This window comes from Hyperoodon ampullatus (genome assembly GCF_949752795.1).
Source record: "Hyperoodon ampullatus genome assembly, chromosome: 8".
In the NCBI taxonomy this organism is placed as follows: domain Eukaryota; kingdom Metazoa; phylum Chordata; class Mammalia; order Artiodactyla; family Ziphiidae; genus Hyperoodon; species Hyperoodon ampullatus.
The window spans coordinates 73537491-73609579 of record NC_136921.1 but is presented as its reverse complement, the minus strand read 5'-3'; the positions used below and the strand labels follow the sequence as shown (position 1 = coordinate 73609579).

The 72089-nt window shown below is 38.1% G+C and overlaps 1 protein-coding gene across 1 annotated transcript; it reads left to right on the top strand.

Annotated features, from left to right (window-relative positions):
* Positions 1-44310: 44310 nt before the first annotated feature.
* CYTIP (cytohesin 1 interacting protein) lies at positions 44311-71637 on the top strand (the record flags this gene model as incomplete). The annotated part of the gene is made up of 8 exons (XM_079709855.1): positions 44311-44484; positions 51806-51855; positions 52063-52117; positions 57218-57320; positions 57534-57627; positions 60398-60467; positions 68450-68516; positions 71177-71637. 8 exons carry the CDS (start codon positions 44311-44313, stop codon positions 71635-71637), a joined length of 1074 nt encoding a protein of 357 aa, XP_079565981.1.
* Between the last annotated feature and the right edge of the window lie 452 nt (positions 71638-72089).

Here is a 72089-nt window from a genome sequence, read left to right as displayed (position 1 = left end):
CTTTTTGACTCAGTTCTGTTTCTAGGAATTTATTTTGGAGACCTATCTCTAGCAATACAATGCACAATATTATTCATTTGAGCATTGTGTGTAAAGGCAAAATATGGGAAACCATCTAAATGTACTATGATACATCCACACAATAGAGAGCATTATGCAGCTATAAGAAAAGAATGAGGAATACCACTTCGAACCAACATGTAGTGATATCCAGGATATGCTTTCATATGAAAAAAGCAAAGTGCCAAAATATATCTATAGTATGATACCCTTCAAGTAAACATGAAGGAGACAGAAGAAATTATACATATATCTGCTCATTTGTGCAAAAAGGAATATGGCAAGGATAAATTAAGGACTTAAATGTGATTGGTTACCTACAGAGGTGACTGGGAATGGAGCAGGAAGAATGAGGGAGAGGGAATGGGTAGAAGGGATGAGTGGGGACACTTCTGTAAACACACCTTCTCGTACAGTTCTGACTTTGAGAACCAAGTAGTGGTTCACATATTAGCAAACAGATAATTAATATTAACCAGGATGTGTGAGAATCCAAACAGAATACAAATGATTACTAATGAATGTACTAGAAATGAATACCACAACCATAACAAATGGGATAAAAAAGAAAATAACAAACCTAAGTAATATTGAAAAACAGTATTTTGAATATATTCTACAAGGCCAAAGTCAAAAGCGCCGCACACAAATACTTTACTCTTTTTAGTAAATTTGTTTTTTACAGAGGTATATATATTAGTAATTCTGAAACTATGTGTATTCTGAAAGTGAGTAAATAAGTGAATAAATTTTGTAGAATGAGAGCCGACTTATCACTGTCAGAGAAAGGGGTTACAACTGAGGAAAGGGAGAAGACTAGAGTGAACCTCAGGTATTAGCATTGTAGGTATCAGTTTCACTACTAGTTATATATATATACATAATATATTATGTAATATAGATATATTTATTTATAATAATTTTCTATAATAATTATGTATATATAATATATATAGGGGGAGAGAGAGAGAAGAAGGGAGATATAAAAATAGATACAGATGTACATGTAATTGTATGTGTATACATGTATGTATTTCCTTGCTCTGTTCACTTAGAAAACCTAGAAGCAATGACACCCCAGCAGTAATGAGTATACCTAGTACCCAGAACTTGGTTTTTAAGTGCCATTTTTCAATAAAATGACTGAATCCAGGGCTGGGTGCAGAAAGCATAAGGTAATCCTTGATCATCTTGTGGTACCAGAAAGTAAGTGTTCAATAAATGATGGGAGCATATTGAAAAGCTTGGACACCAACCTGAAGTAGCTCAGTTGCCAAAGCTGGGATAATTTGGGTAACAAAATAAATAATGATAATATTGGATTATAACACACTGAATAAAATAAATATCTGTGCGTCTGTTGATTAATACAGATGATTGACTACATAAATAAATACAGCAGAAAAGACTGCTCTTCATTACAGTAAAATTCCAATCAGTAAATGTAGAAGGAGTGGTGGAAATGTAAAATCACCATTTCACAAATGCCCAGTAATAGTTGTCATAGGGAAGACTCAATGGATGCTAAAATCAGTAGGCAGAAACATAATTAGAAACAAGATATTTGCATAATCTCAGAATATCTCTCTACAAGATACTAATTACAAAGATAAAGTAGTATCTCTACAATGGAGAAACTTGGCAGACACCAATGTAAGTGACCAAAGTTAACATCACCAATAATGTGATACGTTGACATCATGGATTTCCTGATAGGAGGTACTGAAAAGTGCACAACATCATTTCTTGGTGTTTTTCCAAAAGCACATAACTTTTATATAATTATGAGGAAACATCAGACAAACCCAAATTGAAGAACATTTTATGAACTGTTCTATACTGACCAGTATTCTTCAAAAGTGTCAAGGTCATGAAAGGCAAAGAAAATATAAGGCTGAGGAACAGTTCCAGATTGGAGGAGACCGGGTGGGATCGTAGATTAGAGCCTGTCTTGGGGGTGGGGAAGCTCTCTGGAGAGCCAGGTAAGGTTTTATGCTATTAGAATATAGGTGATTTCTTGCATAATTAAAGAGATGGGGTCAAATGAATAACCCAGGAAGTGGTGCTGGTCATAGAGTTTAAGAATGCTCTTGTAGCACCCTGTACTTCTCCAGTGCAGCATTTATCAAGTTACAGTCCTGTCTCCCCTATTAGAATGTAAGCTCCATGCACACAGAGAGGTGCCACATCTATCTCATTCACTGCTCTGTCCCACACATTGCCTTACACATAGTCAGTGTTCAGTAAGTGTGCTGAAAAATATAACCTTAATCTTCTTTTGCTGGTCAAGCCCATGCAAACACATTTTGTCTTTCACTTTGCTCCGAGTAGCTGCACTGGTTGGCTCTATCCACTGGTGGCTGAGGGCTTCATTCCTTCATTTAATGCTTCCTCTTCCTTCAGGCTCAATGCAAGCCCCATCTTTTAGTGGAGAGCATCTTGGGCTTTATAATTTATTTATTTCTTTAAAATGTGGGACCTTAGTTCCCTGACCAGGGATCGAACATACACCCCCTGTACTGGAAACACGGAGTTTTAACCACTGGACAGCCAGGGGAGTCCCCATCTTGGGCTTTAGAGACTAAATATAAGGATTCAGGTCTTACTTCTCTCACCCTCCAGCCAGAAACCCACCTCAGTCTTTCCCCCTCTCCCGGGTTGCTTACTTCAAGAGTAAAGAAAGGTCTTTGGATTTTTAAGCAATGATTTTCACACTTTAAAAAATTTGTTTTGCTGTTGTTGTGATTATTGACGAAGGGATTATTTGCTTATTTTCTAAGGCCCCTTTTCTTTAAAGGAAATCTGTATGTAGTGTCCAGAGGTGTACATAAATAATACAAGGAAAAAAGGAATTGCTCCACCGGGGGACATGTGGAGAGAGGAGGGTGTGGGAGAGTGATGGAAAGCCTGCCCAGACAACATCCCTTCCCCAGCCACCACCCAACTCTGGAAACCTTTGAGGTACCAATGACAAACTTCCAGTCCATAGTTTGAAAACTCTAGCAGATTGTTACAATTTTTCTACCACTTTCAGAAGCCCTGGTTTATCCCTGCTGTGAGCTGTGGTTTTTATCCTTGCTCCCTTCCATTTTGCATTGACCATGGTACTACCTGCAAGAGGAGGAATGGGCAATATATTTTTAGATCCAAGACCTGGTATAAAACCTTCACCTAGGGCTTCCCTGGTGGCGCAGTGGTTGAGAGTCCGCCTGCCGATGCAGGGGACACGGGTTTGTGCCCCGGTCCGGGAGGCTCCCACATGCCGCGGAGTGGCTGGGCCCGTGAGCCATGGCCGCTGAGCCTGCGCGTCCGGAGCCTGTGCTCCGCAACGGGAGAGGCCACAACAGTGAGAGGCCCGCAAAAACAAACAAACAAACAAACAAAAAACCTTCACCTAGTATTTCATTTGGTGAAAATTTCTTGATGATGATCGTTGGGGCTGGGATTTCCAGAAACTTCTTAGAGGAAATGACCCCTGAGCTGGGCCTGGGGAGAGAGAGAGGATTTGAATTAGCAAGCAGGAGGTCATTAGCCCCTATCAGTGGGGACTGTGCAGTAATGACAGGCAGAGGAGGGCAAGCAGTGGGAAGTCACGAGAAGTTTTGAAAGACAGAGAGAGCTGGTAGGTGCAGGGTGGGCTGAGGTGGGTGACCTGAGGCAGGACATGTGAGTGTAATAGCCCAGCTGTGACCTCAGGCAGCCTAAAACCAGAAACAGAAATTATCATGCCACATTTTAAATTAATTCCCTAGTGTAGCCTCTTCAGAAAGATATTTCAGGAAGATAATTGGAATTGGCTGGTTTCCAGGTATCTTAATTTCAAGTCCCAACAAAACATGGGCAACCTCCAAAGCAAAACTTTTCCTAACATTTCCGAGGCCACATCCCACAGCCGCTATTCGCAGCTCAAGCCTACACCCTTTATGAGATCCAGGTGAGAAAATGATGATTGCTGTAAAGGTAGAACACTCTCTACCAAGCAGTTGCTCTGGTTTGGCTGTTGGCACCAGCTAGCTGGCTGTTGGTGGGAGCATCCTGCCCTCTGCTGGATTTGGTAGGAAAAATGAATTTGCATTGCCTGCTAAAGAATTAATGAAGGTTGAAAGTTTGGGGTTTTATCTGAAAATAAATATTTGCTTGCATGTTGATGAGGTCTAATTAATCAAGGAGTGCATCCCCTGGATGACATGTGGCTTTCTTAGAAGACTTCCAGGTATCCAGGAAAAAAATTAAATCTTTGTGTATCATATGTATACATCTTGCTCAGTAAACAGGGGTGCAAAGTTGGCATTTTTAAAGAAATGTAAAGAATCAAAGCTGCATCTCTAATAATTTTTAAAGTATTCACATGGTATATGACAGGAAGAACTTTGGGAGAACCGTCAGACTGCCCAGATTTATATATTAATTCTGCAAGTTACTAACTCTATCTGAGACTCAATTTCTTCTTCTGTAAGGTACATATCCACCTTAAAACGTTACTGTGAGGATCAGATGAGCTAACAAGGAATGAGAAAGCACTTCACTGTGCCCACTGAAAGTATGAGGTCTTAAATATACGTGCTATGCACAGGTTCACACAAGGGTACACACACACACACACACAAAGTAGAGGCACACCTCAGTGATATTGCAGGGTTGGTTCCAGACCACTGCAATAAAGCAAATATCACAATAAGTTGAGTCACACAGACTTTTTGGTTTCCCAGTGCATATAAGAGTTATGTTTATACTGTAGTCTATTAACTATGCAATAGCATTATGTCCAAAAAACTGTACATACCTAAATTATAAACTACTTTATTGCTAAAAAATGCAAACCATTGTCTGAGCCTTCAGCGAGTCATAATTTTTTGCTGGTGGAGGGTCTTGCCTCGATGTTGATGGCCGCTGACTGATCAGGGTGGTGGTTGAAGGTTGTGGGGACTGTGTCAATTTCTTAAAATAGGACAACAATGAAGTTTGCTTCCTCGGTTGATTCTTCCTTCCATGAACGATTTCTCTGTAGCCTGCAATGCTGTTTAATAACATTTTACCCACAGTAGAACTTATTTCAAAATTAGAGTCAATCCTCTGCCACCGCTTTATCAACTAAGTTTACATAAAACAGAACACACAAGAGTTCACACAAACGTACAAACCAACATTGTTCAATTATTGACTTCCTGAAATGTATTTGGGTAAAACTAGAAAACAGATCATCAATATTTCAAATCCAGAGAATGAAAAGAAAGCAGGATGCCCTGCAAATAATTTTTATAAAAAGCTCTAGAGACAGGACTTTTTTACTAAGTAGTATTTATCTTCAACTGCCTATCACTATGTTCTGTACAACCTATAAGAACATCTGTTTTTCTCACTTTCATAAAGAGAAAAATGGCAAAAATGAATTTGAAGAATAATCTTTTACAGAAATATAAGCCCTCCCTTTTCTCCTTTCCTCTTTTTTTCTTGGGCCCTTCCCTATCCTTCTCTTCCATTCTTCTGTTTGATTTGAAACCAGAAATAAGTAGCTTCAGCTAGTATTGTCACTGCTGTCAATGGTTAGCTATTTCTCATCCCCTGTAGAAGTTCCTTAAGTATGTCGTTTTCTCTTCAGTGTTATGATTATAATTGGAGTAGAGTATGGTCCTGGCTCATTTAAAGAGTAAAAAGCTGAATGACAATGGTGTTGATATTACTGTAGAAACTTTCTTTCTTTCTTTCTTTTTTTTTTTTTTTTTGCGGTACGCGGTCCTCTCACTGTTGTGGCCTCTCCCGCTGTGGAGCACAGGCCCCGGACGCTCAGGCTCAGCGGCCACGGCTCACGGGCCCAGCCGCTCCGCGGCATGTGGGATCTTCCCAGACCAAGGCACGAACCCGTGTCCCCTGCATCGGCAGGCGGACTCTCAACCACTGAACCACCAGGGAAGCCCTGTAGTAGCTTTTTAATAAAAAAAATAATAGATTTTTTATTTAATTGATGTTATTCTCTTTATTAGCAGCTCTGCATAATAAAGGGTTTTTAAACATCCCATTTGTGCTTTCACTTGAAGAGTAAACCCAAATTTAATTGATCACCTTGCCAGCCTCAGTAAGTGCTATTTTGATGTTTTGTAGGAAATTCTACTTCAACAACGATTTAGTACTAGTTGCTGAACATATGCAGAAAAATCTCTATATATGAGATATTCATGAGATATGCAGGTTTTAGTCACATACTTATATAAATAAATACGTGATAAGCTAGTGGTGTGGAAAATGGGGAAGAAATAACTAGAAGATATCACTGGATCTTAAAATTGAACAATTTTCCAGGTGGGCAGAGTGAATATATGCATGTGTTAGAGTGGGTGAAGAGCAGCCTTCAAGAGAGAGTGTTCCAGGTAAGTAAGATATAGTGAAAATTATGAAAATCTGTGCAAATAATGGGGAGATGGGGCTGAGGCTGGACTGGTAGTTTGGGGCCCAATGCAGAGGCTATTAAACTAATAAGATATAGAGTTTGAATTTCACTGGGTATGTGTGTAAACATACACTTGAGTGACGAATTAATATTATACCTCTGTGATATTCTGTTTAGTCAGGGAAGTGTTTATGAGGGAGGGAAGTTGGGTTTTAAGTAGTGTTATAACTCCCTCTGCCTTTCAAAATATGTGTAAGTTGCTGAATGAGGACTGCAACAACCTCTAAGTTGGGTTAGTGAGTGAGTCTCAGAACAGGCTAGAATCCTTATCTTGGATCTTTAAAACACAACAGCTTACATCCCTTTTGAATCATCAGAAAGTCACACATTTTTAAAAAGCAACCTCTTTGGTCCAGTTAGTCTTAGATCACCATATACCTTAAAATATCTAGAGTCCATTGCCTAAGGAGAAGTATTTACAAATGTCCTGAGTCACTTTCTATGTCTGACCTGCTGTTTTGTCACATAAAATAAAAAAGAGATCAGAAAAAGACCCATGGATAAAGGCTCTCCACTTCACCAAATATGCTTGCTCATCTGATTGATCATTTTTAAAAGTCAAGCTATTTATATAAGCTGCTTGGAATGATATTACTGATATTAAACTTTCTTGTCTGCCTATAGTAATTCCACAAACATTGCAAGAGACAATTGCTCACAATAAAGCTTTGTTTATGGCATCTTAAAAGAAAGCACTTTGAACTGATATTCCCCGATCCCTATCATCATAATGAGATTTACATTTAAGTTAAGAAATTTTTCTTTTGTGTGTTTGCTCAGCACTTAGCACATTATAGGCATTCTGAAGGATGGAGCACATTCCATTAAACAATTTGGGCAAAAATAAAGTGTAAATAAGTGTGATAAGAAGTGTAGCCAGGGTCTTAGTGCCCTCATTGTGCAAACAAGAGGCCATAGACTAGCATTAAGAGCCTGGAGGAGCACAGATCTTGGCTGTCTTGCTTGTTTCTCTACCGCCAGTGCCCTGCACATAGTAGGTACTCATTAAATGTCTGTGGTCTAATGAAACAATGAATAGACTCCCTTTCCTCCTGACCTTGCTTGCAGTGGTTACCTTAAGGGCATAATAAAGTAGTAATTGCTCCATGACTACTTGGTCTTATGAGTTAATGTTTGCAAAGCACTTTGAACTTTTTGGGGAAAAGAATGGTGTTTTTTTTGGCACCATTTCATGTTTGCAGTGGCAAACAAATTATTCCTCCTCCTCTTCCTCCAACTGCCCACACTGTGCCCTCCCCCAGCTCTGTGCTGCACCAGGATCTCCCAGAAGGCAGCCACACCGCTCTCACTGCCTTCTCCCAGCTGTTACCTCCAGCCCTGCAGGACAGGTAGGGACAGAGCAAATGCCAAAAAGATTTCTTTAAGACCTTGCAAGAGACTCTGGAAATATGGAATTTGGGTTGATTTTAATAACACTTAGAGCAACTGGTGTATAGAGGGATTCAGATTCTTGGTCGGCCATGGAAGAAGCTATTGGGACAGGCAGGTTGATCTGTGAGGATACATCAAACTAGATCCTGAAGGGGAGATACAGGGTGTCAGAGAGGCAACTGGGAGCATGTGCCAAAGCAGCTGGTTTCTAAAGTGTATATGATTTTAGACACACAATACAGAACCTTGACTAGTAACTGGCAGAAAATACTAGAGTTGTTTTTAGAAGAGACTCAATAAGACAAGATGTGTTTCTTTTACATGGGTAAAAATTTCAACTGTTATGATTACTTTCCCTATAATTTTAAAAAATATTTGATGATGAGGGCGTCCCTCGTGGCGCAGTGGTTGAGAGTCCACCTGCTGATGCAGGGGACACGGGTTTGTGCCCCGGTCCGGGAGGATCCCACGTGCCGCCGAGTGGATGGGCCTATGAGCCATGGCCGCTGAGCCTGCGCGTCCGGAGCCTGTGCTCCGCAACGGGAGAGGCCACAACAGTATTTTGCGTACCACAAAATAAAAAAGATATTTGATGATGAAAAAAAGAGATTCTATCTCACAATAAATAATCATAGGCTGCAATGTTTTCCAATGTGTTTATTGCTATAAAAATTGCCTTGATTTTAAGAAACTCAATAATTAAACAGTTCAAATGTGATTTGGGAAACAAAAGCTCTTTTCTATTAAGAATTGTCCTTTATGAACAAATTCTAGAAGAAGAGTTTTTTTTTTCTTTTTCAGGTTACAATATATGAACTTTCAACTGATCACACACAATGCATATCTCAAGGTAATTCAGGGAAAGCCAGTTACAGGTGCAGAATAACTAGAATGACTGTATCAGGGGCAGATCTTGCCTTAAAGGCAGGAACAGATCCTATTTTCCACAACTTTAAAATGACTTGTTTTCCAAACCAAATCATGATGTTTTCTCTGTGTGTGGAAAATTTTCCATGATGCATATTTATATGTTAGCTGCTGTATGCGTGCAAATTTGCTCTCTCTAGAAATTGTTTCTAGGGACTGGAAATGAATATTATGTGGATAAAAGCTAACATGGTTTTCTATTGAAAATATGGACTGTGTAAATGATGCCTGCTTTGCTTTAAAGGGAAAACTCAGGTAAGCCTGGTTTAGTTGAACAGCATGAAGTCAACCAAAAGTCTCAAATTTTGTTCAGAATAAATTATGGAAGTACCTTCCAATTAAATTGCAACCATTATTAATCTGAAAACAAAAGCAAGGGGAATAAAATTTGTAGTTAGTTTACAGTAGGTAGCATTTGAAACTCTGAAAGCTTAGCATCCCCATAAAAGCCACATGTGAAACATTTAGATGGGAGTGACTCCAGATAAGAAATGGTTTCTTTCTCCACTTAATTCATTATAGAATGAAGAACCCTGATTTTCCATTTGTACAGGGCTCAAGGATCACATAGGCATTACTGAATTTTTGTTGTTTCTCTCTGTATTTGTAAGGTATTTGATACTAAACAGCTTGTCCATGTCCTGGAATAAATAGATGGGAACCCTCTTCAGGAAAGATGAGGAGGTTAGCATGAGTTAGGGTGAGATCGAATTTCCTTTTCAGAATGTCAGTGTCTTGTTGCATTGCAGGGGGCTGTAAATTCATCTACAGCAGACTAAAGGACACCTCATATGCTCTGGTGTTGAGACCAGGAGGAATCTCTCACTGAGATTTGCTAACTAAACTTCTATGGTAAGTTTGACTTTGAAATGTGCGGTTGATTCTCATTATGTTCTTGTCTTTGATATGGGGGAGGGGAGGAAGCAAACAAGTTTTAATGAAGTGTTTTATAATTAGGTCTCTCTTTTTTGTTGATATTTTCGTTACTATGTCTCTGCTACTTTTTCTGATAGCATATGGTCAGCAGATCTGATGACAGGGATGTCTTCTATCAAGGCAAAGGTTGAATTTGTAATATCCAGACAACTTTTGGTTATAGTTAGAAAGGTCCAATAAAAACAGGAGTGTGACGTTACTGCAAGAAGAGAAAAATAGAAGAGGCTGATTTAGAAAGTTGAAGGTTTTTATTAAGAGAAAAGCAAAGAGGGAATTGGTAAGAAGCCAAGTTTAAATTGGCTGAGTGCTAGAGCTCAAACACAATATTCTAATGACGACGACAGGGTAAGGCAGCTAATGGAAATTTACGGTGTGTGTGTGTGTGTGTGTGTGTGTGTGTGTGTGCGTGCGTGTGTGTGTGCGCACGTAAGAGACAGGGAGAGAAGACTTGCTTATTTTCTTATCTATATCCACACTAGCCTTTCTGAGGAGAGGGACTCTGTTCTTAGCTCTGTACAATCTGCAAAGAATGACAATTAAAAAACATTTATTGATCACAAAAGGTATTTCTTTTTGTAGCTGCTACAAAAAAAGGTCCACAAACTAGTTGCTTTTATGTGCTTTCTGTGAGACAGGCCTGAAGAAAGTAATCAGAGCTCAGGCAGAGGCAGCTGGAACTTAAATAAGTTGCAGCCAAAAGGTGGGCTGTGAGCAGCAGATCACAGAGTATTCACTCAAATCCCTGTCAGGGTAGTCACGCTTTTGGGTTAGACCACCACGGATCAGGCCATTGTCTCCAAGAAAGCTTTGTTAAAGGACACTTTTGGTGTCAAAGAAGAAAGACACAGGGCAGTGGATCTCAAACTTTTAAGAATGAAAAGTGTTCAAGGACTAGTTCCGGGTTGTCACTTCTAGTGATTCGGATTCAGGAAGTCATCAGTTGGGGTGGGACGGATATCCCTAGGAATCTTTACTTTGTAAAAGATGTAGGTGTTGGAGGACGTCACTTTTGAGAAAAAAGTGTCAGGCTTCTCTAGCTTGTTGATCTCATCACAGGACTGTTGGTTCAGAACCCACCAGCTGCCCGGCTCTGAGAGGGACTGAGCAGCTTGGATGAAGAGGTAATTAATGCCTGTGCCACGCAGACCAGGGTTTGAATCCCCTGTGGCTTTGTGCAAAGTGTTTTCCTTCTCTGAAATTCAGGTTCCTCCTTTTAGAAAGACGAGAACCCTATTGTCTACCTCATGGATTTAAAGAAATAATGCAAAAAAGCACTTAGCAGAGTGACTGGCACATAGCAAAGCGATTAGTAAACTGTTACTTCTTGTGGTGGGGAGAGAAGGACAAGTCCTCTGAGGCCAGGAAAATGGTGTGCAGCAGACAGAGCAAGGCAGGACCAACCAGGAGGCTAGTTCTAAAGATAGATTAGATCCTAGACCGGAAGATGAATAAACATGAGCTTGGGAGACAAAATTTCTCACCATTACAAATGTTTCCCAAGAATGGTAATGAACAACCCAGATGGCACAGTTAATTGGAATTATAATTGATCCCCCAAAAGTATTTAAGTCAATAGTTTAATTGATTGTCCTCGGGAAAACCATTATAAGAACGTCTAAAAGGGAACAGAGTGAAATGCATCAAATTCAGTGATTAGTTCATCTCTGCCACCCACCCTACATAGAAGGATTAATGAATGAAGAGAAAAATGGTCAAAGGGAGGAAGGAAACAGGGACCACAAATCAAATAGACTATCATTAAATGAAATCCTTTTCTGGTAATTCAGTGGTATGTCAGGTGGTACTGAACCAGCTGGCTTGCTTGCATGTGGCTGCTGCCAGGTACTCTGCCAAGATGACGCATGAAGAGTAGAGGACTGATACTTTCTTAAAAGACAAAGATGAAATTTATCAGCACTTGAATGTATGCTACGGCTGAACCAGCCAACAAGTTAGTAGATGAGGGATATGGACAGGTGGGGGTGAGGTAGGATCAGACTGTCTGTAGGCAAATCATTTAGCTCTTTGGGCCTTACTTTCCTCTCTAAATTCCCTTCTAGGCCTGATACACTGTGATAAGGTATAGACGGTGGGTCAGATCCCAACACTTTAAACATTTTATCTTGCATTTTTCACACCTGGAAAGTAGTCGCTAACTAGGGCACCTAAGTTATCACCAAATGCTAGCTATTTTGAGGAGTTTAGTTTACCCTGAACTATGAATTTTTTAGTGTTTTTCCCCCATAAATCCAAATTTCAACTTAAATATGTTTTTACCAATGCTGTTAGTTCTCTGGATAAATAACTATGGTAATAGAGAGTAATGATAAATAGTGAAAAAAAATAACAGAAGCCACTATATTTTGAGCACCTATCATCTGCCAGTTATTATGCTCATCACATTTCATCTTTCATCCTTATACTAACCTTGTTAAGTTGGCATTATTATGGCCATCTTCCATGAGAATTCTGAGAGGTCACAGAGACAGCAAATAGCAGAGTCAGGATTTGAATCTAGGTCTTTCTAATTCCAAAACCCATGCTTCTACTCCTTTAATATACCATAAATCTTCTGTACTGAGTGCATCCATATTAATCCTGTATAGTTTCTCCTTGATTCAGAGTCTCCTAATTTTTATTCAGAAAGACACAGACATAGAGAATGGACTTGTGGACATGGGGAGGGGGAAGGTTAAGCTGGGACGAAGTGAGAGAGTGGCATGGACATATATACACTACCAAATGTAAAGTAGACAGCTAGTGGGAAGCAGCCGCACAGCACAGGGAGATCAGCTCGGTGCTTTGTTACCACATAGAGGGGTGGGATAGGGAGGGTGGGAGGGAGACGCAAGAGGGAGGAGATATGGAGATTTATGTATATGTATAGCTGATTCACTTTGTTATAAAGCAGAAACTAACAAAAAAAATATTTGGAAGCTTGGAAAAATTATATATGTATTTGAAATTAAAAAAAAAAGAAATACAATGCAAAGTGTGTTAGTGTCCTACTCCTTCATTTTTCACTTATGATCACTTTAGTGAAGGATTTCTGTTCTTAACGGCAATATTATATTATTTTGTTTACTTTGAGTAAAGCGTTTACTGATGAATCTGAACTTGCCTGAGGAGACTGAACTTGAAGGAGATAGTGGCTCCAGTCATTAGTTATCCAACTCCTTTATCCCAATATTGGGGCCTTACAGGCCATATCTAGGGTAAGAGGAAGACTTGCCCTCAATAGCCTGTTACATTTGTGCAATCTTGGGGGCAAAAATTAATTGATATAAAATATAAGATTTCTTATCTGTGAAAGACATTGTCAAGAGAATGAAGAGGCAAGGCACAGACTGGGAGAAAATACTTATAAAAGACATATCTGCTAAAAGACTGTTATCCACAATATACAAAGAACACTTAAAACTCAACAATAAGAAAATGAACAATCTGATTAGTAAATGTGCAAAAGATCCAAAACAGACACCTCATCAAAGAAGGTATACAGATGGCAAATAAACATTTGTAAAGATGCCCAACATCATCTCATTAGGGAATTACAAATTGAAACAACAGTGAGATATCACTACACACCTATTTGAATGGTGAAAATACAAAACACTGACAACAGTAAATGCTGGACAGGATGTGGAGCAACAGGAACTCTTATTCATTGCTAATGGGAATACAAAATGATACAGTCACTCTGGAAGACAGTTTGACAGTTTCTTACAAAATGGAATATATTCTTACCATAGGATCCAATTGCACTCCTTGGTATTTACCCAAATGAGTTGAAAAATTGTATCCACATTATAACCTACACATGAATGTTTAAGCAGCTTTGTTCATAATCACCAAAACTTGAAAGCAACCAAGATGTCCTTCAGTAGGTAAATAGATAAACTGTGGTATGTCCAGACAATGGAATATTATTCAGTACTAAAAAAATGAGCTAGCTATCAAGCTATGAAAAGACACGGAGGAATCTTAACTATATATTACTAAGTGAAAGAAAGCAATCTGAAAAGGCTACAAAATGTATGATTCCAAATTTCAACTATATGATATCCTGGAAAAGGCAAAACTATGGAGACATTAAAAAGATCAGTGGTTGCCAAGGACTGGAGGGACAGACATGAACCAGTGGAGAACAAAGGATTTTAGAGCAGTGAAATTTGTCTGTGTGATATTACAATGGTGAATACATGTCATTGTATACTTACCAAAACCCATAGAATGTACAACACCAAAAGTGAACCCTAATGTGAACTCTGGACTTTGGGTGATAATGAGGTGTTAGTGTAGGTTCATCAGTGGTAACAAATACGCTGGTGTGGAATGTTGATGGGGGAGGAGGCTGTGTGTGTATGAGAACAAGGGGTACATGAGAACTCTCTGCACTTTCTGTTCCATTTTGCTGTGAACCTAACACTACTGTAAAAGATAGTCTACTTAAACATTAATTTATATTGAAATATTATTATAAACAGTCATAGGTAGCCAAAGTAGAGAAGTCTGCTTTCTAAATGGATAACAGATTTTCCACTTTTGTGTGGGACTGAGTGATGTTTTGTTATATGACTCCTTCCCTTGGACAGTGAATGTCTAGCAAATGATAGATGCATTCACTCTTCTGCCTCCTCTGTATTTTATGGTCATCGATACTGATCCTGAAATGACTAGGCAGCAGCACAGGTGGGTGAGTAGAGACGCCTCTTCCTGGAAGCCTTCTCTTTGATAGCGCAGCTACTTTCAAGGCCACAGAAAACTGCACCACACTTACTGTTCTGAATGATGTAACTCTACAGTGACTCATTATTACCTAAAAAACCAGCAGTCCCTCAAATTTGGGATTCTGTTTTCCTAGAACATTCATTTCTGTGTTCACAATTTTAGTTGGTCTTTGAACCAGGTTAAAAGAAGCAGAGAAAGACAAAATTGAAGCTGGCAAATTTGACATGGTATAGCAGCTCTGAGAAATGTAGCCCCTTGGGTAAACCTCGCATTTGCCTATTATGTTACTTTTTCACATTTAGCTATAGACACCCATTCTGTGCCTCAGTATCTCAGACTACCTTCTATCAAAATAAGAGGTCGTGCCCAATTAATAAAGAGTTAATATTTGGAAATCTTCTAGCTAGGTGTTAAGAACATGTATTTCTTGGTGGTGGTATGAAAGGTGATTTAAAATTATATTTATGCATTTTCTGAAAAATGTTCTTATAATAGACATGCATTTTTTATTATCAGAAAAAATTAATCTATTTTCATTTGAAAATAAAGGTTATCTAAAAGAAAAACAGATAAAGGAGGTATGACAATTTTGAAAGATGAGGGTTACAAGAAGGACTTGCACTGCTAACACAGAACAATGACAACAATAATAGCCAATACTTCTGTGGCACTTTCTACGTGCCAAGCACTGTTCTAAGTTCTTTATTCTATTAATCAATTTACTCTTCATGACAGTCTCATGATGGAAGTAATATTGGTATGCCTATTTTACAGATAAGGAAACTGAGTCACAGAGAGACCATAACTAGTCTATTGTTAGATAGCTAGTAAGGGGTAGAGTTGAAATCTGAGAACAAACACCAGTACCAGCTAAAGATCAGAGCTATTAATGTAATAAAGATAAATAGGATAGAATAACAAAAAAGCTTAATAGGATAAATGAAGCACCATATATCAGTGAGACAGGGGATGGGTAATTTAAAATGCTATTTTGAGGAAACTGATTATTTAGATTAAATAAATTCAGTTTAGCGAATCCCCCTAAAAATAATTACCCATTTCATTCTAAATAGATTAAAAAGTTAAGTCTAAATAGCTAAACCAAAATAACTTAGAAGAAATATACTTTAATATTTATCTGATCTTTAGATGGAAAAGGATTTTCTAAACTTAAAAGCAATTAAGGAAATCACAGAGGAAAAGATTGATGGATAAAATAAAAAAGTTTCTGTATGTTATAAACCAAATGAAAAGACAAACAACAACTAACACATTAAAGAAATTGTGGTTTTTCATACATATCTATAAGAAAATCACAAAAGAGGAAACAGAAATTGTTAACAAAATATGAAAAATACCTTCTTTTGTAATATAAGAGAGACAAATTTTTCAGAAATTCAAATTAAGACAAAAATTAGGTAACAGTTTTCACAGAGCACATTTTAGCAAAGATTTTTAGCTAATAATAATCTAGGTTGTCAGGAGTTCTACAGGATGGATGGACAATTTCATGTTGAAGCTTTCTGACAATAATTTAGCAACATCCGTCGAGAGCCTTAAAGACAGCCATATTTTTCAAACCAATATTTTTTCATATAAGGATTTGTCCTAAGAAAATGGTTTTGTGGACAAAGATTTATGTTCACATTTTTATAACATCATTAATTTCTAATAGTGCAATATTAGAAACAATGTTTAATAAAATTGAATTTGTTGGTAATAAGTGGAAATTATGGTACAGCTATAGGATGGACCATCACACCACAATTAAAATCATGTTGTGAGCAGTTCTTAGTGAGAAAAGAAAACAGTTATTAGATAATGCTTTGTGTAATAAAAGGGGATATATAATTATTTATGCATAATTGTCTCATCTAGTTAAAATTAATAACAATAAAAAAAGGAATAGAAAGGTCATGATAAATGTCCATGATGATAATTGGTGACGAAAGGATTTTTTTTTAAATTTAATTTATTTTTATTTTTGGCTGTGTTGGGTCTTTGTTGCTGCACGCGGGCTTTCTCTAGTTGCGGCGAGCGGGAGGTACTCTTCGTTGCAGTGCTCAGGCTTCTCATTGCGGTGGCTTCTCTTGTTGCGGAGCACAGGCTCTAGGTGCATGGGCTTCAGTAGCTGTGGCTCGTGGACTCTAGAGCACAGGCTCACTAGTTGTGGCACAAGGGCTTAGTTGCTCTGCGGCATGTGGGCTCTTCCTAGACCAGGGCTTGAACCCGTGTCCCCTGCATTGGCAGGCGGATTCTTAACCACTGTGCCACCAGGGAAGCCCTGGAAAGGATTTTTATGTTTTACAAACTGCCTAAAACAAACAGACATAATAATGGGGAAAATTATTTTAAGTAAGAAAAAAGAAATACAGGGTGCAATACAGAGACAAAGGAAAAAAGGGTAGATCATTGAAAATGGTGAAAGGCACATGGATATTATCTCAGATCTGATATCCTGGCAGAGCTGGAATGGAGCAGAGAGCAAATAAATCTATTGAAACAATTAATGCTTTTGGCCAGCTCCTTCAGAGCACCGGAGTCAACAGAACAACTACAAAGACAGACCTCTGCTTCTCGCTCAACCATTGGGAAGCCAATCCATCCCCTGAGATATGTTGATGAAAGGGTTCTCTTAAAACAAACTAGTTTTCTGCCCAAACTCATGTTTTTACAGATGTCATGTAGGTTTTCAAATTTTACCGCTAAAATGTCTGGTTAAGATGTTTTCAAAGAAATGAGTCTTGGAATTCAGTCTCTAGCATTTTCTCTATATTTTGTTTAAGTCCAGGAACATGCTTTCCAATTCATGCTATATTATAAATTTTGAGGGGTTCAGGAAGCAGCAGCAAATGTAGATGTAATTTGTCTATTAACTGTTGCTTTTATTTCTCTATAGTCTAAAAATACAGAAGTTTCCAACTTTTCCTACGCTCACATCAATTGGCCTCCTCTGTCTTGGAGGCGTTTGAAGGTCTAAGTATTTTCTTAAATGCTTTTCTCCCCTGAAGTCGGATGTGTTTATCTCTTGGCTGTAGGCTCTGCACCATGGCCAAGAGAATTTACTTCCCTGCATTTTCAGTTCTCAACTGGACCTCTTGGTTCTAATCAAACCCTTCCAGAGTCAGGCTCTTATGTGCTTGCTCTCAGCATACTGGATCCCTGATCCACACACTCAAGTTTATAAGTTCAGCTTCTGTCTCCTCAGATTACTCTGGGATCTCATCCTATCCTCTCTTGCCACTAACTAGCCTGCCCACGACCACCTAACCCCATATTCCAACAGTGAGTGACCATTTAGGTAGGCATGATAGAAAAGAATGTGGTTTTTTTTTAAATTCCTTTTAAAGAGGTATCAATGTTTCTTTGGTTAAAACATGAATATAATTATTTATGTCTAAAGAACTTGACTAGAAACAAAGTGTATTTAGAGTTGTGTTTTCCATTGAGTCATCGTTGAACTATATTATGTAGAGAGGAGAATTTTCTTTCCCCTCAGACTCAGTAAGATTCCATGGGGCTCTCCATCAGCCCAGGATGTGACATTCTGGTTCTTGGATCTCCAAAGAGTGATGTCACCGAGTCCCAGGGCATTAATCATCAGAGCATATGTAATGTTTTGCTGCTTTGCTCTGCTGAGCCAAGGAGATGATGCCTGTGAATTCATACTCCTCCACCCTCACTTTATTTCATCTCCTATCTCCTCTTTCTCTCTGAAGGCAGTTTTGCCTGCCACCAAATACTGTACCCCAACTGCCAAATTTTTAAATGCAAGTGGTGTTGTGCCTATTTACAGGAACATCTCATCACTTGAGCCAGTTCATCTTTCAGTGGGTACACACCTACTGGTAGTTCAGCTATGATTTTGGCTGCTGCTTTGTAAATATAAAAGTCACAGGGCTTCCCTGGTGGCGCAGTGGTTGAGAGTCCACCTGCTGATGCAGGGGACACGGGCTCGTGCCCCGGTCTGGGAAGATCCCACATGCTGCAGAGCGGCTGGGCCTGTGAGCCATGGCCACTGAGCCTGCGCGTCAGGAGCCTGTGCTCCGCCACGGGAGAGGCCACAACAGTGAGAGGCCCACATACAGCAAAAAAAAAAAAAAAAAAAAAAAGTCACAAACAATTGTAAAATGCTAATTTAAAGTTGGAATGTCTATAGGTAGGCTCAGATGCATCTAGAGTCACTAAGTCTCTTTAGAAGTGTGGAGCTGTATTAGCCTGTGGTTTTACTCCATATCACATAAGTCCCTCTGTTCCCTCTTGGAATTCTTGTTGCTATTAACCTCTGATGTAAACCCTTCCACCATTGCTTCTACCTCTAGCATTCAATCATTCTTTTAGCAAATATAGAGAGAGCACCTACCATTGCCTAATTACCTCATCTTCAAATAACACCACATTGGGTATTAGGGTTTCAATATATGAATTTGGAGGGGACACAAACATGCAGTCCATAACACAAGGCAAGCAAAGGGTCTTCTTGAGGCCAAGTGGGCCCCATTGGTGGAGAAACAATGTCAGACTCCAGAATCAGCAATCAATGGGGAGGCCTGAATACTCCATCCTGGGGCAGAGGTGTCATTAGGCATTAATTTTCTATTTTGTTTTGTTTTATTTTTTGTTTTCATTTGTACTGTTTACTGAGTGTTGGTTGCTATGGGCTTAGAGTTGTTAATTCTTGGCCAGAAAAAATCTGAAGTATTGTAGTTGAAACCACCCTGGCTGGGGACAGGGAGACAGGTGCTTTGATTATCAGATCAACACCATTTACATCAGCAGTTCCTATGTAACCCTGCAAATATACTGATGCTTTGGTGCTGGTATAAAAGTTTTATTAGTAAAAAACCACGTTTTTATGAAAATAATTTTTTACTTATTGTAAGAATACATAAAATAAGAAAGAACACAAAAACAAATTTTAATTTTTACTCTCTGTGCTATGTGGATAGATAAAAAAGATTATAGAGATTCCTTACTTCAAGGGGATGAAGTTAGAGCAAGTGTCAGATTGGTTCTAACCAGGTCACTGAAGAGGCACTTTCAGTGATGGAGGAAGAGGTATGGCCTGGGAAGCTAAGAATAGAAGGTGTATTTATCTATAGGCCATGGATTAATGGGGCTCTATTTCTTGTTTTGAAGTACTGTCAACCTCAATAGACTTCTTTTTTTTTCCTCCAGCTTTACTGAGGTATAATTGACAAAGCTGTAAGATATTGAAATTGTAAAATGTGATGATTTGTTATATGTATACATCATGAAAGGATTCCCCACATTGAGTTAATTAACATATCCATCACCCCACAAGTTTACCTCTTTTTTGTGTGTGTGAGAACATTTAAGTTCTACACTCTTGCAAATTTCAATTGTACAATACAGTGTTATCAACTATAGTCTCAATGTTATACATTAGATCCTCAGACCTTAGTCATCTTATACTGAATAGCCTTCTTGTTGAAGAACCACTAGTGCTAGAGGCGTGTGATAAAAGGGTACTTAGAAGATATCAAAGAGAATCACTTCTACTTCTTTTTTCAGAATGTTGCCATAGACAGAGGCATGAAATGGAAGGGGAAATTGCCTGGAAAAGGGCTGTGGCTGACTGTTGTATCACATAAATCTTGTTTACTTTTTTTTTTGTTCTTGGCTTGGACCAGCTTTCAGAAGTCCCAGCTAAGTGTTGTCACAAAATCTTTATAGGTAAATTTTCCCCCTTCAAGAACTTCACATAGAGCGAATTAGGGATGCTTCATGCCCCTATACAATTCTACCCAATGTATCAGCAAGAGTTTTGAGTATTCAGTTTGTCTGGTCTACACTCCATATTCATTACAATTCACATACTCACATTTGTTCATATGCACTACACAGTGATGGAATCAGCCAGACTTTGTTATTTAGCCAATCTCGTGGTTTATTTAATCTCATCCCTGTTTATATCAAAAGGGATTTAAATGGCTAAATTTTAGTAAAATGCAACCATTTGGCTCTTGACATTTAGCATGGTTTCTCTTTTCTTTAGAAAGTTTTACTTTTGGGGGGAGAGGGTTAATTCATTGTGAGTATAGAGAATTTGCTTGCAGTTGAGAAGCTGGAATCATCTTTAAGTTAAAGAAAGGAAAATGGAGATAAAAAAATTTTTCTGAAATGCCAGAAATTTGAATGAGGTAAAACACCTAGTTCATAAAAAAAAAAATTAAGTGCAGCCATCTTTAAGGAGCTGAAATAATATTTTATCTGTTTCTAAGATACTTAGATAAGTTAAACCAAACAGGAAACAACAGAAGTCCTTGAGTCAGAGAGGAACTGCTCATTACTCATGTGACTTAGCAAGCAGAGTGATGATGCCACTACCCTGAAATCTACGAAACTTAAGACAACTCATTGTCGATTATGAAATACTATGGTTATGCTCTCACACCATGTAATCTCATGGACAACTTCACCTTCTCCATTTCCTTTAGACAACTCCAGCCCTTCAGAACTAGATCATATTTTCACAAACTTTTTAGAACATGGGACACTTTGGGGAGGAAGAAGATCACTTACAACACTTCGTCTTTTGGGTGACCTACTCCATACTATGTATTGATAATTTGAATGGGAAAACTATATATGAGAACAAATGGAAAGATTGGTGTTCCTTTGAAATAGTTGAGATTATAACTAGGTTCTCAAAATACAGGGAGAAGCTAAACGTTAGATGCAAAATTGTTGTAAACACCTAGTCTCCTTGGCCTCCTATGGAAGGCAGTCATCTGTAATATACAGACAGCTTGTCACACCCAATGAAAACCATGAAGGGGAAGCAGAATGGGGAAGTGGGATGGAAAGTTTTAATTTAGTGGTCTTTTAACATGTTGGAAAATGTAAGTCAATGTGGTATTTGCAGAAGTTCTAACATTGTTACCAAAGTCATCTTATATTCTCTCTTGTAATTGCACCTAAGAATGCTGGTTCCTTTTTATCCTTTAATCTAAGGAGGAGAGAGAATGTCTTTCTTCCTAAAGCAACTGTCTGATTCTGCCACTTGGGACCCTGTGTCCACATGCCGTGCCAGTGCTCAGCCACTCAGGATATCTTATTTTTATTAATATTTATTGAGTGCTTGCTACTGTGTCAGGTACTTCTACAGCACTTTAATTTTCACAAAAACCATATGAGGTTGGTACTGTTTTTATATAGATGTGAAAACTGGGACACAGAGAGAAAATGCAGTGATTCCCAGCAGCTTGGTTGCCTCCTGTCCTCATGGGGTCCCTAGTACAGTCCTCATGGGGTACTAGCAGCACTTGTTTAGCTCTTTTCCTCTTTATTTCATCTTTATTTTACAAATTAAACTGTCTTTGAAGCTACAACAGTAAGTGCATGTATAAGGTAAGGACTAAAACATACAAAGAGATAGGGAAACAAAAAGAAGACTTCCATCCCTTACACCTAAGGACTACTCCATAGGGGCAACTATTATTAATTTTTTATGTATTTCAAAATTGTCTATGCATAAATCAAGATATATGCACATATGCATACATATTCATTTTAGTTTTTGGAACTCTTAAGGTACTTGTGTCATACCTTGACATATTATAGTTATCTGTGAACATATTTATTTCCCTGAATTGACTGTATGCTCTCTGAGGTCATGCTATGTGTGCTGTCCTGGTTATCTATTGTTAAGTAACAAATCATCCCAAGATTTAGTGGCTTAAACTAAAGACAACATTTATTTTGCTCACAGATCTGCCATTTGGGCAGGGCTTACTGGGAAAATCTCACCTTTGCTGCACTCAGCATCAGCTGGGGTGGCTCAGAGGCTGGGGGCTAGAGTTACCTGAAGTCTCAATTGTTCACATGTGTGGTGTTTGATGCTGGCTGTCAGTGAGACCTCAGATGAGGTGGCGGCTGGGACACCTACACATGGTTTTTCCATGTAGCTGCTTGGCTTCCTTGAGTGTGGTGGTTGGGTTCCAAGCATCCCAAGAGAACTATGCAGAAGCTGTATTTTCTTTTATAACTTACCCTTGGACGCCACATAACATCATTGTTGCAGTATCCATGGGCTTACCCAGATTCAAGGGGAAAGAATGTATACCCTGCCTCTCAAAAATCACATTGTAAGTAGATTGTGTGGGATAAACTATATGGATGAGGCCATCTTTGGAAAATACAACTTGTTACAAGTATCTTTTTATTTTAGATCCATCACTCTATTGTCCAGACGTTTATTTCCTATATTTGTATACAGTAGGTGCTCAATTAATGCCTAGGAGATAGAATTGTTGACTCCAGATTGGGAGGAGGCAGCTCTTTGCACTGCTCTGGGCTAACAAGGGAGGGGAGGTGGTGGCTCATGCTTGTGAATATGCTGTCCATTATCTCAAAAGGGTGTAAAATCTCACAAGGGACAATTGCTAGGGGTTACTAGAAAAGGTGCTTATGAAATGATTCCCTTGGGGTAACTAGTAGATGCCTTTGAGCTGTCTTCTTTGTCCAGGAGGTTTCTGAGAAGTGCCATTTTGATTGTAAAGGGGAAAGAGGGGCCAGTGCTAGGCTCAGTTTCATGTGAGCAGGTGCACTGAAACTGTGCATCCTCCAGGAACCACGGTCAGCACGTAAAGCCCTGCCCCTTTCTAGTGAAGCTCACCTGCACTGCTCAAAAGTTTTGCATGTTTGGCAGTGGTTAAATTAGTATGAAGGTGAAACTATGGGTAGGAAATATGAGAGCCAAGTGTGAAGGATGTGTCTTATTTAGTCTTAGCCTTGGGGGGGATAAATATTATAGGTGCCTATCAGAGCACTGACAGTATCTGTGTTGGCCTTCTGGTACTGAAACTAGTCTGTAACATCAGCTGAGGTCTGGTTTTGAAGAACACGTTTCTTGACCAAGCCAAGCAAAGTAAGCTGTGCAAAAGAGAGAGGTGGAGATAGGATGGATGCCCTTGTTCACAGAATTTGTTTCAGAACCCATTCCTGTTACGTGTTATTTTGTCTTCTTTGTTTCTCTGTCATCTCCTCTGAACTACCCTTCATCGTCTCACACTTGGTTTCTTCACTCAGCTCTCAACCTCCCCTGCTCACTGGAAATTGACATATTAGTTCTCTCTTGGTGTCACTTGAACTGACACCTAGCTCAGACCAACTTGGCCCCTAGGAATAATCTCTGACCCCCACCACATGCACATGTACAACTGTAATACACATACTTGTGGTCTTCCCTCAGAGGAGTCTTAACTGGGGCATGCAAGCTCCAAGGGCTCTGCTCTTCTTCCCATTTTGGCTTCAATAGAGTTGGAGCAAGCAGTCATTAAGGTTCAGTGATGATGCAAGGGCTTAGAACCAGAGATACAATGGAAAAAAAGCTTGTTGTACTCACAATTAAGTGTATTTGGAAAACTATCAGACAGACAAGGTCGACGTCTTTGGCTAAATACGTCTGGCTACCTGTAGAAGCTTTCTGTCATGTTGCTTACTGACATCTCCACCCAAGTGGATATCCTGACTATTGCTTGACTCCATCCTCCCTTTAATTTAGTGCTAACAGGGGAGGTAAGGTGGTGGCTTATGCTTTATTATTATTTTTAACATTTAAACTACTTTAAACCATTGCTTTTGAATAGGTCATTAAAGGCCAACCTCCAGCTGCCTACCTATCACTGACCAAGTTCTTCCCCTACTGATAAAATTCTTTGGTAGAGTATAACCTCTTAGTTACCACTGGGGGTTGCCTGATATAGGAAGAGAAAGCAACTGAAACATGAATTTCACGACAGCCTCCTGATACTCAAGTCAGATTCTCTGATTGGACATTGGTCTAAAGGGATGGTCAGACACAATTATCTAGTCGAGTTCAAGGTGTACATTTAGTGTGGCTTTCAGAATTACTGTTTTTGGAAAGCTACAGGATCTTGACACTTGTTGACTTGCCATTGAAAATGGCTTCTGTAGTGTGGGATAAAGAGAGAATTAGATTTCCCAGTGTGATTTTAATTTTTGGACCTCAGAGGTTGAGCACAGTTTGCTGGATCTTGACTGGAGTGGTGGCAGTGAAATTCGGATCAAAAGATGGAGCAAAATCATTAGGTTCCTTGTCATCACGGTCCATCATCCTTCCTGTTCCCCAGGATGGTTCAGTCATCATCTCCCTCTATTGCTCCTCATATCCAGGAGGCACAAAATCCTATTGCTTATTCCTCTCCAGTGCTTCTGGCTTCTACTCTTTCCCATTTTCCCCCACTGGCACTGATCTAGTTCAAACCTTTATTGCCTGTTTCTAAGATTATGGCATTAACTGAACTGGTCTTTAGCTTTCTCCCTTCAATTCTCTTATAATCCAATGCCAAGTCAATTTTTCTAAAATTCCTATTTAGTTAACTTATGCCTCTCCTCAAAAAATTAGTGATTCCCTTCAGCGTCCCCTGGTGGTCCAGTGGTTAGGACTTGACGCTTTCATTGCTGTGACCCAGGGTTCAATCCCTGGTTGGAGAACTAAGATCCCACAAGCCACGTGAAGAGGCCAAAAAAAAGGGGTGATTCCCCTTTGATTTTTTTTTAAGTTTTATTTGAGTATAGTTGGTTTATAATGTTGTGTTAGTTTCAGGTGTACAGCAAAGTGAATCAGTTATGCATATACATATATCTACTCTTTTTTAGATTATTTTCCCATATAGGCCATTACAGAGTATTGAGTAGAGTTCCCTGTGCTCTACAGTAGGTCCTTATTAGTTATCTATTTTATACATAGTAGTGTGTATATGTCAATCCTAATCTCCCAATTTATCCCTCCCCCCACCCCTTATCCCCTGATAACCATAAGTTTGTTTTCTACATCTGTAACTCTATTTCTTCCCCTTTGATTATTGAATCAAGTTCAAATTATTTGGTATAATAGACAAGGGGCCTTACCCATCCAGCCCTAATAAAGTGCATGGTAGTTATCCCTTACTAAGCATCCCACAGTCCTGAAACACCAGTCTCATTACCAATCTCTGATCAGTTCTCTCTCTGTGTTTTCTCTTAGTGGCTCTCCTTAATAAGCTCATTCACATGGGAAATGTTGATTCTTTCCTGGCCACCACATCTAACTATTGGAATTATACTGATTCTTTAAATTTCTCTTTGTCCTTCAATGGCAACTCCTACGCCACCTCAAGAAGAAATTACTCTTTCTCTTCTGTCTTCTTGAAGTGCTTTGTATCATTTTCTGTCTTGTAAGCTATGGAAGTGGGCATGTTGATTTCTTACCAGACTGTAGGCTCATGCAGGGCTGAGATGAGGTTTTAATAACTTCAGCATTGCTTTTCCTTAGCTTAGAGCCAGGTAGGTAGTAGACCTTTTCTAAAATCTGTTGTTTTCAATCAAATTTTCACAGATTCTCTCTGGGTAAAAGTTACATCTAATTCAGACCATTAACTCCAGTTTTTCTGTATGTAAAGAGTGTAAAGCAAGGGGTATGTAAAGAAATTGTATGCTTGGTTTTGGTGTCTAATTACCATGATTATATTTGCTAAGCCAAAAATTTTTAATGTGATTTATTAAAGGATATCAAAGAGATATAATTGCCCAAGGACAATAGGATTGTTTCCTCAAAAATTGGATGTACAGTGGTTATTCTTATGTGTTAAAGCTTATCAACTCTAACAACTCTCGTAGACAGTAACTCCAATTATAAGTAATGCCAATGGTTGTTTACCCAATATGCTGACATGGGAAGTCTTTAAATACTTTGCTATATATGCCTTATGCCTTTGTTTTCTTCATCTGTTTTTAGAGGTGAGCTCTGTCTTGTGGTAGATTTATGAGAAGAGAGAACCTCCAACGTGTCTTTCCATCTTCAACTATACTAACAAGAGCCAACTGATGTGTAGGCTAGTATGAGAATTAGGGTCACAGAAACTTGCATATTAAAGTCTTAAAACTGCTATTTTTAAAGAAAAGCTCTTTCTTGTGATTTTTCGTTTCAAATCTTTTTTCTGTTATATTAAATGTTATAATGTTCAGAATTGATTCTCTTTGCACCTCAACAATATTTAGTTATCCTGTTTTCAGTTTTGAAGTGTGTCATTTTTCCATCATACCTTCAGGTAATACATACATATATATTTTGGTGATGTTATTCATAATGGATCTGATTTTCAATCCCCACTGCATATTCAACTATTTCTTTTGGGCACAGAGCTTCCTTTGAGGCCAGTCAGAGCTTTGTTCATAGATGAAATGTGTGGCAGGATGGGGGACGTTTCCCAACTTCCTTTCTCTCTGACTGTCTCATCATGTGTAACAATGTTTTCCATTCTTCTGTAGATAAGAATCTTTTTGTGAATTTTCTATATTTAACACCAACACCAAGTGCTGTTAAGCAACATCAGCCGTTCTCACCACACCCACTCAGATTAAAAGTGAGTTAAAGACAATTAGGTTAGTCTGGCAGGAAATGGGACCCCATAAACTGATAATTTTTGATAGTATCTTTCAATCCTTGTAGATGCAAACAGCGTGTCCTCTTCTGCAACTGCTAGGAGACAGACAAAGGCAATTTCCTTTTTACCTCCTGTTTTTGTTTGTTGTCATTTTATGGTTTTCTTTTAGAGAATAGGATATATTTTCTTTTTTCCACATTCTTGGTCATTTGCTTGATTTCTTAGGGCTAGATGGGTGCTTGGTGACACTCACTTCTTACATGCTCAGTTCTTTTTTTTTGCAGCTGTGCCACACAGCATGCAGGATCTTAGTTTCCCGACTAGGGACTGAACCTGGGCCACGGCAGTGAAAGCACCGAATTGTAACCACTGGACCACGAAGGAAGTCCCACATGCTCAGTTCTTACATGTAGTCACTGGGTTTCATCCAACCCTCTTCCCCAGATGTCTTGCTTAACTTTGTAGAACTTAGGAAAAAGACACTTCACAAATTCCCTTGACAATACATGCTAATGTCAAATGGTCTTCTTTTCTGGAAAGTACCACCTCAAGTAATCATCTGAAGAGTAATAACCAGGTTGTTCTTATCGAGGTATCTGAGGATGACAGTCATGTCCTCTTTTAGATAATCAGAAGACTGATATCAAGTCATTTATCTATCATGCTTTATCCAAACCCTGTCATTAGGGTCTTAGCTTCTTCCTGATTTCTTCTCTGAATCACCTCCCAGATATCTGCAACCTATGAAAGACTAAAATTGGGGCTTTCTTTATTCTAAAGTTATTTTCCATATTGAAGTTTCTTCTACATGAAATAAACTCAGTGAAGGAAGTTTGCTTTTTCACCAACTAGTTCAGCTCCAACTCTTCTGGTTAAGAACCTCAAGGACCAGGAAGATATACTCCTGTGACAACTTTTAGTAAAAGGTCCTTCTGAGTCTTTCAACTTAGTGTCTTTATATACATGGGATTGAACACTTGGGGACAGGCAATATATCTTTTCTAAATATTCAGTTATAAATTTTTGGTAAACTGATCTAAAGGACCATCCCACCACCTCCTGCCCAGAGTAATTCTGTTTTGGAATTAATTTATTTCTTCTAACTTATTTAGAATAAGTTTCTATGTGTTCTTGGGCAAACTGAATGCCCTGTTTCTACCTAAGTTTCTTTGTCTATAAATGAAGCAGAGGAACGGGATTATGTCAAGGATGTTTCATACTCCAATCATACTTGTTGATTTTGAGATTGTAGGTGAACTTCATTGTGGATAGAAAGGTGATGTGAAGGGACAGTTGGACAAAAAGACATGAATTTTGAAGTTAAAAAAGAGTTTGGGAGTCAAATAGGATCATATTTCTCCTGCTGAGAGAGTCTTCACCGTAACTCAGGAAGAGTCTTCAACCTTCTCTTACCCTGCTGATTTTCTTTCTTCTTCTCCTTTTTTTCCCCTCCTCCTTCCCCTATGCTCTTCTTTCTTCTTCTTTCTTCCCATTTTATTCTTCCAGAGGAAAAAAGGCATACTTTTTCTAGGCAGCACACTTAGGATGCTTTTGCAATGACTACCCCAAATTCTTATTCTTACGTAGACTGATATTGAACAGAAAGTCTGTGACAATGTCCACGTGTGTTTTAAAAACTTTATTATGTGTATATTAAATTAACTTTGCATCTCCTTAACTTTCCATCTGAGACAGAAAGGGCTCAGTGGATAGAATATTTATTAGAGAGTGAGATTCCTTATATCCATGATATTTTTCCTTTCCATGAAAAAAGGTCATGCTAATTCAGGGTGCATATTTTAGTACAATGGATTTTTTTTGCTTTAACGTATTAATTTTATTTTCTAATGAAATTCCAGTTACCATGATTGAATCTGTATTCTACCTCCTTTCCTTTCTACCTTAAATAATCAAGGACAAAAAAAAATCTTAGATTTATTTAAGTTAGAAGAATAAGTAAAAAGAAAAGCAGTTTCATTTAGAGTTGTTTTATCTCGGACTTTTTTCCAGGTTTTTTTTGCTTTCCTATAATTATGTTTTAGTATTGAGAGTTATTTTTTGTCAAAGTATATTTCTAGCAATTTAGTATAATGTTGTAAATCAGTAAGAGTCTTTAAAAAATTTGTCCTGCCAAGACTGTGAAATACATTCCTACATATTCATTTTTGAATTGATGGATGGATGACAGGCAGTAGGCAGCAGGATTGAGTACTAAACGATTCTTGTGTCAGGCTTCAGAAATCTTAGCAATCTGATCTGTAGCACATGAAAAAGAGTAGGAAAAGAGCAAAACCAGAAATATGTATGAGAATTTGGTCTAAAGTCAGAAAATAGCAGCAAAGAATTATTTTTACTAGGAGGAATAGAAAGATAGTAAGTTTAGAGAGCTGGAACTTTTGATACCATTACAACAAAATGAACTGATTATTTTGTATTTTATTGAAAAATTACTTGTGCCATGTTGAAATTTTACAGATTAGTTGAAAGACCATAAAAATGATTGAAAATTTGGATTTATGAAAAAAGGTGAGAAAATGGCAAAGTGGGTTCTCATGATGATCTTCCAGTAAAAGGTAGTGTGGTTTGGCAGGAAGAGCATTGCTCTATGAGGTAGGAGACCTTTGCCTTGTTCTACAGCTGCTGCCAATGACCCAAGTCGGTTTACCTCTTTGTATTGAATTGTCCATATTAGTCAATGAGGGCATTGGTTAATTTTTAAGGTCTCTCCAGCTCAAACTTTATAATGGCTTCTTATCTACCAGAAATGTGGAACAGGAAGAAATGTACAGAGTGTATGGTGTTAACCTTGGTAAGAAAAAAATACTGCATTTTTAAAGCTAGGGATGAAACATTCATAGAATTGGGGGAAATTTTATTTAATCTATGATGTTGGCATTGGGTTCAATGTTTATCTTCTTTCCTTCCCTTTGTAAAGCCCATTGTGTCTTGCTTATCCTTAGCAGTTCAAATACCAGCTGTAAAAAAGAAAAAAAAAAGAATGTAAATAGAAAAATTAATGCCAAGTACAATTTCTTCTGGGGAGTCTACTTGTTTCCTTCCAGCCTGCCCTACTTTTTTTCAAACCTGGTTTGCATGCCAGTTTTGTGTGTGTCTTTGCAAACTGTGTTAGAGTTTTGGCAAAAAAAAAAAAAAAAAAAAAAGTGGGGCTAAAAAAGGAAATAAAAAGAAAGGCAATCACAAAATTAAATAAAACTAACAGACTTTCAGTACTTAAAAGCAAAATAGCAGAACTGCATTCCTCTCCACACCTAAAACCTTCACAAGCCCATGGAATTGAGTAAATAACTAACTACTCCTCCCTTGGAGAATGGCAAAGAGGGGTTCAGGGTTTGTTGAGCAAGGACTAGACAATCTTCAAAGTCCCATGCAGTCTAAAGTTTCCATGACATGATTCCTGCCTCTAGGGAAATCGCATTCCAAAAGTGGAGGAAAGGGGAAGTCACACTAGGACAAGGCAGTTCACTTGAAAATGACAAAGGCTGTTTTACTTCCTAGTGTGTCCCTACCCAACCCCCCTACCCAGCATTGTGGATAAGTATACTCTTTTTCCCGGAGAGTTCACTAATTTAGGGGGTTTTTGTTTTCCAGTTGCTTGAAAGAGTGAGCCATGTTTCAAAAGCCAAACCATTAAGCAAAGGATAGCAAACAGCAAGCAACGGGTCCAGTGGAGAGTGACAAATCAATATTGCTATGCACTTGTGAACTCTACTATTTAAGGGAATTTCTACCCTTTGAAAAATAAAGTCATTGGTTAGCAGTAATTGGAAAACAAATCAGTTAATTGTAGTGAACACCATTGCTCATGTTATCCCTGCATTTTATTTTATCTTCTTAAAGTTTCCTGGCTAATTCTTTTTTAATTAAAAAAAATTATTTATTTATTTTATTTGTAGGCTGCATTGGGTCTTCATTGCTGCTCGTGGGCTTTCTCTAATTGCGGCGAGCGGGGGCTACTCTTCGTTGCAGTGAGCGGGCTTCTCATTGCGGTGGCTTTTCTTGTTGTGGAGCACGGGCTCTAGGCGCGTGGGCTTCAGTAGTTGTGGCGTGGGCTCAGTAGTTGTGGCTTGAGAGCTCTAGAACGCAGGCTCAGTAGTTGTGGCACACGGGCTTAGTTGCTCCAAGGCATGTGAGATCTTCCTGGACCAGGACTCGAACCCGTGTCCCCTGCATTGGCAGGCGGATTCTTAACCACTGCACCACGAAGGAAGTCCCTATCCTTGCATTTTAGAAAGAATATTTCAAAAACATCTATTTTGAAAAATCTACTTTAAAAGCTAGTTAGGGGCTTCCCTGGTGGCACAGTGGTTGAGAGTCCGCCTGCCGATGCAGGGGACACGGGTTCATGCCCCGGTCCGGGAGGATCCCACATGCTGCAGAGCGGCTGGGCCCGTGAGCCATGGCCGCTGAGCCTGCACGTCCGGAGCCTGTGCTCCGCAATGGGAGAGGCCACAACAGTGAGAGGCCCGCGCACCGCAAAAAAAAAAAAAAAAGCTGGTTAGTAACTTGACTCTCAAAGCTAGGGAAAGATGGGAGTCAGTAGCCTGGCAAAAAAACACCTTACAACCCTTGGTTCTGGGAGTGAACTCTTGAGTCTGTTTTCTGGAGTCAAGAGGGAAGGAAACATTCCCTATTTGGTTCTGTATCGGTATGTAATATGTACAGAATTTTTGCCAGGTGTGTAAGACAAAATATGTGACACAAACACACTTGGCCCTTATGGTAGGTATTATTTAGGGAGAGGAAATGCAGCAGCATGAGAAAGACTAGGAAATGTTAGCAACCTTCTTACCAGGGAGGGGAAGTACATCTTATACACCTATGGTGGCGTTGAATATCACATCATGGATAGGAGTGACAGATCGATACAATCTGGCTTTTCCTTCATTCAGTTTTTTAGCTTGTAGCTGGAAGCCAGGATTATATTTTCCTCTCTTTGTTCCTCCCTCCAAGCAGTTGCTATGCTTTCCTTCCATTGCTCAGCCATGTTCAGTGTGTTTCTTTGAGGTCCTACTGAGAATTTTAAACAGTCCTGGCCAGTAATTACTGTCTCTCTCCAGATGCATCTCTTACACAGACTTCATTTTTATTCCTCTCCAGTCTTATGGAGAAGGGTGGTGCTGAAATTCTCTGTGTTACAGAGCTTATCTGCTGAAGTCATACCACTAGGGAGAAAGACATAAAGTGCTTCCTTTTCTCTTCCTGCAAAATGGCACTATTTTTCCTTGCTTCTCTCTTTCCTGTAAAATGGTGATGATACATTTTTCCTGACACCGCTAATGCAAAATACAGGTATTTTGTAGATTACTTACACCCTGGTTTCCCCCCCTCTCTGATTCTGAAACTAACGTTTTATAATTTCCACTTTGCACTTGTTCTGCTTAGTCTAAAAAACAAAAATTGGTTGGGACAATGGCTATTTCACCTTTTAGTGCATTCTAAACATGTCTGGTGTGTTCCTCTACCATGCTTCTGAGTGTCCTACCGAGTGAGCGTGCGAAATAGCTTGAAATAAAATTCTTAATTTCAGTAATTTTTATTCGGTCTGACTCCCTCCGTGTCATCTCAGAAACCGCCATGTGACATCTAATCAACGAAATTACCTGTTCCAAAAATCTACTTATTTGACATATGTTAATCCAATTTTTACTAAACCAAGATGTTCAAGTCTATGAGGGTCACAAATAGATATAAATTGGGGTTCCTGTCCTAATAGGAGAATGGCCATGCAAATAAATAACTGGGTTATATGGTGATGTACCAAGGGTTATGTGAATGGGGCAGATACTAAATTTTATGGGAGTTCAGTAGTGGTAATGAGATATTTTGGCTGCTGTCAAAAGGGAATACTTCACAGGGGAGGTGGAATTTGAACTCAGCTCTTAATAGCAGAGGGGATTTCAATGAATAGAAGGGAGTTTTAGGAAGAGGGAATAGTTTTAAAAAAGATGCAGAGGTATGACAATGCTAGGTATGTTCTCAGGAGGAAGGCTATTATATCTTGGCACCTGTAAGTCAATTCATTTAGATTAAAACTTAAGACTGGAACCTTAGGTAAGAATTAGACGGTGGGTAACTTTTAATGCACAGCTAAGAAGTCTAAACTTAATTCAGTAGGCATGGGGTAGGACATGATTAGATAGTAATAGTTAGGTTTGGGAGACTCTGTATTGGGAGACCCGTTGCCTGCTATTATATGTGTTGAGGACTGAACCCAGGGCCTCAGCTTGGAAGCAACAGGTGGTCATGGAAAGGAGGAGACAGATGTTAGACATTCTAGAGGCAGAAGTGACAAAACGTGAGGTCCAATCAATAGAAAAAGAAAAGTCTGAGATAAATGAGATGCTAGGCTGTGTTCTGCTCTACAGGACTGACTGGGTGAGTCTAGTTTAATGTGTGTACATCTTGGGGTATGGAGGGGAATATGTATTGGGAGAAAAGAGCCCTGACTGCACTTCTTCATGTTGTTGCACCTCTACTTTACCCTTTACATTTCTGAAATTAAGTTGCTTCTTACCATCTATGGGCACATTTAATGTGAAAGTTTTCCTTGAAAGGTTGTTAGTAAATCAATGGTGAATACTGCAATTGATGGCAACTTATCATAATAGAAATAAAGTTTAAAATATATATTATTACTGTATTGGATTTTCCTTTCAAACTGCCAAATTATTTCTTTCTCATTATAATTAAGCCAAACTACCCAGTAAATATAATTTACATTAAGTATTAAGCACACAGTAAATATTATTCATCAAATACCTACATTGCCCAAAGAAAAGGATCACTAGGAGAATAAATCAACTGCCAGAGCTTTGGGGAGATTATGGATGTATTCATCAAATGCGTACCGAGCAGCTCTTATGAGAAAGTCACTCTTCTAAGGGCAGGAGGGATACAAAGATGAATGAGAAAGAATCCCTGTCTTGGGGTAGGAATGGGGGGCTTACAAGTTATTACAGAAGAAAGGCAGGTGCACAAAATTTTCACAGGGCAAAGTGTAATTTATCATAAGAGAGGTCCTTTAGATGTACTTTGGATGCTCTGGGGAGGTGATGCTCATATCTGCTTGGAGATCTCAGACAAGGCTTCATGAAGGATGTAGCATTTAAACTTGGCCTGGGAGAATGGGTAGGATTTCTACAGATAGAGGTGAAGTAAGTGAATCCAGGTGAACCATGTGTTATGAACAAAGGTTAAGTTGGAAAGAACCATGCATATTCAGGGAGCACAGCAGTCCAGGGTAGTTGCAGGGAAAAGTGTGAATAATAATAATAACAATGATTACAGGAAACATTTATTGAGCAGTTACTATGTGCTAGGTCCTGTTACACTTTATTTGGTGATATGTAGAATGATTGATCCCATTTTAAAACTGAGGACAGTGAGACCAGGTCAGTTAATTAACTTGCCCAGGGGTCTAAGAGCTCAAGCTGAACCACTTGGCCTTATTCCTTTCATAAGCAGTGTGCTTGTAAGGGCACACACAGGAATATACAGCTGTGAAAGAATGCTGGACACGGGTTAGGGAAGGTGCTGCAAACTATGTGATGGAGTCTGAAGTTTACTCTACAGCTAATGTTATGGCATTCTCTGGATTTGGAACACTCTGCCACCCCCCTTTTGGTATGTGTAATAGAATCAGTGTGTGTAATAGAATCAATGTGTGTAATGGTCCTTAGAAATACGGTACCAGAGGAGGGTAGGTTGTGTGTCAAATTCTAGCAGCCTCCAGGGAACATTTAAAACCCTTAAATTGTTATAGGACTTTACATTCTCAAAGATCTTTTTCACTTCCTATGTCATTTATTTTGATCCTTAGATTGATGTGGCATTTCTCCCTGCATTGGGTATATGGGGAAACATATCCTACATTGGTACTAACTTTGCCTAAGCAAGCCCCAGGGCTGATAGATGGTGGAGCTAGAGAAGGAAGCAAGATCTTCTGGAGCTTAGATCATTGCTACTGCCTTTTCCTCAGACCTCTTTTCCTTTTACTGGTTTTACATCAACAATCCCCTCTTTACATTCAGAGGTGTAAATGGGTCTACATACTGTAATTGTTGGGTTTGCTCAACACTGGAAATAAGTTCTCCTAAGTAAAAGATAGTATCCTTGCCCAACAAGAAAAATGGACCAGTTTCTGGCTGACACAGGCAGGACCACATAGTCAGGTGCTTGGTCAGGAGACAGTAACTTCTGTACTTTTCCACTGATGAGGAGGGAGCTGTCCTAGCTGCTGCCTCTTGAAACAGTGTCAGGATTTCATGGAAAATTTCGCAGACTGCTCTTTTGGGAACTAGGCCAGCTGTCCAACTATCTTAGGTTAAATCATTCATTTCACAACCTTTCTGACCCCCACCCTGCAGCTTATTAGTGAAATAGAAAGTCCACAGTGCTTGGCTAAAGAGAAGGTGTCACTATTTCTGAATTCAGCACAATTCTTTGTCATATATTTTTATATTAAATTTCAATACTGGTTATTTCAAAGAACTTTCACTGTGTTTTGAGTTAATATCCTGGCCAATGAGGTGCTGAGCAATCATCTATCTGTTCTTGAGATTGACAGCACATTGCACTTCTAATATTGTCATAATATCTCTAAATGTAAGGAAGAATAGAGAGTGTATGTGTTTCCTAGCATATGAATTTCCTAGTTATCATGACAAATTATCACAAATTTAGTGCCTTAAAACAACAGAATTTTTTCCCTCACAGTTGCAGAGGCTAGAAGTCTGAAATCAAGCTGTCATAGGGCCATGTTCCATCTAAGACTCTGGGTAGAATACTTCCTTGCCTCTTCCCGGTTTCTGGTGGTGGCCGTTGATAGTTGGTGTTCCTTAGTTTACAACTGTAAAGCCTACAATCCAAACTCTGCCTCTGACATCATGTTGTGTTCTTCCTGTGTGTCTGTTTTTAACATGGCATTTTTCTCTTCTTATAAGGACACCAGTCATATCAGATTAGGGCCACCCTAAGACCCCATCTTAACCTGATGACATCTGCAAAGACCCTATTTCTAAAATGAGTCACACTCACAGATACCAAGGGTTAGGACTTCAACATATCATTTGGGGAGATAGAATTTAACCTATAAGATAGTAAGCAATAATTGGCACTCTTCCTTTTTATTATGGTTAATTCTATACAGATAATAACATTTTATCTAGATTGTAAAATTCTTAGGGGTGTGAGTTGAACTATAGTAGAGGGAGTACTGTTTTGTTCTTTGGTAAATTCATAGTGGCTGTTAGAATCACTGTTTTAATTGCTATCACACTGAGACATTTTTTTCTCTATCTTTCCTACCAAATTCTGATCTCCATGAGGGCAGGGGTCATACCTGGCTCATCCGTACGGTGTTAGCACAATTTGGGGAAGGCAGTTTTGCATAGTGGTTAACCTTGTCATTGGAAATGGATGATGTGGATTCTAATCCCAGCTATCCTAGGTATCAGCTGTGTAATGTTAGGCAGGTGTTTAAGCCTCAGTATCCTCATCTGGAAAAGAATGAGAAATATAATACTATTCTCATTGTTTTATGGGATTAAACTCTTTAGCACATTGCCTAGCTGTTACTATGACTATATTCTCAATAAATTTTTGTAGAATTGAGTTGAAGGAGACCAAGTAGTCCAGCCATAGTTCTGCCATTAAATTACTGTGTCTCTTTGGCAAGACTTACATTTTCTAGGCGTTATTTTTTTAATCTGAAAATTAAGGGAGTTAGATGACATGGCTCTGAGGTTCCTTCCAGTCTAACATTCTGTAAGTTCAGCTGGTATCTTCTGATGACTTCAAGAATATATATATAGTTTCAGTTCTATATATAGTTGATTCTATTCTAACAAACACTGTGATTACCAAAGAAAGATGTATTCTTAGTGGTTTATCTCCTGTACTTACTACCTTGTGCTATATTTGTTTGGCTTTATTATTTTAACTCAATAAAGTTAAAAAATATTTACCGATGCCCACTGTTAGTCTCTGTGTTAGGTTATACATAGAAATGACTACTATACTATTCTTCCCTGTGTTACATTTGAATATCAAAGAAGTTGAGATTGCATATCGTTTTCTGAAATTGTAATTAGACAGAGATAGAAAGAAAATAGGGGATTCTGATGTTCTAAGAAGTTACCTTAATGCTCTTCTGTACTTCCTTCTGGTGAACACACATTTCCCGCTACCCGCCCCTGCCACCTTTCTAGGCTCTGAAAACCAAAACGGGGAAGGTGAGGATCATTCCATTAAGCTGCTTCCTGCTGGCCCTTCTCTGCTGATTCTCTTGCTATTGTCAAAGGCAAGTCCCCACCAGGTGGCCAATCCAGGCAGCTCTGGGGGATGAGCAGATTGGAGGGGTGCCTACTTAGAGAACTCCATGGCAAAAGCTCTCTTTGGAGCTGTTCCGTTTGGATGCAGCCTGTTTAACACCTTTATCCATTCAGTTAGGAATATTTGGGGCCTCTCTAGTAGATAGCATTTGAGCTGAGATTTGAAGAGAGAGACTGAGAAAGAGAGAGAGAAAACAAGACAAATGAAGACTGGTGGGGAGAGCAGTGATCCGGGCAGAAGGAAGAGTCAGTACAAAAGCCCTGAGGAGAAACTGCTTCTGTTGGAGGGTTAGAAGGAAGGCCAGTGTGACCAGGATGTGGTCTGATATGACGCCATAGGCTCTACTAGAACATACGTGACCTTAAATGACAGGCTAAAAAGTTTGGATTTTATTCAAAGGCCAGGGGGAATTTACCTATGTCTCAAGTAAGTATTTTGTTGTTCCAAGTATTACACAAAATTCCAGTCCCCAACAGGTTTCTTGCTTTCTAAGAAGCTACTTTCTAAAGCACTAAAGCCCTTCTCAGTTCTGTGGGGTGGCTCTGCCCACCCCCATTGAGCAAGTTATGTAAAAGCTGAACCCTGAGTGTGACGCAGGGTGTTAGTTAAAGGAAGAGGAAGGAGCACTGTCACCTGTTTACCCTGAATTTTGATAAAAGATTTCGATTTTGAAATGGAACTGTGTGTGTGCGGTGGGGAAAGGTGGAGGTAATAATGACTAATGAGAACTCTTAGGCAGTTGATAACTGCCATTTGAGAACGGCGGATTTCAACAGGACAAACCAATGCCCTTTGCTTCCATAAGAATTAGCGGCGTGATTGCATTACTCTCCTTTACTGTACTATTTCGTGGAGACTTCAGCAGTCCTTTCTGAGGAGGAATTTTGCTTGTTTGGAAGAAAATGATAAAGAAATATGAAAGAATTACCTTAAAAATCCCATTAAGCAAAATAAAATTTTAGCCTATAAACAAATGGCAAACATTCAGTAGATAGACCAATAATTCTTATCAGTAAGCATAAACGGTATGAGGATCTAGAAAATCATAAGGTATTCTCAGCAAAATGTGATTGGCTTTTAAAAATTCTCTGTGAGTTATTAATATTTTAAAAGTTGACCAACTAATATAAGAATGCATACTTATTTAAAAAGGTTCAAACCATATATATAATAGAACAAAATTTGAAAGTCTTCCTTCACAAACCTTCCCACTTTCTCCCTCAACTCGTTCTCCAGAGGTAACCACTGTTAACAGATTAGTATATACAGATCTTCCTCGACTTACAATGGGTTTACGTCCAGATAGACTGAAAATATTGTAAGTTGAAAATGCATTTGATACATCTAGCCTACCGGACATCATAGCTGAGCCCAGCCTACCTTAAATGTGCTCAGAACAGTTTCATTAGCCTATAGTTGGACAAAATCATTTAACACAAAGTCTATTTTATAATAAAGTGCTGAATATCTCATGTAATTTATTGAACACTGTACTGAAAAACAGAATGGTTGTAAAGTCTATCGTTTGTTTACCCTCGTGATCAGGTGGTTGACTGGCAGCGATGGCTCGCTGCCCTGCCCAGCATCATGAGTATCATCCCCCAAGTTGCTAGCCTGAAAAAAGATCAAAATTCATAATTCAAAGTATGGTTTCTACTGAATGCCACTTTCACACCAAGGTAAATGTGGAAAATCCTAAGTCAGACCATCTTACGTGGGGAACCATCCATATTATGTAGTCTTTTTTTATGTCTGTATGCGTCACTGTACATGTAGATACATGCTCTTTCTTTAAGAAAAAAGAATAAATGGGAACATATCGTGCACATTGTTCTATCTTTTCCCCTACTTTATCTGTCTTAAAAATCTTTGTGCACGTAATTGTTTATTTTATACTTTCCAGTGGGTGCCGAGCATTCCATTGAATTAAATTATCATAAGTTATGTAGCTACTTCTCAACTGATATACATTTAAAACTTCAATTTTTCACAATTTCAAACAATGTCACAAGAAACATACTTGTTTTCTGCACATGTAAGAGTACTTCTGTCGGATAAATTCTTAAAAGTAGAATTCCTGGAATGCATTTCAAAAATTCAATACTGTCAAATTACCCCACTAATAAAGTTTTATTGATTTATATTCCTACAAAGTGCTAAAAGCCCATTTACTTGTAACTTCACCAATACTGGATATCGCCAATTTTTATTTTTTGTTCATTTTTTGGTGAGCAACAGTTGGTATCTAACTGTTGTTTCAAGTTTTACTTTCCTGATTACTAGTAAGTTTGAACATCCTTTAATAAGTATATTGATGATTTGAGCTTTCTCTGTAAATTATCTGTTCAGAGCCTTTAATCATCTAAAAATACTTTTCTTCAAAGAATAAAGTATTCCTTATGTATTATGGCCTTTAATCAATTATGTATCACAAATAATTTCTTGTTGTCATTTAGCTTTAGCCTATGTATATTATAGCTTCCATTGAACGGAAGTTTTTTTTTTTTGAATGGAAGTTATTAATATTTATGTTACTAATGCTCCCTGGACTTCTCTGTATTGTTAGGAAAACCATTCCCAATCTAATCTTACTAAAATACTCTATATTTTTGCTATTAGTTTGAATATTTAAAATTATTTTTATACTTAACTCCTTAAGCCATCTGGAATTTATTATTATAATGTAATAAAAGACTATAACTTAATTGTTTCCACACAGGTACCAACCCATTTATTGAAGGGGTTATTCTTTTCCTAATGAATTAAAATAAGTTAATGATATAGTAAATTTCTGAATATTCATGGATATGTTTTGGGATTCTCTATTCATTGACAATATTTGATTTGTCAGTATTCTTTTCATTGACCTATTCTATTTGACCATACAATCCTAGCTCTTGTAATATTTTCTGATACCCAAGTAGGGTAATTTTCTCAATGCTCATCCTTACCTCTATCCCCTACCATTATTATTTTCAAATTTTTCTTAGCTCATCTTGTGTGCTTTCTCTTTCAGATGAGTGTAAGAATGTATGTCAAATTTTATAAACAAGCAAGCAAACAAACAAAACCTGTGTGGATTTTGAATTCAGTACATTGAATATTTTAGAAAATTTGGGGATAATAGACATCTTTACAAGAAGGACTCTTCTCATATGGGAACATGGTATTTTTTCCCTTACTCTGGACCTTATAATGTTCTTCATAAAATCTTAAAAATGCTTGCTAAGTTCATTCCTGTTTTATGAATTTTTGGCTATTTTGATAGTATTTCTTTCCTCCGATATTACCAGATCATATCATCCACTGCTGCTGTATGAGAAATTTATTTAATTTCTCATTATTTAATTTCTCATCTCTCTTTGAATCTTACATCTAGGAAAACTATCCTATTAAGTCTGTTCTTTAGTGGATTGTCTTGGATATTCTAGTTATGCAACCATATCACCAACAAACCTTATAATTTTGTCTCTTTCTTTACAAATTCTATACCTCCTATCTGTGATATGAACTACAACAGTGATCAGTGGTGAGGGCTATTGTCATCTCTGTTTTCCTTCTCACTGTAATGGAAACACATTTCAACACTGAAGATGATATTTTGTGGGTGTTTCTGGTAGATACCTTTCATTATGTTAAGAAAGTTTTCCTTCTATTCCTCATTTATTTAGGATTTTTCAAAGCAAAGACGAATCACTATACTGTCGGTGTCTATTGCATTGAATTTCTTCTTTCATCCAGAGATTTAGTGACTTCTGTTAGTATTTTATATCCTAAAGTTGAAGTATCCTTGTATTCCTGGGGTACATCCTACTTCGTTTTTAGGTATTATTTTTAATACACTATTGGACTCAGTTTGATATTTTAATTGTATCAGAATTAATAAGTGAGATTAGCTTAATTAGCTTAATTTCCTCCCTCCTTTCCTTCCTTCTTTCCTTCCTTCCTTCCTTCCTTCACTCCTTCCTTCCTTCCTTTTTTTCCCTCTATATATAGTTTAGGATCAGATTAATTAGCTTTAGAGAATGCATCTTGTTTTCTGCTCTGGGACTATTAATATAAGATTTGTATTTATCTTGAAAATTTGGTATAGCACTGATAAAGTAACCTGGATCTAATCTCATGAGTTTTTGACTACTTTGACTACTGTAAAAGATTCTGTCCACATCTTTCAGATCACTCTTATAGAGGACTATAGCACTTTGGAATATGGGTTAATAGCACAAAAATTTTCTGCCAGTTTAGTTTTTCTTCTTTGATGTTTTAGAACAATATTGCTGAATTCATTTTGTTAAATATCTACTGCTCTACCCTTTTCTTTTTCTTAACAAACATTTACTGAACACCTGTAGATATAGGACATGAGTGTAAATTTAAAGATAAGAGATGGGCCTTGTGCTCAAGGTAATTAGAGGAAATTAGACAGTGTAGAAACAGACTTGTGTACAATTAACTATAGTCTAACAATAATATATTAAGTCTTAAAAGAATGATCTGAAAAAAGTGATATGAGAGTGAAGGCAGATACCATGTCCTGCCCTCCATCTGCAGCACACAGTGGGATATTGCTCCAGGACTTTGCTTCAGACGTGTAAGATCCCCCATCCATTAAACCACTGATGTCTCTAAAAAAAAGTGATATGACATTTCAGAGATAAAATTAGGTAAAAACTTGAAATTCTTTATTTTACTTTTACTTTTAATTTTATTTTATGGACAATGAGGGACTCCTGAAATCTTCTGAGCAGGTAGATAGCTTGATCTGGTTTCATTTTATTATAAAATAAAGGGGATGATGAAGGGGAAGACAGCTTCAGGCTCCTGAAATCATTTGCGTAGGTAGATAGCTTGATCTGGCTTCATTTTATTATAAAATAAAGGGGATGATGAAGGGGAAGACAGCTTCAGGCTATTATATTTGTCCTAAGGTAAATTCTATAGAAAAGAGAAGTGATAAATAGTAGAAGACCTTTGTAAATCAAGGTTTGAGGTTTGAAGTCACATTTGTATGGAAAGATTAGTTTTTCCCCACATTTTGTCACAAAGGATACTTTTGATCAAGGGTGTTATTAAAAATATTTAATAACTAGTATGACACAGGTCCTGACAATCAGAACAGGGAACTGACCAATCAAAATAGAGCAAGTCATAAATATGTAATTAACAAGTGTGACCATACCGGTATGTACTGGCTGAATGTCAAACTTGCCTTTGACTCCAATTTTACAGCCATGGATCTCATGATTTGAAATATTCTACTTGTTAAACACATTTCATAAATTAAGTAAAAAGATAATTTGTTTTCCAATTTCTTAATTTAATAATAGATTTCTATAATTTATATTAGCTTAAGATTAGTATCACACAACTAAATTGATACAATTTTAGCATCCATCTGTAAAACTTGGTTGTTGGTTGGCCTAGTGGCCTTATATCAGGCAAATATGTAATTTCCATTTGGTATTTTGAAATATTAAAATATTTCCCTAATTTTATAAAATTCCCAGAGGACAGGTAGACTGCTGTCCTCAAGTAACAGTGTTGATTTAAGTCATGTACCTTATAGCAGCCTGGAGATGTTTTTAAAATCAATCTCTCTCTCTCTCTCTGTCTCTCTCTCTCTCACACACACACACACACACACATTACATAAATGTCTTTATAATTGACCATATTTTTAGTTGCCAAAGTCTCTACCACTCTCTTTTGTTTTACACATATATGTTATATTATTTTACCTACCTGAACCCAGATGGCATATGTGTTTGTAATCCCTGATTTAGATCTTTTTATGTCTTTGGAGACATCATTTTGTTCATGTTATTATCCAATTCCAATGGTAATGAGTCATGCTGTGATAGGGTTTAAAAAATTTTTGAGGTGGCTCCATCTCTTGAAGCACTGTTAACTCAGAAGATTTTATAATTTACATTTGGCAGGTTCTGCTTGAGCTGAATTCACATTGACTTCCATTTTAGTTCAAAGACTTTCTGTCTCTAAAATTCTACTATTGACCTTGCAAATGATTTTGAAAATGACAATTGACTTTTTATACTATGCAAAACTTCTCATTTTGATTTTTGTTTTGAATCTTCCTTCTACTTATATACACTGCTCCTTCTCTAAAATCAAGTCTCTTAAAACTGCATGTCCCCAATCCCCCCCACCCCCCAGCCAATAAAAGCATCTGTGATCTTGAGTAATTCATGATGGTACCCTTGCCCCATATGCATAGGCAGGGACCAACTGGCAACATTCTTGTGCCACCTTGGTCTTCCTATTACTTTCATGGCCTCCTCATTCCTCCCCTGGGACCACTTGCTGATGCTGTGACAAAGTCCAGTCTGAGATATGGCCAACTTTGTGCTCTAAATGGGCTGGTCTTCCCCTCCCATTGTTCTTTGTAAAGATGATGGATAATTTTAGTGAGGACAAAGTAGTGGAAGGACAATCAGAAGAATGCTGAATGGTCACAGACCACGTGGCAGATATAATGTCTTTTTGATGACCATTAATGAGCTAAGATGTACTTTGGGGAAAGTACATTCCAAGGACTTTGTGAGAGGACCTTATGACTGGATCCTATAAGTCTTGCTTATATTCACAAGAACTCAATGTCCACACATCCTGACTTTTACATTGCACTGACCATATTAAGTAGGCTAGTGGATGGCAAACAAATGGCAGAATTTGGGGAAGTTTTTCTTTTTCCTTTGAAAAAAAGTAAGGCAGATGGTGTTTTGAACACAACTTGCCATAGAACATGAAAGCATAAGAGTTCTGGCTGTTTGAAGGAGAAAAAAAAATAAGTCGACTTATTTTAATGGTATAAACTAGCTTTAGGTTTTCTCAGGGGCTTAAAGAAAAGAGTACTGAGAAATGGGAGTGAACTGCAAGATAGGGTTTGTATAACAAGTACCTCAAACCACAGAAGTCACATGGGCTCTCTCTGCTTTGCTACTTTTGATTACTTGTCAGAGAGTTATACTTTTAGCTTCCCCCAGCCTGCAAGGCCACTCAACCATGTGCTAGCTGGAGTAATCTTTATTCACAATGTCTTTACAAAGGCTCATGCAACAGAGCAACAATGGCAATTTCGTGGAGTACCGTGCTGGTCCAGCATATAGCTCTTACCCCACACTCACAGGCAGCTTTCCCATGGATGATAATAGAAGGCTTCAAATGCTGGCAGATACTGTGGCTACTTTGCCTCGGGGAAGAAAGCAGGTATGATTGCTATTTTGTACCTTTTAGAGTGTTCATGTTCTCTTGAGAGCAGAGTGATATGTTTGTCTGACTGCATATTAAAAATGTTATTTTAGCTGCTTTGGAATTAGTGGCTCAGAGTATGGGTGAGGAAGGAGGTGAGGAACCCAGGGAGCTCCTGCACTAATCCTTAAATCTTTAAGATTTAAGACTATAAGACAACACTTTTTTTTTTTTTGCGGCACGCGGGCCTCTCACTGTTGTGACCTCTCCCGTTGCGGAGCACAGGCTCTGGACCCGCAGGCTCAGCGGCCATGGCTCACGGGGCCCAGCCGCTCCGCGGCATGTGGGATTTTCCCGGACCGGGTCACGAACCCGTGTCCCCTGCATCGGCAGGTGGACTCTCAACCACTGCGCCACCAGGGAAACCCAAGACTATAAGACAACATTTTTAAGGCAAAAGTTAAAAGAAGATTGTTTTTCTCACTGGAAGAGGTGTTCAGGTAAAATAAAAATCATTGAACACATCAACTTGAAGAAGGTGTATGTAGACACAACCAGCTTGAGAGTTATTGCTCCTTTTTCCATTTTCCAATGTCTCCCATTGATTCCTTCCCTCCCAGCCTCTCTCCCAGTCCTTGATAGTCATTTCAGTTCATAATCCAATGAGAATACTTTTTTTAGGGCAAATTTTATTGACTAAATTATCTACAGTTCTGGGGCACTGGCACATACCTCACACTATTGGGAATTAAGACTCTTTTTTTTTTTTTTTTTTTTTTTTTTTTTTTTTTTTTCTGTACGTGGGCCTCTCACTGCTGTGGCCTCTCCCGTTGCGGAGCACAGGCTCCGGACACACACAGGCTCCGCGGCCATGGCTCGCGGGCCCAGCCGCTCCGCGGCATGTGGGATCTTCCGGGATCGGGGCACGAACCCGTGTCCCCTGCATCGGCAGGCGGACTCTCAACCACTGCGCCACCAGGGAAGCCCGGGAATTAAGACTCTTAACGGGATAAATGAGTGCGAGATCCATGACTTACTAGCTGTGGAATCTTGAGTAGAGTCACCTTCTTCTCTAAGATTCAGTTTTGTTTTTTCTAAAATGAAGATAATAATAGAACCATCTAGTGGGGCTCTTCTGCGGCTTAAGTGAGGAAATGTACAGTGCTTAACAGAGTGACTGACATGTAGTATGTGCTCAATAATTATGCTATTATTTTAATTTTTATTGCAAAGTATTTCCCTAGAGAGGAAAACTCATTTGGAAAAAATCCATATACAACTGGATTTATTGTGAGTTTTTTTTCATTTTTCAATTTCCAGCTCGTAAAAAAATGCAAACCAAAACACCTCTTCAGATTTTGGTTAAATAACTTGCTATAATGTCCCACGTACATATCGGAATACAGAAAATATTAAGAATGCTTTAAAGCATGAATTTTTGCCCTTAACTCTTGTATGCACATCATATGTTCCTCTTAAGCCTTCTAATTTCAGGATTAGGGAGTTACAGCATAGTGGGAGATTCGTGATCTTTTTTCAGTGATGTACATAGCTGATTCCTTGGTATTTTTCACAATGAAGATAAGGGAATAATTTGTCATGGTTTGGATGATTGATCCTTTTCAATCCAAAAGTGCCTTTATGACATTGTTTATCATAATAATGAATATTCCTATCAATTTACTGTCTGAAACTAAAGCAACTGTGGGAAGTACCAAAATCTCTATTCACTTTTCATATGTACAGCAGTGTAGGGTATACAAAGATGAGAAGGACACTTTTTCCTGGCCTTATAGGGTTTACAATTGAGTAGGCAGAACCAATAGGCATCATACAACGTAAAATAACATACCTGCTCCAATCCAGGTACATGTCTTTGAATGCAACCTTGAAGGATAGATATTCCAGGTATTGAAGGGTATTCCAGAGCAAAGGAATAATTTAAATGCCACAGCACAGATCTTGGGGCTCTTAGGGCAGTTTAAGTAACAACACATTATTGTGTTAGGTGGACCTGATGAGAGTCTGTGTGGGAAGGGAGGGGAGACCTCAGAGCTGGGCTGCTTTACACAACACTTGGACACTTCCCCTGAGGAAGTAGTAATTTGACCAGCACAGGGAAACAACTGAGCATGATTGAGTAGAAGGTTTTAGGAACCTTAGTCGGGCAACATGCTTGTCGGTAAGTGGGTAGAGACTAGCAGTGAGGGAGCAACTTTTGTAGTTGGAGAAAGAAGATTCGAAGGAATGGAGAAGAGCCTCAAAGGCTTGGCTGTGAAGGCAGTGAAGAAGGAGGAGACACATCTGGTTTTAAGCCTGAGTGAAGGTAGCATGAACTAAAAAGAGGAATCAGTAGAAGGCTATTGGCAGAAGATAATGAGAGGGATGTAGGCATATGAGATGTACATGAGTGTGTGTGTGTGTGTGTGTGTGTGTGTATAATCTGTATAATAGCTACACATACACACACATTTCCACACCAGTTATTTTATTCATATATTCTCATCTTTTTTAGTTCTTCTCTTTTCCCTTTTCTCATATTCTTTCCCATGGTAAGACTTCTCCTATTCAAACAGCTTTTTCTTACTGTTGTGAGATTTACTTTAAAAAAAAAAGGCAAAACAAAACATCTTGTGTACGATACTTCTGATTCTGTACAATTATCATCAGTGAGGCTTGATGCAAGTTTATCCCAACAGTTCAGAATTTTCCGAATGGGTGTTCATTTCCCTTAACTGGTTTTTTAGAGAATAATCACATATTTGGCACTGACTGAACTGCAGGCAACAAGATCCTTTTGAGGCAATCCCACAAGCAGGTGTTTCTCTGCCCACTGTTATTTTCAACCTTTTCAGGGCTGACGTCAACAATTCATACTTCTTGTTGTCATTGGCTTTGCTTTCTGCAAAGCTCTATCTGGTTAGCCAGGGTGTTTATACTCAACATTATATAAAAACAGATTTCTGTGTATTTATATGATCTCAATACCTTTATTTGTAGGAGGTGACACACTCCCAGTATGGCTCCTACTTCTGAGCATGGTTTTAGAAAACAAAAATCTCTACAATGGAAAACCCTATAGGAAGGAGACAGGACCAAGTAACGTCATCTTGATGCACGTGGCAATGCTAAAGGAGTAGCCACTGGACCTTGCATCCACTCTCCCAAGGGTAGTAGGTTGTTGTTGGAAAGTAGTTTCCACTGAATGCTATAGTGAAAACCTGACAAACAGAGGAGAAGCCTGAATGTGCATTAGTGGGACCATAGACAGACTCTCTTTGCCTGGTTTTCTTTTGGTTATCGAATTATTACTAAATAGACAACTTCTGGAAGGGTTATTTCACTTATAAGTTCAGGTACAGAATATTGTGCTAAACCCGGTAATGCATGTATTTCTGGGATGGGTTCTACCCTTCAGGATCTTTTACATTATTTCTGGCTACACACCCATCCGTTACCAAAACTCCCAAGTGTTCCTGATGGCAAGATATTTTGATCATTTAATGTATACTTTTAGTAGAAAACTGTTAATTTCACTACAAAAGAATTTGACAAGTATTCTCTAATCTATACTGTGGTATGCTTAGAGACAATATCCAAAAATTTTTTCTTGAAAAAGAGGTTCATGGGCCCACAATGAGACTTTCCCGAGAAGCCGCAACATTCTATTTGGGTTCCTTAAGGGCACTTAGAGTTAAAAACTTGAGTTCAGCTCCATTATTTTGCTAATCTTAGAATATTTCTGTGGAGCCCTGCTATCCTAAAGCTCCTGACTTAAAAAGGAAAAAAAACCAGTCTGTGTTCATGGAAGAATTGGGGAGAATGAGGCAGGGGACTGGAAAGGGAGCACATAATTTTGGGACTTTTGAAACAAACAGCAAAAACAAAAATACTTCGTCTGTGAATAGGTATCCTCCTCTCCCCAACCCGCAGCAGTTTCAGGAAATGAGTACACAGTGGGGACAGGAAGTAACAGGCCGTTACTTAGCAGCAGAAATGGCTACAGTATGGAATGACAAGCTCCTCTGCAGGGCTGTCTGTCTGGCTCTGCGGCAGATTATCCCTAGTTTTTGCAAACTGACAGCTGAAGTATTTGGTCTTGGTTTCCCACTAAAGAGGGGCATTGTGAATCACTGCATAGCAACAAAAATTACATTTTTAACATTGATGTCTAATCTTTTAAGTCATCTGGCTAAAAACAAAAGAGACGGATCCTCAGCCCTACCCCAGGCATCTTTATTTTAGAGGCTAGCAAGGGGTTAAAGAGCTTTGTCTACTCAGCAGATGTAATCGAATGTGTAGTTTGCAGCCCTGCCAAACTGCTAAGCCTAGATTTCTCATATAAAAGACAGCTGTTGCCAGCATATGCTGTTCATTGCACACCAGTTCCTCATTCATGAGTTTTGGTGTCATCCCCACAGCCCTAAGAAAAAGCTCAGGCTGGGAGGGCAGTCAAGGGAGCAGAGACTCCACTGGTCAGATTCTAGAAGAGGGCTGCTCACTCCAGGGAATGGGCTGCAGGGAAAACTTTTTCTAAAGTGTAAGACCTTTGGTAAGACCTCAGACATACTTCTTGTCACTTAGGCAGATAGTTGGTTGAACCCTGAGAACATTCCTTTCCACATCGCCTGAGTCTGACAGCCCAGATCAAAACCACGTAAGCATTGTGTCAAGATGTGGAATGTGTCAGAGAATTTGATGGTGCTTAATTTAAATTGTTTTTTATTTAAATGTTAGGTGCCTATGAGAGGCTCATTGCTGATCCAGAGTGGAAACTAATTCATAATTTGATTTAGTCTGAGTTTTTCCTTTGTGTCACTGATGACCCGGATCAGTCAGTCCACAAGAATTGAGTATCTGCTCTGCATCTCACCTTGTGCTAGGCAGATATTTCCATCTTAATTTAGTCGATTAGCTAGATAGAAAGGTTAGACCGAGAGAGGTGGGGAAATTTCCTTCTCTATAGAAGTCTGGGATTTGTCATGTGGACTTAAACAATTTTATATTTGAATCTATCTAGAATAATTTTTGATTTAGAAGGCAAGTTAATGGTGGAAGAGATGAAACCTTGAAGTTTCCCTCAATGCTATGATTATTTGCTTAGCAAAAGGGTATTTAAAATTGGTGAAGGAAGGCTCAAAATTGTAAGGATTCATTGATTTTTGCCACCATTCATTCATTTAGTAGTTGTGTATTAAGGCATTACTGACATACTTTGTTTTCTATTAGTCCTTTTTCTATGGTTCTTGCTGTTTTGCGATTCAGGTGTTTGTTTTTTATCATTGTTTGTTTTCTTTCATTTTAAATTTTACTTTATATTTTTAAATGTCTACCCTTGAGCTTTTCCTATGGATATTTAATTTAATGAAGGACAGAGTTGAAGACTCTTTTACTTTGGATCTCCCACCACCTCTTACTTGCTCGTATTGTAGTCTAGTAGTTTACTTCTGTTTGTCTGTTTAGCTGTTTTTACGGTTCCACTCGACTCCAGGCCCTGTGATGGGCGCTGGGGTAGAAGGTAAAACTGCATTCCCCAAGAGGCCCAAAGGATACGGGGAATTATGAACAGAAGTGAGGTATTTAATCCAATCTGCCCTTCACATAAATACACATATATGCCTCCACATGAATGAATATGTGCATTATCTGATGAATATTGACAGCAAGAGTAATAATTTTAAATATAAACCCTAGGTATGATTTACAGATAGCACGATTAGGTATGACCTACCTAAGTACTTTACAATCTGAAATAAGGATCAAAGCCAAGCAAATGGAAATAATGAAAGTAGATTAAGAAAATGTGTGTACAGTATAACAGAGAGGTTGAGAATGCTTGGGCATATCAAATTTACTGCTATCTTCCACAAGAAGGCAGGCTGCTGCATAACTGAATGGTCCCCACCCTTGTTAATGGTACTTATCAGGACAAAATCAGGCTGAAACAAACCATACAAACTGTTATAGGTCTTCCACAGTTAGTCCTTATAAATTGAAAATAGATACTTTTTAGCAAATATAGAGAATTTTTCTTTTTTTGCTTCTGAGCCTTCCGATTGCAGTCTTCACGATGATATAAATGATTTGAAGTCCAAAACTGACAAGTGAGGAAAATATAATTAATTTACATCAAATTGTTAGGAAGAGATCAGGTCTTCATTACGTTAACATTACTGACAAGTGGCCAAATTCTGAACACTGAGCCATTCCAGAAAACTTGTGAGAATGCTGACATTTTGTACTTGGTAATTCAAATTCCTTATACTGATGTAAGCTTCTCCACTAACAAATGCCTTAATGAAGATTTAATTTGTGCATTAATTTCTTCTACGTGTTTTTCCATCCTCTATTTTACTTTTATTTGTTTGGACTCCTGAATTGATCTCCTGATATTTTCTGTAGTCCTTGACATATGAGAAGCATAATAGGTTGCCAGTTAAATGAACACCATGGGTTAACTAGTAGAATGAGCTTATGTTTTGGAGCCCTGGACCAACACTTGAGAAAGAGCTGATTAACATTTGTTAATCCCTAAGCAAATAAACAAAACAAAAAAACTCACTGTAATTACCTTAAAAACAAGATGCCACTTTTTGTTAACTTTTACTTTGTTTATAACGGTAGACTGTATCCTGGAAGCTTATGTTTATAAGACCTTTTCCCAAAACATGCAGAGGAGTAAAGGTGATGTTATTTATGCCATTTACATCATTCTGAGGTTCCTTTCTTTTCTTGGCTGGAAATCTCACTGTACTCTTTTAAAACTATTGCAAAAATAAATCATAAAAAGAATTGAGGTTTTGAGTCTCTGATTTCACCCGAATTGTGCTTCTGGGTATTAGTTAGTTCTTTAGAGATGATTTTATCCTGCTAAAAACAGTAACATATTGAACTATTACAATAAACACAGTCATTTCATCAGCATCTCCCAAAACTATCAACTATTTGGGTTTTATATGCCATTCCATGGGTGTTATTTTTCTTTGGATTTCAGTGTGATTATAAATTGCTCTGGTTAACCTTTCAGAGGCTATTTTAAATACAGATTAGATATGAAGTTCTTTTTGGAAGCTTTGGAGCTTTGCCACATTACATTAACTCTTTTGCCATGGGGTATTATTATGGAAGCCTCATTTAATCTTTCAAGTGGACTGCCTGAACGGTCCCTTTCCCAGCTCTCCTTTGCTATCGCTAGAGAATGGAAATTACGGCCTTTCCGTGACAATTTCCCAGGAGCTGGGCCAAAGAAGGTGATAAAGAACAAAGTCCTTTGTGATATAGAACATTTTGCAGATGTGTCTTAAGGACCTTTCAATAACTGTGTGCTTGTGTTTTTCAGCTTGCTCTGACGAGATCAAGTTCTTCAGGTGACTTTTCCTGGGCTCAAAGGTAAAGAAATTAATCTATTTTTTGGTTTCTCAGCAAGATATTTAGGAACACAGCTTTCCAGGCTGTTGATATCACACACACACACACACAGAGTCATATATACTACAGCTTACATAAACATCAGCTATTTTTTATTGACAGTTATTTTTAATGATAGGTATGTGCCAAATGTTATACTTTGATCTTTTTTTGTTTTTTGTTTTACAGAAAGCTTGTTACTGTGGAAAAACAAGATAATGGAAAATTTGGGTTTGAAATTCAGGTGGGCAGTTTTCAGATTTTCCAGACTTTTAATGAAGAAAGTGGCACTGGTTATGTCATGATATTTGCAGAGAAAGAATGAAGTTGGGCTTAGGGAATGATGGAGGCTGTGACTTGTTTTCAATGTTTTAGGTAGCTTTTCAGTATGTTGGGTACCATCAAGGAAAGAAAACATTCAAGCGGATAAAAAACCCACCCTGAGACATAGTCTGCTTCTTGTTTGAAGCTGCTTTAGTCTTCTGGTAGGTTTGAGACTGATCAGAAATTCTTGATATCAGCCAGCTCATAAATAAGAGAGCAATATCTCTTTATAATGTGCATTTTATATATTTGCATTAGTGATGTGTTATTTTTTAACATCTTTATTGGAGTATAATTGCTTTACAATGTTGTGTTAGTTTCTGCTGTATAACAAAGTGAATCAGTTATATGTATACATATATGCCCATATCCCCTCCCTCTTGTGTCTCCCTCCCACCCTCCTTATCCCACCCCTCTAGGTGGTCACAAAGCACCGAGCTGATCTCCCTGTGCTATGCGGCTGCTTCCCACTAGTAATCTATTTTACATTTGGTAGTGTATATATCTCCATGCCACTCTCTCACTTCGTCACCCTTCCCCCTCCCCGTGTCCTCAAGTCCATTCTCTATGTCTGCGTCTTTATTCCTGTCCTGCCCCTAGTTTCATCCGAACCATTTTTTTTTAGATTCCATATATATGTGTTAGCATACGGTATTTGTTTTTCTCTTTCTGACTTACTTCACTCTGTAGGACAGACTCTAGGTCCATCCACCTCACTACAAATAACTCAGTTTCGTTTCTTTTTATGGCTGAGTAATATTCCATTGTATATATGTGCCACATCTTCTTTATCCATTCATCTGTCGATGGACACTTAGGTTGCTTCCATGTCCTGGCTATTGTAAATAGTGCCGCAATGAACATTGTGGTACATGATTCTTTTGGAATTATGGTTTTCTCTGGGTATATGCCCAGTAGTGGGATTGCTGGGTCATATGGTAGTTCTATTTTTAGTTTTCTAAGGAACCTCCATACTGTTCTCCATAGTGGCTGTATCAATTTACATTCTCACCAACAGTGAAAGAAGGTTCCCTTTTCTCCACACCCTCTCCGGCATTTATTCTTTGTAGATTTTTTGATGATGGGCATTCTGACCAGTATGAGGTGGTACCTCATTGTAGTTTTTTTTTTTTTTTTGCGGTACGCGGGCCTCTCACTGTTGTGGCCTCTCCCGTTGCGGAGCACAGGCTCTGGACGTGCAGGCTCAGCAACCATGCCTCTCGGGCCCAGCCGCTCTACGGCATGTGGGATCCTCCTGGACCAGGGCACGAACCCATGTCCCCTGCATCGGCAGGCGGACTCTCAACCACTGCGCCACCAGGGAAGCCCCTCATTGTAGTTTCGATTTGCATTTCTCTAATGATTAGTGATGTTGAGCAACCTTTCATGTGTTTGTTGGCAATCTGTATATCTTCTTTGGAGAAATGTCTATTTAGGTCTTCTGCCCATTTTGGGATTGGGTTGTTTGTTTTTTTGATATTGGGCTGCATGAGCTGCTTGTATATTTTGGAGATTAATCCTTTGTCAATTGCTTCATTTGCAAATATTTTCTCTCATTCTGAGGGTTGTCTTTTCGTCTTGTTTATGGTTTCCTTTGCTGTTTAAAAGCTAAGTTTCATTAGGTTCCATTTGTTTATTTTCGTTTTTATTTCCATTTCTCTAGGAGGTGGGTCAAAAAGGATCTTGCTGTGATTTATGTCACTGAGTGTTCTGCCTATGTTTTCCTCTAAGAGTTTTATAGTGTCTGGCCTTACATTTAGGTCTTTAATCCATTTTGAGTTTATTTTTGCATATGGTGTTAGGAAGTGTTCTAATTTCATTCTTTGACATGTAGCTCTCCAGTTTTCCTAGCACCACTTACTGAAAGGGCTGTCTTTTCTCCACTGTATATTCTTGCCTCCTTTATCAAAGATAAGGTGACCATATGTGTGTGGGTTTATCCTGTTCTGGGCTTTCTATCCTGTTCCATCGATCTATATTTCTGTTTTTGTGCCAGTAGCATACTGTCTTGATTACTGTAGCTTTGTAGTATAGTCTGAAGTCAGGTAGCCTGATTCCTCCAGCTCCATTTTTCTTTCTCAAGATTGCTTTGGCTATGGCAACATTTTTAAACTATTATTTGGAACACTTAAGAACATTTGGCTCTATGTGCGTATTGTCTCATGCTCTAGGAAAATTTTTAACTTATTTATGGATTTCTATTTAATAGCCTAAGAATTTCATTTCTTATTTGTGTCTGCTTTTCATGGCCATATTTGCTAAGGTGGTGAGTTAGATCAAATGAAGTCTAGTCTAATTAAGTGCAAGAGAAGTAGTTTTAGTGTTACTGTGTTCTTTTTCCATTACACTTTTGCATTTCTTTTAGAGGCATTCTGCATAACCATATCCTTAAACTGCACATCAGTTTTTATATCTTAACTTTGATGCTGCCTTCAGAAAACTTTGGTGACTAAATATCAGCCCCACAATTGTAAAGTCAGTGTCTTTTAAGATTAGGAACAGGAAGCTGCTATGTAAGATGTGTTTTATGAATAAAGAAACAAAATGGAACTCTAGCTGCAATGAATAGGGAGAAGGCTCTAGGGGAAAAGAAGAGAACTTCTCCTTTCTGAACTCTTCTACTTTTGAATTTGGTGAAAACTCTAATTCTTCCATCAGGTTTTAGAAGCATAGTACTCTCTCTTGTTCCTCATTTACATGAAACACTCCCTATTCTGTTGTAGAGACACTATGCTTTTTGTGACCACTTCTTTTCAAATGAGATTATCCCCAAGGATGTGCAGTGATTGCTACTGAAAACAGGAGCAAAGTCTACTCACTTACTCTTACTTAATGTAACCAGTGAGGATCTCTTCTCATTTTTCTATAGACATGTCACTGCTTCCCCCATGTTTCTCCCTTATACCGTAAACACTTACTCTACATGAAGCAAGAATCAAAGCTATCATTAGTAAACAGCAGGCTATAGTGCCTTGAAGCTTTGAGGATTCACATGAGCTAATGGCTTCACCTCTGGACTGCAGCGTGTCTGTGCTATCTTAGTGATGCAAGGATCCACTCCTCTGCAAATTCCCTTATGGTGTATGCTTTCCATCACCAGCTCTATGCCATAACCTATTCTCTAGTACTCATAAGATTTGTAGTAGTCATCAAATAGGGGACATGCTCTGGGAACATTTTGAAGACCAGATAGAACCTCATGTACCCTTATTGTGCCCCCATCATTAACATGTATTTGGGCCCTGGTCTACCAGGTGCAGGGCATGCTGGGAGAGAACAAGTCCACCTCCTCTGGTTTCCATGGGAGCTAGTTTTTTGCTGCTACAGAGAATAATGTAGTAATTTGGCAGGAACACAGACCTTAGATTCATGTACACCTGAGTTCATATTCTTTCAGTGCTACCTTAGTGGGTTCTTAGGTGCTTCAAATGAACTAACACATAAAGTACTTAGTAATGTGCCTGGTTCCAGTAGAAGGTCAGCAAATGAAAAGTGTTTGAATGAAGGCTATCAGGCATGAGAAAGGCAATGTACTTTTGTGCCTCTAGGAAATGATTGAGCTAGAAAACTGGATAAAAGAGAGAAATATCCAACTAATAATTTCTTTCCAAAACTTGGGGACCTCTGCCTTTCCTTCTCAAAGCCACAAATTTTACACCTGTTGCAAACATATACACAGGTGCAGGCTACATCAATTAACATGTTTCCCCTTCACTGTACTCACCTTGCTCCCTGGACATGGAGGGTAGATTCTCACTGCTAATGAGAATCATTACAACAGTGGTTTCCCAAAGGAGGGTCTGTTATAGCTTTGGTTCATGTCCTCCATGAACCAGACCACCCTTCCATCTCTGGAAGGGCCCGGGCTGTGGCAAGAAGAAGACTCCCTGGCAGAAAAGCTGTTAAAGGGATCTCTGGCACAGATGGAAAGTAGATTACACGGTCTCTAAAAGCCCCCTTTATCTTTAAGATGCGGGGATTCTAAATGCCTTGCAGAGTACATAGAAATCTCTTAGGTTAACAAAGTCAAGTTTCTAGAAGTTTGACTGACTTCTGGTTCTGCTGGTTCTGGAGGCTGTAGGTCTGTAAAATAAAAAGGAATGAACATCGGACATTCATTTTTCCACAGGGAAGCAGTGCTGGAATGTGGTTTAATTTTAGGAAACAGATGTTTAGAAGACTTACTCAACTCAGAATGCTGATTTTGATTCTAAATGCAACGAGACTTCATAACTTAAATATGTGAAAAAGAAAAGTATAGGTCCTTGGGCCACTCTATTCACCAAACACTTATGCTGTGTTCTTGGTACAAATCGAAAACAAAAACAAAACAAAACCAAGCTGCTTTTGCCAAATTGAGGCCAGAGGCGAAGCATAACTTTTTCTAATTTAGTCGAGTGGCTAATGAATGAGTATTCAGGGCAGATGTACAACCGAGCACTCAGGAATGAAGGTAATTGAGTCAATCATGGTGCTTTTGAATGAATGCAGGGCAGATTGTCATTATTTGCAGAACTCTGATTTAAAATAATTATTGTTGGCATATCTCCCTTGCTGGATGTGTACTGTTTCATACGCTCCTGTAATAAGTACTTTAGCTCGGGAGAACCACATAGAGATTTTTCTCTCTGCTCTTGGCCATTATTGTTTTAGCCCATTGGGAAAAGAGAAACCAAATTTTTCTTGTTAAATATGCAATAATGATAGCATCAGGTGGTCTCTTAGGCTTGAAAGTCTTAAAGTCTTAAGCCAGTCTTATCCTACTTTCTTTCTTAAGCCAAATGTATTTTTTATGAATGGAATCAGCTACAGATTGTGTGGGAGAAGTGTAAGATTGGTACTTAGATTTAGTTTATATTCAGAAAAGCTTCCCAAATTGTTCTTTGCACTTATCTATTATGCTGCTTAAGGTAACTGATACCACTTAATATTTTTTTAACAAATAGATTTTGAGTTTTTTGGTAATGGTAATCTATTTTATATTTGGTAATGGTAATTATGTATCCCTTTAATTTTACAGACTTACAGGCTCCAAAACCAGAACACCTGCTCCTCAGAGATGTGCACCCTGATCTGCAAAATCCAGGAGGATAGCCCAGCACACTGCGCTGGCCTGCAAGCTGGTAAGTAAGAACTATGCTCATGTTAGGAATTATTTAAATAGCAAGAAAAATAACTTTTTTGATAGTGAAGGTCAGGACATGATTGTTGCTTTGAATTTCCTTAACTCCTTTATGTTGCCAAGGTTTGGGTCTTGCTTGTTTTATTTCATTCGCGGGTCAGGAAAGATTATTTAACCAACCGTTTTAACACTCATTTGTCTTGGCATCTCCCAGGTGATGTCCTTGCAAATATCAATGGTGTGAGCACAGAAGGTTTTACCCACAAACAAGTTGTTGACCTGATCAGATCATCAGGAAACCTGCTAACGTAACTATCTGGCTGCTTCCCGTGGGGCTTCAAAAATGTTACGGTCTCTCATAATGCCTGTTGAGTGAATGAATAGGCTTTTTGTTCAGGATCACAAGAAGGGAGGCAGTGCACCATAGCTGGCGGATTGGGTACAGACGTTTTTATCAGTTCCTTTTGTTTCTCAAGGTTTCCTCAAACTTGAACATGCTGTCAACATCTGAAGTCAGAGAACATCAATAGCCCAAACATCTGAGTGGGCGGGATAGCGTTTTTTAAATTTTATTTTTAATTCAAATTCAATTAAACTGGCACACATTCTCTTTGGACAGAGAGGAATGGGTCCAATTTCCATGGCTGATGTAATCCTGTGGTTAGAAAAAATGAAAGGTCAGAAGGGCTGAGTTTTTTCCTCTTCTACCACCAGCCAATTGTTTCTCTCTCCTAGTGTTCTGTTTGAAAGAACAGTCTGCTCGGCCCTCCTGCCCTGCAACACACACACTCGCATCTGCTACTATTCCCAGCTTACTAATGGGACATTTGTTTCCCCAGTTAGAGATTCAACTGACATTTCCACCCTTAGTACCTAATAAGACCTTAGTAATTAGTTAAAAGATGGAATTCACCCATTCACTAAAATGATATTTATTGAGCAAATACTATGTTTCCAGCTCTGTGATAGGCTCAGGAGAGACAAAGACTCTTCTATTGCTTTATTGTGGAAGGAGATAGGTAAGAAGAGCCTGCAAAAATAAGTAATTTTGATATTTCAATTATTGATAACTGCTATAAAGAAAGTAAAACAAGAGATGGGATAGAACATTGAGTGAGAGGGCTGCTATTTTAGCTTAAGTGTTTAAAGTGGTCCTTTCTGAGAAGGTGAGCTTTGAGCCGAGAACGAAATGAAGAGAAGGGATGGTTAGATGAACTCCTGGTGAGAACATTTCAGGTAAAGGGAGAGGTCTCTGAGTTCTCAAAGTGGGCTTGGCATATTCAAGGGATAGAGAGGAAGCCATTGTAATTGGTGGTTGGTGAATTAGGAAGAGTATAGTAAGAAATGAAGACAGAGAGTTCTCCAGGGAGCAGAGTATGGGCCTCACCAGCCAGGCTTAATAGTTTTAGAATTTATTCTGATCATCTCATTTATTCTTCACAGAAGTTAGTTATATTCCTATTTATAAACGAAGTGACTCAGGCTGAAATGAGGTTTAGTTAAGACCAACCATCTAGTAAGTGCCAGGGCTGGGATTTGACCATCTGCTCTGGATGCCAGGCTCTATTCTCCAGCTACACCACAGCTGCTCCTTGTAAGCTGCCAATAAAAAATCTGCTGGACACTCTTTAGTGATTCTAGTCTAAAACTTCAAAGGATGTTTCTTTGGGGTTTGTGTGAGAGTAGTTTTGAAAGATGACTGGTGGTGGTAGAGGACTGAGTCCAACTCTATGAATCCTATGAGTTCAGGGTAAAGGATGGGGGCCACCTGAGCTCCAGAGAAACTTGAGTCTATAAGGTAGGAATCATATAGAGTCCAGGAGAACATGCTGGTGATTAGAAACAGAAACCTATATTCCAGATGGGTAAAGTGGGCAGACCTCAGGTGGATAATTAAAGAGTATTGGGTGGAGACAATTGGCAATCCAGAGATAAGGAAGATGAGAGACCGTTTGAACAAATACTGAAGAGAGCGGCCAATCTATGGCTGCAGTTCTTCCCACAGACATCTATTGCTTGGGCAGGTCAGGTCAACATTAAAGTGCCAAATAGATTCATAGGGATTGTCACTATCGCCCAGAGTCAAGACCCACTAATGAGAAAGCAGACAACGTGTTCTCTTGCTAGCATCTCATTATCTTGGGTATAATGCTGTTGGAAATAGAGGGAAACTGGTCTCTGCATTTAATACTATTATTTTACCATGGCTTGAAAATTTTCTTGCATCTTTATAGAGTTACAGCTTATTTATCAGAATGAATTTGAAGCAATATATTAAAAATGCTTAGTTGTATAACTCACATATCATATTTATCTTATGCAGATTGATGGCATCTAACTTGAGCCCACAAAACAAATCAAATAACTCAGGATAGAGCAAGTCTTTTTATTTTTAGAAGGGCATTTGGTATAGGGAGAAAGAACACCATTAGATGGATAATTCTAAGATTAAAGTTTGTACACTTAAAAGGTTTTGAGATAAGAGAGTCATATGAAAGTTATTATCTCATAGTAGTTCTGGTTCCATTTGTTCTAGTTCCAAAATTAAGGCTGTTACAGAGGTAAAATTTCCTAGAATCTTAGGGAAGAAAGGATTTTCCCTTGCTTCAAGAAATAGCTTCTTGATTCCATTGTTTGAAAGTCCCTAGTGCCTGTTTTCATTGCTGTATCCCTCACTTTTAGCACGATGTCTAGAGTCTGGCACATAGTAGATGCCCAATAAATATTCACCAAATGAAGGAGGTGGTTCACCCAGACCACAAAAGAATAGGTTCTAGCAGAGAACAACCGTCATTGCCATATAGGGGCTTCTATAAAATGAGCTACAGTTTACAAATAAACCAGAGTCTTTTCTTTCAGTCACCCTCTCAGAGAGTATTTATTTTCCATATTCTTTCTTAGAATGTTGTCAGAAGGTTTGGCTTACATCCAGATACTTGAAGTGCCATGAGAATGGTAACATTTACGTTGCTTTTTAAGGATAGCCTGTGCTCAAAGTGTAGTACTCCATAAGGATGGTACTTGTTTGAAAGAATCACTCATGCTATTCCCCTCCCCCTCCTTTTTTTCTTAAAACAGGATAGAGACTCTTAATGGAACAATGATTCTCAAAAGAACAGAGCTTGAGGCAAAGCTGCAAGTTTTAAAGGTAATTTAATTTAATACAGTGAGACACATTTTTCATCCTTGAATGTGAGTGGTAGAATAAAGATCTATTTGAAGAATTGAGATAGCCCTTGAAGATGAAATGTCATGATGAGACTGAACCGCTGAATTATCAAGAGCCATACAATTACCTTTGCAGGAATATTAAATTCCACAAACCAGGGCAAATCAGTTTCTTCCTTCCTCCTTCTGCATGTCTATGAGGCTCAGAAAGGCAACAGGAAGGCACATCACCTGAAGAACTTTTCATTAATGCACCTGTGATCTCTTTCAATTTACATTTTGTTTGGAAAAAACCAAAGAAGTAGAAGCTGTGTTTTTGTCATCCCAAGTGCTATATATGTGTGCAGGAGGGCCTGGGATTTTTGTTTTTCTGTTGTCCTCCTCTGCATCCTTTTGTTTTGCCTCATTCTTACTACAAAAATCATCTCCCTCTACTCCTGTGGCTGTCCTTGAATCTACTTTCACTGGCAAATACAATGTCAACTTTGAAGAGGAAATGAAAGTTTACAGGAGATAGTGTACAATGCAGGATGTTCAGTGAAAATTCTCTAGGCTATTTGAGGGTCTTAAAAATCTCAGTTTCCTAGACTGGTGAGGTTCTGGCAGACCATGAAGTCTAGGCCCTCGCTCATGTGCATCTCAGGATGTGCTCAGTTATTGAGCTCAAGAGGGTAGAGTTAGTATATTCCTACTTTATCTTTTATTCCTCCCTTCCACCACATTTAATTCATCAGCAAGACCTGTTTTCTTCTTTGTCAACATTGGTTTTATATTCTTGTCATTTTGCTTACCCCTGTGATCTTTTGAATCAATTTATAAAATTCATTGGAAAAAAGTCCTCTTTACACTGTGATAGTAATTGAATTGTATTTATAGAATAAATGATATCAATTGATGTTTTTATGGTTTTCGCTTTCCTTACTTCAAACACAGGATCTCTCTTTCCATTCAGGTCTTTTATGTACTTCAAAAACATTTTTAAATTTCTTCATACATTTTTATATATCTTTGATTATATTTATTCCTATATACCTTCTAATTTTTTTGCTATAATAAATGTGGTCTTTTACATTTTCAACTGCTTATTGCTATTGATTTTTGTGTAAAGTTTTAAATCCAGGAGTCTTTCTGAACTCCCTTTATTCTAGTAATATGTTTGTAGATTCCCTTGGATTTTTTTATATAAACATAGTATCATCTGCAAATAACCAAAGTTTTTCCCCTTTACTCCCAATTACTCAACTAGTTTATTCTTTCTTCTCTTACAATATTGGCTAGGCCCCTCAGGATGTTGTAAATAGTGAGTCTTATTCTTCATGTTAAAAGGGGTGCCCCTAACATTTTATCATTAAATTTTTGTAAGGAGTAAATAGTTCTTTATATTATATTTAGGTTTTTTAAATTGTCGAAAGTTAATTTGTTTCTGCAAAAGAGAGTCTTAGTGAACATCATTTTCAAAAAAGTAAAACTGTTTTTTTCAGGCTTTTGTAAAAAAAAAAAGGAAAGAAATGTAGAATATAAACTAGTGATGTTATTTAAAACATAAGTGAAAAATAGGTTTATGTTTCATGGAATAAAGAACTCTCTTGCACAACACATATTTGCATGCTTCTAAGCATTTTGTATTCTTTGAACATTTTCTCTTGAGCTTTTAATATACATACTTTATTATTTTTTCTAACCTAGAAAATTTTCAACATCTCCATCCTCTCCCAGAACATCATGAGGACCTTAACATGTTTAAATGTCCATTTAAGTCTCCATTTTCCTTATTATTGCTTACTTTAGAAAATTCTATCCATTTTTAAAATGAAAAAGACAGCATTTTTTTCTTAACAGCTGGTAAACAAGTATACCAACCTGTGAACTGTCGGCCTTGCCCTTGTTTCTTGTATTCTGTTCTTTACCTCTGGGTTTACTTTCCTTCTTGCTGTAGTATTATACTCCTTTTAGTGAGGGTAGGTGGGTCTTTATTGAAAAATATCTGTTTCACTACTACTATAGAGAGTTTTATAGGTAATTGAATTATTCTAAGTTGGTGTTTTGTCTCCTTAGCACTTTGAGCGCTTTGTTCCTTTGATATTTTGTTTATGAGGGAGCTCCTGATTGTTTATCCTTTGTAAGGTACTCTGCATTTTCTATATTTTCTTCTAAAAGTTTTAAAGCTTTTAAATATCTGAGTCTTTAATTCATTCAGAATTAATTTTTGTATGCAGTATGAGATAGGATTCCAATTTTGTTTTATTTTTTTCTATTTGAGTACTCAGTTCTCCCAGTACCATTTATTTTATACAGTCCTTCTTTTTCCCCAATGGACCTCCAGTAAAACCTCTATTTTTAAGCTAGTTCCAGATATGAATGGATCTTACAGGCTTCCAATTCTGATCCATTGATCAATTTGTTTATTTCAAACTCAGCTATTGTACCTTTGTAATAAATATTGATGTCTGATTGGGCAAGCTTTCAGGTTATTCTTGGTCCTTTGATTGTCTGTATACATTTTAGAATCAAATTGTTAAGTTCTATGAATGTATGTTGGAGTTTTGATAGATAATACGGTTTTATATAGATAGATCAATTTGAGGAGACTTACATCCATATGGTATTGTTTTCTTACTGACAGACTATCTCAGTAAATAATTTTTATTATTTTCTTTGTCTTTCCATAAATTCCTATAATTTTATGCAGATAGATCTTATGCAGCTTTTATTAGATTTATTCCTTTGTAAAATGATTTTTGTTCTTACTATAGTTTCTTTATTAAAAATAATGTTTTGATTGAGATTAATGTGTAGATGTGTGAAATCAATTTTTCTGTGCTGTTATATTCAAACATCCTGCTAAACTATATAATTTCTAATAAATTACAGATTATTTTGAGTTTCTCATGAAGATAATAACTATCTGTTGAGAATGATATTTAGCTCTTTTTCTTATTTTGCTACACTGGTTAAGGCCTATAATAAAATGATGGATAGAAGCTAAAATAGAAGGCATCCTTGCTTTGCTTTTGACCTTAAAGGGAATTCTTTTGATTCTTTCCTGTCTCTAGGGTTATACTTTTCAGGTTAAGGAGGTTCTCTTCTACACCAAGTTTTCTGGTAGTTTTTACAGTGTTCGTGTATTAAACTGTGTCAAATACTTTTTTTCTGTAAGTGTTGAGGTGGTCTTCTCATTTATTTATTTTTAAAAATCTGTCAACTTGGTGAATAACATTTAAAGATTTTCTAATGTAAAACCACCCTTGCATTTCTATAATGAATCCAACCTGGTCATAATTTATCATCTTTTTTATATACTTGTAGATTTGATTTTATAACATTTTCTTTAGCATTGTTGAGGGTAACTTCATCTTACAGGTAGATGGCCTGTAATTTTCTTTTCTCAGACTATCTTTTTTAGTTTTGGTATCAAATTTACTGGACTCTTAGCATGAGGTGAGGAGTCTCTTCCCCTTTTTGTCCTCTGGTAGAATTCTTGTAACACTATCTGAATCATCTGGGCTTGTGTTTCTTTTTGATGTGAATACTTCTAAACTCTGTTTCAGTTTCTTTATTAGCTATAAGACTGCTCAGGCTTTCTATTTTTGTTTGTTTGTTTGAGCCAGCTTTATTGAATGATGTTTTTGTTAATAAAGTTTTAAAATTTTCAAATTTATTGCATGAAGTTGATAATAAACATTCTGTTCTCGTCTTTTTCTTTTCTATCACAGCTGTGCTTGTGTCCCCATTTTCATTTGTACTACTTTTTATGCCTTTTTTCTTTTTTTTTTTCTTGGTAGTTCTCTCTAGAGGATTGCCCATTTTTAAGCTCTTTTCAAAACCCAGTATTTCAATTTTGGGCAATTTTTCATCTTTTGCTGGTTGCTTTTAAGGTGTTCTTTTGTCTTTCCTGATTTACAGTTTCACCACAATGTGATTAGGTCTGGATTCATTTCTGAATTTATACTGCTTGGAACTTGCAGTGTCCTTCCAGTCTAAAGACTTCTGACTTTCTTCAGTTTTGGATAATTATCAGCTTGACCTTTTTGAATACACCTTCCTCATCATTCCCTGGATTATCTTCTGAAATTTCTGTTAGACATATTTCAGCATCTTTTGATTTACTTTCCATGCTTCCTAACCACTTCAGATTTTGTATCACTTTATCGTTTTTGTTATGTTATTTTTTATTGAAGTATAGTCAATTTACAATATTGTGTTCATTTCAGGTGTACAGCAAAGTGACTCAGTTTTACATATATGTGTGTATACATCTACTATATCTATATTCTTTTTTTCAGTTCTTTTCACGGTTATGTTATTTTTGAATTCCTTAGTAATACCTTCAGTAATGTTGTCTGTGTTCTGTATAGGATGTGTTCTTTCTCTTGAGTTTTAAAAGTTTTTTTTAAATTTTCAAATAGTTCTTTTTCGTGTCTATCTGTTCTTCGTTTCAAATTTCTTATTCTTAGGAACATCACATTTCTCTCTCAGAGGATTGTAAATATTCTTATTTTAAAAATCTTTGAACACTTTTCTATTTTTATTTTGTTGTAGAGAGTCCATGTACTGATTATCAGTTTTGTTGTCTTTCTTATCATTAAACTTCTGTGGAGCTCCGGAGTCTGGATTTCCCATTTCCCTGGGCCTCTCCCTTCCACTCAGTGTGAGAGTTGGGCAGTGGCCTCTGCTCTGCACTTCAAGGCTTCCAGTCTAAAGCCAGGTCTGGCAGCTTGAATGCCTTCCCTGGAGGGCCAGTGTGCTGCTCAGTTCAGGTCATGAGGCTACGTTTATGTGCTCCTGCCTCTCTGGGTACATGCTCTCCATGGGCTTTAGTCGTCCTCAACAGCTTTGCTCAGCTTCTTTTCACAATGGTGGAGCTTCAGCCAAGGTTCTTCTCTCAAGCAGGAAACTTGTCTTTGTCTCTGCCTCACATAATTGCATTTAAACTATCACCGTAGGGTCCAATTTCCTTGTGCCTCTTTCTTTCTCTAGGTCCAGAAGACTTTTGGGTTCATTTCTGCTCACTTTCTTTCATTTCTGTTCCTTTTCTAATCTTGAAATTATGAGATTTCCAGCTCATCTCTTGAACCAGAAATGTCTGGGTCTGACCTATTAACCAAAGTCAGGTTGGCTTCCCCTTCACACAATGACATTTAGTTTGTGCGTCCTACGTGTGCATTGTGTCCCTCGAAGACTCTTTGTGGGGCCATAACCTCTTCTTTGGAAACAATGGTCCCTTCTGAGCTGTGTTTTCAGGGATTCCCTTTCTCATGGCCTGTGACTCAAATGTTTAACATGAAAATAGCACATCTAGTGGGCTGAGGGACCTACTTTTTAATCCAGCTCTGATATTTACTAGGTTTGTAGCCCTTGGGAAATATTTTGCTACATTGAACCTTTATTTTCTAATCTGGAACTTTTTAGGACAGTTAGAAAAATTAAACAGCATATTATCCATGAAAGCACTATAAAAGTAGTAAAGTGCCATGGAAATGTTTAGCTATATGTCTCATGTAGAATGAAAACGTTGGAGATATGTTCAACCAAAATATCCAGTCTGTGATAGCTGAGTGTTGTTCCAGGAAGCCATCCTTTCATTTATTCATTTAGCCAATATTTACTGTGCATCTGCTATGTACCAGGCACTGAGCTAGGCACAGCGAGGTGACGTGATCCAGTAGGGTTAAATCTCACATGTATTTTAAAATTTTCTTCTAACAATGAGAGGTTAGATTTGTCCAAATACACTACTGTGATATTAATAATAGGCTGACTCTGAGGAAAATAAGGAAGCTTCAATATAGACTAAAAACTCTTAGTCACTTTGACACATCTGCTCTTTGCATTGGTATTTTCTTGGTTTAAGTGACGACATACTTAGATGACTGGGACAAATCAACAGATTTGACATTTAAAAACCTTGACTTTCACAGAAACTGTTTGGCAAGCTCTAACTTTGTATTTCTGCATAGTAAGTGCAGAAATACAACTTCCTCTTCTCCCTATAATTAGTTTTGAGCATCAGTCTATCCTTATGCTCCCCAACTAGACTCTATTCTCTTGCAAGAGATAAACCTCTTTAAGAAAGAAAAAAAGGGCTTGGTATATATGCCAGATCCCTGCTAGTTCAGTACTTCCTGGTTTCCTAACTCTGACCTTCATATGACCACAGGTTTACAAGAGCTGTAATTCAGGTCTCCCAGCAGTCTCATAGCCAGGTAGACTATATTACAGTACAGAAAGAACAAGAAATTAACTGAGCCAGGTATTTTATGGCTTTGACTCATTGATTGCATATTATATTGACAACCATAATGATTGCTGCTAAATGTTACTCTTATCAAGGCTTGGAAAATCCTGCCCAGTGATTGTTCAATCTCTGAACTGAGGAACCAGCCACTTTCCCCCTTAAACCCTTAATGACATTCTTGTAATATTTTCTTTTCCTTCAGTCTTCCCCTTCCAAATGTACTTTTTTCCCCCCTCTTCCTTTTTAGCCTTCATCTACCCCTTCCAGACTGATTTGTACAAAGGACCACTTGTTTCCAACTAGGCTGGCTGTCCTTCAGGATAAGTGTCTCCAGGCAAATCTGAGCTGTGCTTACCTGCTGGACTTGCTGTGGGGACCTGAAATGGCAAAGGAAGGGGTGGAGTAAAGAACAAGGAGGGGGAGGGAGAAGGACCCTTTTTGCCTTGTCAGATGCCTTCTGCTTGGTTGACTTTTGATTCCAGCCTGTGGGCTAGGCCAGGCCTCACGTGCAGTCGTGACCATTCCAGCAGCTGTTTCATCCTTCCCTGGGCCACTGCTCTCATGTGCGGGGTAGCCAAGGAAGGAAGCAGTTAAAAAGTCAGGGTGCTTACAGTGTTCTAAGTTTAGCCCTCCAATGAAGCCTTTTAGAACTTCCCCTTTTGGGTATAGAAAATAAGTAGATATCCAGCAGAAAAGACTACTTTAGTGCCCCAGGCTTATAGAATGATGGTGGTATATTTTTTTTAAATTGAAGTATAGTTGATTTACAATATTGTGTTAGTTTCAGGTATACAGCAAAGTGATTCAGTTATACATCTATTTTTTTTTCAGATTTTTTTCCATTACATGTTATTACAAGACACTGAATGTAGTCCCCTATGCTGTACAATAAATCCTTGTCATTTACTATTTTATGTATAGTGGTGTGTATCTCTTAATCCCATACTCATAATTTATCCCTCCTCCTGTTCCCACTTTGATAACCATAAGTTTGTTTCCTATGTCTGTGAGTCTGTTTCTGTTTTGTAAATAAGTTTATTTGTATCATTTTTCAGATTCCACATATAAGTGACATCATATGGTATTTATCTTTCCTGTCTGACGTACTTCACTTAGTATGATAATCTCTAGGTCCATCCATGTTGCCACAAATGACATTATTTCATTCTTTTTTTATGGCTGAGTAATATTTCGTTGTATATGTATACTACATCTTCTGTATCCATTCAAAATGATCATGGTATTTTTTGAACGTTTACTAAGCTGTACCCACTGTTCCAACCATTTTACATTTACTAATGCATTTAATCCTCATGACAATTCCCAGGTTTAGGTTCTGTTGTTGTTCTCATATTGCTGACGGAAGAAGCCTAGAGTGTAAAGCCTTGCCGAAACAGCTAGTAAATGGACACAAACCTAAGCAATCTGTTTCTTTACTATTTTTAAATAAAAAAATATATAAATATCATTGTTTCTATTATCTGTTGTTTCTATTGAAATGGCATCATTGTTTCAACTTGTTGGTGATACTAGATTATTTCTTGAGAAATTAGTGTTCCCAATATTCTGCTTTTATACAGAAAAAGAATCTTTCAAATGAGTGGGAGGGATTGTTAGTGATAGAAAGAAACGAAAAAGAAATTAATGACAAATCTCAACACCTGGAAGTAAATTGCTATCATCACTGGGGTTTCCAAATAATTAGCACTTTTCTTCTTCTTTCTCAGCAAACCTTGAAGAGAAAATGGGTGGAGTTCAGATCTCTGCAGTTACAGGAACAGCGCCTGCTTCATGGTAAATGTGATTTCCTGTTCAGAAACCACACTTACATTTCATTCTTTCAGTATTTCTGCCTCTAAATTGTTTTAAGATTATCATCATTACAAGCAAATAATTGCCTAGCATGGATTGAGAATAGTAGCCTGTGTTTCTTTGGCATGGCTTTTGGAGTGACCACTGTATTTGGAGGAGGGAGAAGTCATCATCACACCCCCTCCTCCATACACAGGACACATGCACATGAAAACATGGACACAGGTGCACGTGTGCACTCGCTCTCAAGAGGCACCTGGGGATTTTAGAAGAGTAATATGAATGATCGCCTGATTTTCCTACTACTTCAGCAGAAGAATTAAATTCCTGAGAACATCTACAGTTCAGGGGCTGGGCAGTTCTCAGAAACTCTTGAAGCTGGGAATGGTAACATGCTTCTTGGGTGGAGCTCCTATTATTTGCTCAAATTGTGTAAGTTACAGTAATGCAGAGAAATCCTTCTTCATGGCCCTCAAATCCAAAACAGAAATATGAAGGGTCATTATAACAGCAAATGCATGGCTCTTGCTTTTGTGTACATTCTGAAAAGAAGGGTTGAGTTTAAAATTTGTTGACTTGGCATTTGCCATGTGACTGGTATAACCTGAGGAATGAACTTGTAGATACAAATAATCCACTGAAACCACTAACTGTGTGGGTGTGAAATATAGGTTGTATCTTCTTCAGATGACACAGAGCTAATGTCTCTATTTATAACCTTAGAATATCTGTTTGTTAAAAGTGATAATCTGTTTACAGAAGAAGGATACATTTAATTCTTAATTAGGCACTAATTTATGGCTTAGAGGCTTGTGTCAAAGTTCTTTTTTTTTTCAAAAAATGAAACATGTATGAGTTACTTCTCTTTTCTGTGTTTCTAAATTAATATTCTTAAAACCATATAGCAGGCTTTGTTGGGGGGGGGGTCTGAAGTTTGCTAACCAGACAGAGGAACACATTTCTGGCCACTTCCGGGATTTCTGTAGACTTGAAGGTGTTTGGGATATCTTTGCCTCTACTTCTGGAGCATCCTGGAGTGGAGATGGGGTTTGGTCTGGTAAGTGTAGGCAGTTCTATGGCTTTATGGAAGTGGCCTTGTATAGACATGATCCTTAGTTCAGAATCAAGGAGTTTGACTTTTCATAGGTCATTGTTGTACATATTTTTTGAGAGATTGAAGGAGTTCTTTAGCTTACTTTTTCTAGACCTACAATAAATATCCAGGGCATGAGTTTCTACAAGCCAACTGCTCGCCAATCAAAAGAAATTCATCAACTTGTTGGGAGATGAAATAAAATCGGTTTTGTTAGCAAAAAGGAAAGCATTATAACTAGTCACCACAGGGCTGGCCCTACTCAACCTTGCAGATCAAATGGAAAAATAAACAGTCTCTTTTTATAGTGTCAACCAAGGACAAAGGAGAGCAGAAGTAGATATTATCAGCACAAAATAAAACAATTTCTGAGTGTGTAAGGTTCTATTACTTTTCCTGAAGCAAAGTCATCTTCTAATGATGTTTTTCTCATGTTGGTACTACAAATAATCTCCTTTCTTTTAGCAGTATACTAACCAACTCAAATAGTACAGAAACAAGTGGAATATGAATAGGCTGTTGGTGTGAGATTAAATTTTGAGTTTGGAGAGCCCAGATGTAGGTTATAAAATGTTGATGAAGAAATTCAACTAAGCAGATAACATTCAATTTCTTCAAATGAATTATTACTTATTTTAGGACAGGGATCTTTTCTGGGTACACTACCATTTCAAAGCATTTAAGTATTAAAGTGTTCTAAGAATCATCTGGGCATATCGAGGCTGGAAGATATCCTTTCTGTTTTAAACATCTTTGAATTCTCTAAGAATCAGCCTACAGGGCCAGGTTTGTTTTTTTTTTTCGGTACACGGGCCTCTCACTGTTGTGGCCTCTCCCGTTGCGGAGCACAGGCTCTGGACGCGCAGGCTCAGTGGCCATGGCTCACGGGCCCAGCCACTCCACGGCATGTGGGATCTTCCTGGACCGGGGCACAAACCCGTGTTCCCTGCATCGGCAGGCGGACTCTTAACCACTGCGCCACCAGGGAAGCACCTGGGGGCAGGTTTTATAACTGTGTTTCCCATACACTTCAAGTGATGTTATAATAACTTTACAATTATTAAAAAATATAGTAACTAAAAATCAGAGGAACTAAAATAGAGAAAATCCATAAGAGGCATTTCCCCAAGTATGTTCTTTGGAGCCCATTTCTATGATAATTTTAATAAAAGGTGGCATGGTCACTTCAATATAAGAAATGATTCTTTTGGAAATTCATAAGTCACACTGGCATACTGTTAAATGAGTTGAACTGTTCTCACATGAAGAATCTTGTTTCAATTTATTTAATCTAGCATTACCATTTTTGTCACCATGGAACCCTTTTACCTGGAAACTAGTTTGTGAACAAATAGTTTGAAAAATCGTACTATAAGGTTTATCGAATGGTCTCATGAACAGTTACTTATTCATGCAAGTGAAAGTTTAGTGAAAAGTATTATTTACCCTTACTCTTTCTTGTGCCCTTCAAAGAGAAATTTGGTGTATTTACTTGTAAGGAGTGATGCTCAGATCCATTTCACAGTAGGCTTTGTTTTCTGCTTTCTAGGTGATGCAGCTAACTGCCCAAGTTTGGAAAATATGGACATAGATGAATCAGCTTTGTTTGGACCCCTGCCTGGTTCAGCTCTCCTGGACCGGAGTCGATTATCCAGTGAGAGCAGCTGTAAGAGCTGCCTGAGCTCCATGACGATAGACAGTGAGGATGGGTACCAGGCATGTGTGTCTGAAGACTTGAGCAGGGAAGCCTTCAGCCGGCAGACAAGCACAGATGATGAGTGTTTTGTCCTCAAGGATGGGGATGATTTTCTGAAGAGGTGTTCTTCGAGGAGGAACCAGAGCATTAGTTCTGCTAGTAGTGGGTCCATGTCTCCCTTGTGGGAAGGCAACTTCTCAAGCATGTTTGGGACTCTGCCCAGGAAAAGCAGAAGGGGAAGTGTCCGGAAACAGCTCTTAAAATTCATCCCTGGCCTTCATCGCGCTGTGGAAGAGGAAGAGAGTCGCTTTTAATGGGTTGTAGTGCCCTTTCACATTAGCTTATTTCATAAATATCTTCAGATTCATTTAGACCAACTCCACCCAGCTTAGTGGGAAAGTGCAGATGGATTGCAAAACTGACATCCCATTTCATGGCAATAGTGAACTTTATTTAAATTTTTGTATCATTATGTTTGCTCCTTCAATCATTTTTTTAACCAGAACAACTCAAGTTCTAAGCAGGCAGTAGGAAAATTAAGTAATAAATTAGAAAATATAACAAATTAACACAAGTGCCTGCTCATTTTAATGCTGCCTGTGAAGGCAAGAGTAAAATTTATTTTCTAGATTATTCATGTAAAAAGTTGAGAACTTTTTGGAGTCAAGTGTGAATAAGAAAGTGACAGAATATAATTATTTGGAATACCTTCTGTAGGTTAATTGGTAGGTTACAAAACTTTATATTTGCTTAAGCTCAGTAGCCT